Here is a 72,089-nt window from a genome sequence, read left to right as displayed (position 1 = left end):
GCAATATGGCTTTTACAGATTAAGAGTGTTTTCACTTAAAACCCAAAACCTAATCCTCTACTTGACTATTTGCCCATGTTGATTATGCCGAGTTTGAAACTAATCCGTTTTTCCATGTTTTAACCCGTTCTAAACACAAACCTGCACTAGAGTGACGGCAGAACAAGAACCGGAAATCATGCCCTTGAATTGGTAAATATGTGTGTGCATGAAAATCAAGATTACGTTGTACGTATCTCAGTGCTTTTGAAATTGTGAATTTTGAAAAGGGCTTGACTAACAGTTCTTGAACTGTCGGTGCGATTACAGATTATTAATCAGTTCGTGCAATTTATTTAAAAGAGTCAAGTGATTTAATTTAGCCAAATTTAACGTCCCAATTACCCCGTATGTAGAATTTTAGATTAATTAGAAATTTGCCGAATGCTTTGGTCAACGAATTTCGAGTCGTCGAGATAGCCATTAGTTGACCATCCGATAAACTCTAATTTCTGACATGGTCACATAATTACAAAAATGAAATATTTAAATGGGGCACATACATTGTCGGTGGGTGATCTAAGTAGAAAAGAGCCGGATATTTTAGAAAATATCCAGGGGACTGAATTGAACGATTTTGAAAGAGCAGGGACTGATTTGAAAATTCTAAAAAATTGGGGACTGATCTGAAAATTATAAAAGATTGGGGACTGATTTGAAAATTTTAAAAAAATGGGAACTGTGTAAAAAATTACTGAAAGTGTCTAGGGCTTATTTGAAATGAATTTGAAAATCGGGACTGATCTGAAAAATAAAAAATGGCCCCAGGACTAAACTGAAACAACTCGGAAAGTTCCTTGGGATGCTTGAACAATTCTGGGAATTTCAGGACTGATTGGAAAATAGTAAAATGACTGGGACTTGATTGAAAATAATTTTTGAAATTCGGGGCAGATCTGAAAAGGGTGAAAAATGGTCCCGGGACTAAAATGAAACGATTTGAAAAGTTCTTTGGGATTCTTAGAAAAATTCTGGAAAATTCAAGGACTAATTGGAAAATAGTAAAATGACCGGGACTTGGTTGAAAATAAATTTAAGGGTTCGGGGCAGATTTGAAAAAAAAAATGAGTCCTCTGGACAGAAATGTAACAAAATGGAAAGTTCGTAAAATCGAGTTCGAGACAAATCCGATCACCCACGCGACCCAAGAACACTCAATTCACACTATATCCATCAAGCAAGTATTAATATTCAGGAATGGAGCCCTTAATCATGCCACTAAGTCGAGAATTTACCTAGTTCGGGAAGTTGAGGGGTGATTCTGTAAAATAAAAAAAAAATCGCCGGACGGATTGGGCTGTGAGAATGATTGGGCTGGACGGGCCGGACTGGGCATTGATCCGGATCGGATTGGGCCGGACGGGCCTGTTCGACCGGACTAGGCAGAGATCCGGATGGGATTGGGCCGAACTGGGCTGTTATTGGGCCGGCGAAGCTGGGCTGGGCTGGACGCTGGTCGACTGGGTCGGATGCTGATGGGCTGGGCCGCTGCTGCTGGACTGGACGCCGCTGCTGGATTGGACCGCCACTGGGAGGCTGGGCGACGCGCACGCACGGCCGCGAGGTAAGGGGATCTAGGAGTTCGAGCCGTGGGCGAGAGGGCGACTAGGCTGAGGGGTCTCGGCGCCGAAACGAACTCCGAATTCCGAGGGTCTAAACGAGCTGAGGGACCGTGAGTTGTGGGCGAGCTGAGGGAGTTCCGGTTTGAGGACGAGCTGGGAGTTCCGGAACCAGCTGAGGGAGAATCGTGAGCTGTGGGCGTTTTCGGATCCGAGACCACCCGAGAGAGAGAGAGAGAGCTTCCCCCCTTTTTTTCGAATCCCCCACCCTTCGGCCTGGGCTTCGCCAGGAAGAAGAAGAAGGAAACGGAACGGAGATCGGGCGAGATTTTCGCCGGAAATTTGCGAAAGCGGGAACGAAAATCTCGGTTTTTCGGTTGCAGGGACCAAAATGAAAGGAAGAAAAAGGAAGGAGGAAAGAGGAAGAAAAGGAAAAGAAGCGGGCGGGAAGGAAAGAAATGAAAAGTCTGTCGTGTCGGTCAGACCGGCTCTGATCGGTTCTGACCGACTTGACCTTTTTTTTTTTAAAGGTGTGTGTGTGGGCAACGGTCGGTCAGACCAGCTCTGACCGACCCTGCCCATCCGTCCTGTCGATCAGACGGCTCTGACCGGTTCTGACCGACTTGACCATTTTTTTTTTAAAAAGGTAATAAATTAGGAAATGACAATTTTGTCCCCCTGGAGCTGATGGACCGAAATTGGGTGATGACAGCTTGCCCCTCTTTGGTTGCGTGCTCGGATAGAGGATGCAGCCAAAGACTATGAGAAGCACCTCGTTTGGTCCTGGCGATCGTCTGGCCTGTTGCAAAATAGTAAAGGCCATAAGTTAGTAAATGTGGACGCATACTTGAAAGACATTAAATGTGGACAAGAAGTCCAGAAAGCGATATGGACACGAAGTCCGAAAAAGCAGTAAAAGAGGACACGAAGTCCGAAACGGAGTAGATGCGGACACGAAGTCCGGAAAGCAGTAAACGAGGACACGAAGTCCGAAAGTGGTAGATGAGGACACGAAATCCAAAATGTAGTGGACGCGGACACAATGTCCGGAATGTAGTAAGTGAGGACACGAAGTCCAAAAATAGTAAATGCGGACACGAAGTCCGAAAAACAGTAGATATGGACACGAGGCCCGAAATGCAATAAATGAGGACACGAAGTCCGAAGAACAGTGAAAACGAACACGAAGTCCGAAAGTAGTAAATGAGGACACGAAGTCCAGGATGCAGTGAATGCAGACACAAAGTCCAGAAAGTAGTAAAGATGGACACGAAATCCTGGACGCGAAGTCCGAAAAACAGTGAGTGCGGACACGAAATCCGAAATGTAGTAGATGCGGACACGAAGTCCGGGATACAGTGATTCCGGACACAAAGTCCAGAAAGCAGTAAATGAGGACACGAAGTCAGAAATGCAATGAATGCGGACACGAAATCCGGAAAGCAATAAATGCGGACACGAAGTCCGGAAACCAGTAAATGCGGACACGAAGTCCGGAATGCAATAAATGAGGACACGAAATCCGAAAAGCAGTAGATGCGGACACGAAGTCCGGAATGCAATGAATGCAGACACGAAGTCCGAAATGCAGTAGACACGGACACAGAGTCCGGAATGCAATGAATGTGGACACGAGGTCCAAAATGCAGTAAAGATGCGGACGCGAAGTCCGAAAAACGGTAAAGATGGACACGAAATCCTGGACGCGAAGTCCGAAAAGCGGTAAAGATGGACACGAAGTCCGGGACGCGAAGTCCAAAAAGCGGTAAAGATAGACACGAAGTCCTGGACGCGAAGTCCGAAAAGCGGTAAAGATGGACACGAAGTCCTGGACGCGAAGTCCGAAAAGCGGTAAAGATGGACACGAAGTCCTGGACGCGAAGTCCGAAAAGCGGTAAAGATGGACACGAAGTCCTGGACGCGAAGTCCGAAAAGCGGTAAAGATGGACACCAAGTCCTGGACGCGAAGTCCGAAAAGCGGTAAAGATGGACGCGAAGTCCTGGACGCGAAGTCCGAAAAGCGATAAAGATGGACACGAAGTCCGGGACGCGAAGTCCGAAAAGCGGTAAAGATGGACACGAAGTCCTGGACGCGAAGTCCGAAAAGCGGTAAAGATGGACACGAAGTCCGAAAAGTAGTAAAGATGGACGCGAAGTCCTGGACGTGAAGTCCGAAAAGCAGTATAGATGGACGCGAAGTCCGGAAAGCAGTAAAGATGGACGCGAAGTCCGAAAAGTAGTAAAGATGGACGCGAAGTCTGGAAAGCAGTAAAGATGGACGCGAAGTCCGAAAAGTAGTAAAGATGGACACGAAGTCCTGGACGCGAAGTCCGGAATGCAGTAAAGATGGACGCGAAGTCCGTGGACACGAAATCCGAAAAGCAGTAAAGATGGACACGAAATCCTGGACGCAAAGTCCGAAAAGCAGTAAAGATGGACACGAAGTCCAGAAAGCAGTAAAGGTGGGCATGATGCGAAAATACAGGGAATGTAGAAGCAACGACTAAGGTTAGGGAATGGCGCGGGGCGTCGAAGAGGGGCACTTTGCATTTGGTCGTGGCTTTGTTGAGATGGTGCAGTGGTAGGCGTGGCTTGCATTGCCGCCGAGGTGGTTGTGCTTTGCTGGAGGCCCGCTTTGCCCCTCGGGCGGTTGTGCGTTTGATCTGCCAGAAGCCGACCTTGTTGTTGGATCAATTGTTTGTTACTCTTACTGGCAGTTGGTCTCGCCGCTGAAGCGATTGCTTGCTGGGAATGCCCTGGTCTCGCCAATGGGATTTTTGCTTGCGAGGCGGTTGCTCGTTGCTGGTTGAGCGGTTGTTCATTTGCTAGGGACCGGCGTCTTACGATGCGGGACTCGAGCTCTGAGAGCGCCTACGTACCCTCTTGGACTGGGGATCAGAGTCTGCTGTAGTTCTTGCGTTTGCTGTACCTGTGATCCTGGCATTATCAGTAAGTCATGGGGTTACTAACAATGCATAAGTACAGGTAAAAGGATGTGTTCGCGACGCATGTTCTTCAGTTTCGAGGCGACCCGTGGAGAGTTTTTGCTTTGGCGTTGCGAATGAGATCCCATTTTCGAAGGCCTCTGTTGGTCATGTACGAGCACATCGAGACATTCTTAATGATGCTCTAGCGGCTCTGTCGATTATTCGACGCGCCCGTCGGCTTAGGACCCTTCTCGTCAAAGTATCGGAGGGCGGCTGCGCTTGTAACCCGCGTGGGGATTTTTTTTGCCTAGATTTGATCAGACTCGGTCTAACCATTTCCAGAATACTATGACTATACCTCAGAACGGAACATCTAGGATTTCGGCTTTGTGGTAGCCTGTTGAAGGGTGGCTGTGACCCATTCTGGAGTTATGCAAAGACAAACAGAAAAGAGAAAGCTTGAGGGGAACGCGTTGCCCCAGGCTAAAAGGATACACGAGTTCACGCCTGTAGCGAGATGTACCCTTTTTTCCTCTGTTCTTCTGTTGTTTAGGCTGTATCAAACTGTTTGGATAGCATGCTCGGTTTGCCTACTGTGCTTGAGGAGGAATCCGCGCTGGACGGTTGAGCTGTGTTGGAGGGCTGATCGAGGATCATGTTGGAGTAGATAATCTGGCCACTTCCGTTGAGGATCCCTAGTCCGCACGATGTGTGAGAGACTAGGGGGTCAATTTTATCCATCTCTCATTTTGCTCTCCTTTTGCTACGGTCACCCACCTCGGGACCGCACCTCTCAACCTAAAGGGGATTAGCTCTCCTTTTGCCACGACTGCCCGCCTCGGGATTTTCAGTCGTGCCTCTCTCTTGCCCTAGCTTTTGCCTAGGTTACCCCGATGGGTTTTCGACCTAGCGGGCTCGAATCTTTTGTCTCTTGAGCTTGCAAGGGCGAAGGGTTCGAAGGATTCGACCTCCGAATGCGTTGTGTTCTGTCTCCATCGAGGAGTTGCATCTGCTGCTCTCCTTTTTGTCAGGGTTTGTTAATTTCTTCTTCGAATTGGCCGTGGCGGAGTTTTATATCTCGGCGGTACCTTGTTTTGTTCATAGGCAGGTTTTTCCCGCGTCTTTTCTCTCTCTCTTCATTGGCGGATTTTTCCGCTTCTTTCCGCTCTGTTTTTCTCTTGTAGTTGGGGTTTGTTTTGTGCCCCCATGTCTTTGTTTGAAACTCCACGATTTTGCATTGCCGAGGCCGCTTTGGTATGCTTCGCCTCGTGGAGACTTGTTGTGTGTTACTAGCCCTATTTTGCGAGGATCGGCTTTCTTGGAAATTTGACTCTCGCGCACTCGGAAGTCGAACTCCGTGTCATTTGCCCTTGCAAGCATTACATGTGAATTTCCCCTGTTGTCTAGGAAATGAAAATGTCAAATTGCCCCATGTGGAATAGGGAACCGAGGTTGTCTCGACGCGAATGTTGAAAGGGGATGCCCCGGTCTTCATTTGTTGAAGTGGCCCGTGGTAGGCGCCTGGTGTGATGTCTCCGATCATCTCTTGTTGTTCTTTACCACGCGTGTCTCTTGGAGGGTGCACGCTGTTGAAGCCATTGGATGTTCGAGGAAGACGTTCGCATCAATGCTGAGTGATTCGCTCGATTGTCCTTGTTTTAGACTTCATAGGGGGTACCTCATCGTCGGACACTTCCCTCGTCAAAGTATAAGGAAAGGGTCCGAGACAAGTTCTCAAGGAAGCGTGAACTCGTGCATCGCTCTTCGCCTGTGGTTAATGTGCCCCTGTGAAGGATGACAAAGAAGACAATGCATTAGGCGATTATGCGGGGAATATGTGGTAAGAAATATGAGGTGATCCCATAGGAAAATCCCTTTTTGTCCTGCGCACGACCCATGGGGTGCCACGCGTAGGTGGCATTTGTTTCTGAGAATCTAGTCATCACTACTCTAGAGTGGTTAGACCGTGACTAAAGGTCACATAAGCATATTTTCCCTAGTTGCGAGTAAGCATGCGCAGTCGAGTCCCATGAGGACAGGCGAGACGAACAGGTCCAACAGCACTAATAGGGCATCGCAAAGACTGTCCTAATGCTCCATTGAAGGATTTGTTCGTCAAGAGCCCATTTGTGGGAATGCATTTAACTTAGAGTAGAAGAGAGTTTAAAGAAGACATTGCATGTTGCCCCCGTATTCAATCGGCGACCACAACAGAGGTGGATGAGATCCATTCTTTGATCGGAGGCCTGATCGTGCTGGTATCTCCTACGATCGAGAATTGGGTCATGCTCTGCTTGTGGAGCTGTCACTTCCAGTCTTTGCAGTGAAAGGATTAGACTTGCTCCCCGGAGTATTGCTTGGGTGAATTTGAATCCATGTCGATTTTGGATTTCAAATGAGCCTGAAAGCAGTAGATGCGAGGTGTCAAAACCTGAATGTAATAAGTGCTGGGCCAGAGCCCAAAAGCAGTAAATGCTGGGCCGAGGCCCGAAAGCAGTAATGCAGGACCGAGGCCCGATATGGGCCTAAGCCCGATGAGGGGCCGAAGCCCAAAAGTGGGGCCAAAGCCTGATGAGGGGCCGAAGCCCAAAAGCGGACCCGAAGCCCGATGCAGCAAAAGCGGGGCCGGAGCCCGATGCGGGGCCGAAACCCGATGCAGTAAATGCGGGGTCGGAGCCCAATGCAGGGCCAAAGCCCGATGTGGGGCCGAAACCCAATTCAGTAAATGCGTGCTCGATAAGAAAGTGCAAAAGATGCGAAAGGAAAGGTCAATGCTGAGGAACAGTGCAGGGCACTGCAAAACGGTGACTCTGATTTTTCTTGCAGTCTTGCTTTGTGGAGCAAGGATGGGGACTTAGTGTTGAAATCCCAAGGAGCTGGATGAGAGAAGTTTGTTGTCTCAATTGTGGTCGCTCAGTATTCAGGCTGTCTTCTTGTTCAGAATTTCCTGCAATGGGAAAAGAAAACAATGAAAGAGCATAAACTGTTCAGGATTTCAATGCAAGAGTGTAGGGAAGCGAACTAGCCTGGTAGGCGTCATGCGAGCGTGCCAGGGGTGTGTGGGTAAGGTGGAGACATGCTTGCACGACGCGGAAAGATGCACTCGGTTGTGCTGATGGATGCGCTCAGTTGTGCGAAGAGATGTGTGCGATCACGCGATGACGCTTGGTTGCGTGGAGTTAGAGAGAAGCTAGCTTTGCCAAGGAAGGTGCATCGGTCCTCGAGCCACAGCTCGCCTTGCCGTGGAGGGAGAGAGAAGGTCGCGGTTAGTCTACCTGCGAAGGAGGTTTTCACTCACTTGTATGATGAGATGTTAGTTGTTATGCAAAACAGTAAATGAGTAGGATGCATGCGATGCGTGAGTTTTCCAAAAGCTAATGTTGTCATTCACATTGACTCGATATGTTCAAAGTACAATGCAAGTTTTGAAATTGAAGTCCTAAGTCAATTTTCCAACGTGCACGAGGTGCAAGCGACCGTCGCCATGGAAAGCACCTGTTCCAGGTGAGGGCCTGGTAAAGGTATCTATCCTAGGGTGTGCGTGGACCTCCACAAGTCCTCTTCCTAGACCTCTCCAAGGCAGTGTTCACTTGTGCCAACTCCTGATCACGCCTCTGCAGTTGGGCACGGGCCTGGGCAAGCTTCTTCTGTAGTTGGTGCTGATCGCCAAGCTGCTCATTCTTCTCGGCGACCTCCCGGCGGAGATGATCTCTTTCGGCTCTGAGATGAGTGAGCTCAGCTTGGATGGCCATATTTGGAGTGGGAGTTGCGCCGGGTGACCCGCCATCTTCGACTCGTGGAGAGTTGACGAGATCCTCGTGTGCTGCTGGACCCCATCGGTAGAAGCGAATGATGTATTCTTCTGTAGCTTGGAAATCCCGCTCATCAAGGGTCGGATGCTCGAGGAAGTATGGAAGCTCGGTAATCACAGTTCGCCACGCATCCAGGATCTGTTCGACGTTACTTTGGCGATCTGCGGGTGTCTGATCCTCCCGCCAAGTATGTTCAAATCTAGTTCGCGCCGTATCCTCGGGGACCGTCTGTAAGCCACCGAGCTGCCTCACTACTCGCACCGGAAAATAAGTGGTGGACCCCGCATGACTCATGAGTGAGACTCCATAAAAATCAGGACACCTAAGGGCCATGGGTCCGGGTGGCATCCACGTGGCACGCCACTTGAAGCCCCTAGGTGCTATTTCACGAAAAATTTTGATCCACTCAGAGACCTTGCGTTCTTCCACACGCAGGAGGGGTAGCAATCGAGAAATAATTGACTCCGAACCTTTAAAATACATAATCGAGCGCAACAGACGCAGAAGGTTTGCTTGACTTTGAAGCCAAATTTGTAAAAGCATAGGGGATCCTCTTATCCTTCGGTCGCATGTTCTCAAGACGCAGTCGAGGGACCGGATGGTCTCAGCCACGAGGGCTACCTCATAACCACGCCCTCCGACCACTTGGAGGACAACGCTGGCCAAGGCAGCATCGATGAGACTATGCGAGCGAGGGAATAAGAGGGTCCCAAAGATTAGCAATAGAACAGCATGACATAAATCCTTTCGAAGAAAATTCCCCTGGACCCTATGCGCTCGTGACTCAATAAAAAATAGGAGTTTCTCGATTGCAATCTCCGTGCTGCCGGAGTATGCGAGTAGGCGTGAGACTACGGTTGGTCGGGCGGTGTGGAAGTTGGGTTCTACAATGCCGTGGACGACTACGGTTCGACCGATGAGTGTCCGGTACTCCTCAATGGTTGGCGTGAGCTCGGTACCTTGTATGTCGAAGACGGCACGACTTGGGTTCCAGAATGCGATGGCGGCTTCGAGGAAATTCCAATCAACTTGCCGAGTAGCCAGCAAAGGGATATCCCCTATGAACGCAGAGATGTAACGGCAGTCGACTGGGCGTACTGCTCTTCATATACGAGTAATCTCCTCGAGCGGTGATGTGACTCTGTCGAGGCGCGGGTAGGAGACCGGGCGTGACATCCCTTACCAAGATGAAAGGAAAATCGACTTAAAACTAGTCAATACAAATGACACCCTAATTTTGAAATTGGATGATGCATGCATGTAGAAAATAAAAAAAAATGCCCATGGCTTAATGAATAGTATACATCGCACATCTCTCTCAAGAACAGAAAAAATTCAAATTGGCGCGCAGGCCGACTCAAGGACTTTTGTTGGAGTCGGGTTGGAGGATGGCGTGGAGCTCCTGCAGAATGCATGGTTTTAGTACTACAGGGACCGTGCTACGTAAGGATGGGGGCTCCCGACTCAAGGGTGTCAATTCCTTGAAATCGAGCGGGGATCTTTGGGGGCCTAATCGACGGTCTAACCGTGCGACGTACCCTTACTCGGAACCCCTATCTAACCTGTGTTTCTTAAAATCGGTCGTGGGACGCGACCTGTAGGTAATTGAATCTAGTATGATATGCAATGTGCATGCGAGAAATAAAGATGCGTAAAGTAGATAAGCGAAAAACTGCGAAAAGCGACAAATAAACAAGCAAACAAAACAAGCGGGAACGAGCCCGAACCCTCTAAGTGTCCCCAGCGGAGTCGCCAAGCTGTGCGCACCCGAATTTCGTCTCGTCGGGGCACGCATGCGCGCGCCTAAATGCAACGCGGCTTGGAAGTGTCCACCTTCCCGGGGACGCGCGACGGACGCACGTGATAAGGAGTCGCCACTTGCCATTTTACGACCCGAAGGTCGAGGGCCGGCAAGTTACCCGGGTCTAGGGGTATGGGATACACCTAGTATGTTAAGGCAATGGTCTGTACGGAACCGAAAATTCCGAATTCGGGGGTTCTATTACGTGTGGGCCTATATCCCACACGCCCTTTCGGTACTCTAACTTGCTAGGCTTGCCATTTTATTTATTTACCGCATGATTAAGTTTCGCTCATCTTACGCGTTTTGACACCGTAAATTCTAAGAAACACTCCGACCGTCCGCTCTCCGACCGGGATTCTTATAAGAATAAACGTACAACATAAATCCTTACATTTTCCTCTCAAATAAATAAAATACAAATTACAGCAATTGAATCCCAGTCGGTTCGCGTTCGGCCATTATTCCACTCATGCTCACCGTATGGTTTGGAAAAGACCGAAAATTAAATTAAATGCGCACTTGGTGTATGGGGGCATTGGACCCCGTGATCGAAGGTTATGGGCGTTGGACCCAATGTGAATCGAGTTCTAAAGGATCGGGCTCGATCCGCATAACAAACAAGTGCAAAAATGTAACAAGCAAGCTCAAATAAACAAACAATGGGTTTTCTTGTTATCGTCGAATTTACATGAATTAACTGATTATTAACCGGGATATGTTAGCATACAAATCCTACCTTAAAACAAACAAACAGGATGATAGATAGGGTATGTAGCATTCGGCATCATTTAACGGACTTGACAAACATGATGTCCATAGTCAAGTCTCGAATGTGTGGGTTATTTTTAGATTATTTTGTATCATGGCAATATGGCTTTTACAGATTAAGAGTGTTTTCACTTAAAACCCAAAACCTAATCCTCTACTTGACTATTTGCCCATGTTGATTATGCCGAGTTTGAAACTAATCCGTTTTTCCATGTTTTAACCCGTTCTAAATACAAACCTGCACTAGAGTGACGGCAGAACAAGAACCGGAAATCATGCCCTTGAATTGGTAAATATGTGTGTGCATAAAAATCAAGATTACGTTGTACGTATCTCTGTGCTTTTGAAATTGTGAATTTTGAAAAGGGCTTGACTAACAGTTCTTGAACTGTCGGTGCGATTACAGATTATTAATCAGTTCGTGCAATTTATTTAAAAGAGTCAAGTGATTTAATTTAGCCAAATTTAACGTCCCAATTACCCCGTATGTAGAATTTTAGATTAATAAGAAATTTGCCGAATGCTTTGGTCTACGAATTTCGAGTCGTCGAGATAGCCATTAGTTGACTATCCGATAAACTCTAATTTCCGACATGGTCACATAATTACAAAAATGAAATATTTAAATGGGGCACATACATTGTCGGTGGGTGATCTAAGTAGAAAAGAGCCGGATATTTTAGAAAATATCCAGGGGACGGAATTGAACGATTTTAAAAGAGAAGGGACTGATTTGAAAATTCTAAAAAATTGGGGACTGATTTGAAAATTCTAAAAGATTGGGGACTGATTTGAAAATTTAAAAAAAAATGGGGACTGTGTAAAAAATTACTGAAAGTGTCTAGGGCTTATTTGTAATGAATTTGAAAATCGAGACTGATCTGAAAAATAAAAAATGGCCCCAGGACTAAACTGAAACAACTCGGAAAGTTCCTTGGGATGCTTGAAAAATTCTGAGAATTTCAGGACTGATTGGAAAATAGTAAAATGACTGGGACTTGATTGAAAATAATTTTTGAAATTCGGGGCAGATCTGAAAAGGGTGAAAAATGGTCCCGGGACTAAACTGAAACAATTTGAAAAGTTCTTTGGGATTCTTAGAAAAATTCTGAAAAATTCAAGGACTGATTGGAAAATAGTAAAATGACTGGGACTTGGTTGAAAATAAATTTAAGGGTTCGGGGCAGATCTGAAAAAAAAATGAGTCCTCTGGACAGAAATGTAACAAAATGGAAAGTTCGTAAAATCGAGTTCGAGACAAATCCGATCACCCACGCGACCCAAGAACACTCAATTCACACTATATCCATCAAGCAAGTATTAATATTCAGGAATGGAGCCCTAATCATGCCACTAAGTGGAGAATTTACCTAGTTCGGGAAGTTGAGGGGTGATTCTGTAAAATAAAAAAAATAAAAAAAAATCGCCGGACGGATTGGGCTGTGAGGATGATTGGGCCGGACGGGCCTACTGGGCCGGACTGGGCTTAGATCCGGATCGGATTGGGCCGGACGGGCCTGCTGGACCGGACTAGGCAGAGATCCAGATGGGATTGGGCCGAACTGGGCTGCTATTGGGCCGGCGAAGCTGGGCTGGGCTGGACGCTGGTCGACTGGGTCGGATGCTAATGGGCTGGGCCACCGCTGCTGGACTGGACGCCGCTGCTGGATTGGACCGCCACTGGGCGGCTGGGTGACGCGCACGCACGGCCGCGAGGTGAGGGGATCCAGGAGTTCAAGCCGTGGGCGAGAGGGCGACTGCGTTGAGGGGTCTCGGCACCGAAACGAACTCCGGTTTCCGAGGGTCTAAACGAGCTGAGGGACCGTGAGTTGTGGGCGAGCTGAGGGAGTTCCGGTTTGAGGACGAGCTGGGAGTTCCGGAACCAGCTGAGGGAGAATCGTGAGCTGTGGGCGTTTTCGGATCCGAGACCACCCGAGAGAGAGAGAGAGAGCTTCCCCCCTTTTTTTCGAATCCCCCACCCTTCGACCTGGGCTTCGCCAGGAAGAAGAAGAAGGAAACGGAACGGAGATCGGGCGAGATTTTCGCCGGAAATTTGCGAAAGCGGGAACGAAAATCTCGGTTTTTCGGTTGCAGGGACCAAAATGAAAGGAAGAAAAAGGAAGGAGGAAAGAGGAAGAAAAGGAAAAGAAGCGGGCGGGAAGGAAAGAAATGAAAAGTCTGTCTTGTCGGTCAGACCGGCTCAGACCGGTTCTGACCGACTTGAACTTTTTTTTTTTTTTAAAGGTGTGTGTGTGGGCAACGGTCGGTCAGACCAGCTCTGACCGACCCTGCCCATCCGTCCTGTCGGTCAGATCGGCTCTAATTGGTTCTGACCGACTTGACCAATTTGTTTTTAAAAAAAAAAGGTAATAAATTAGGAAATGACAATTTTGTCCCCCTGGAGCTGATGGACCGAAATTGGGTGCTGACACTTATGATTCGTCCATATGAATGACACCCTAATTTTGTAAAACAGATGATGCATGTGTGCGAAGAAAGTAAATGCCCACGGCTTAGTACAAATTACAAGGTACATCGCTCTTGAAACAGAAAAGACAAGTAGCATGCAGGCCGACTCGATGGACTGTTCGTCGAAGCCGGGTTGGAGGATGGCATGGAGCTCCTGCAAAATGCATGATTTTAGTGCTACAAGGACTGTGCTACGTAAGGATGGGGGCTCCCGACTCAAGGGTGTCAATTCCTTGAAACCAAGCAGGATTCTTTTCAAGGTCTAAGCGGCAGTCGAACTGCGCGCCGTACCCATACTTCGAACCCCTATCTAACTTATGCTCCTATTACCGGTCGTGAGACGCGACCCATAGGTATCTAGAAGCTAGTATGATATGCAATGCGTGTGCGGGAAATAAAAGTGCGTAAAGTACATAAGAGAAAAATTGCGGAAAGCGATAAATAAACAAGCAAACAAAGCAAGCGGGAACGAGCCCGAACCCTCTAAGTGTCTCCAGTGGAGTCGCCAAGCTGTGCACACCCGAATTTTAATTTCGTCGAGGCCCGCATGCGCGCGCCTAAATGCAGCGCGGCTTGGGTGTGTCCACCTTTCCAAGGACGCGCGACGGACGCACGTGAGAAGGAGTCGCCACTACCTGTTTACAACCCGAAGGTCGAGGGCCGGTGAGTTGCCCGGGTCTAGGGGTACGAGGTACACCTAAAATGCTAAGGCAATGGTCTGTACGGAACCGAAAATTCCGAATTCGGGGGTTCTATTACGTGTGGGCCAATATCCCACACGTCCTTTCGGTACTCTAGCTTGTCTAGACTTGACATTTTAATTTAATTACTGCTTAATTAAGTTTCACTCATCTTCACGATTTAAAGGACTTACTTTATCTTTTGTTTCCCGAGTTATCACGCAATCACATCAAGGGGGAGTCCTAGACATACCACGAGGATCGAAGAATTATACCTTATGCTAGGAGATTCCTGGGATCGATTAGCTCGGAAGATCCCACGACAACCACGGACCTAGGTGGCCTTCAAATCCAGACTCAACCTAAGCCTAGGTAAATCTCCCCGTCATCTTCGAGCCCCACCGATATTAGCCTTATATCTTCTTGTCTCGCCACCTTTCTTCTCCTCTCGTGAGACATGCAAGAAAACAAGAAGAGAACGAGGAAGAGAAAAAGAGGAAATACAACTCCGAAGGACTCGAGCCAACATGAGACAAGCAAACATCAGAGAAAACAATAGGCGATGATGAAACATGAAATTCGAAACAATCCCAAAACCCAAACAAGTTATCCAATATGATCTATTATATATTCATAACATGTGCGAATTAAATGCAAGAGGCAATGATGCTTGACACACGCAGAAATTATCATTTTTCTTTTTCTGCAAAATGTGTATATATATATATATATGGATTGAAATTATGTTATGTCCGATGCAATAACAAATTTTTTTATAAAATAAATCAATTTACCAAAAATAATAAGAGAGGCATGATTAATTTAATCCTCTTAGTCTAGAATGAAGAAGCAAAACATCCTGACTCCAAGAAACTGAGAACAAGTTCACTTCGTAGTCATCATACGCTCAACGTGTTGCATGCTCAATGAGTTCGAGATTAGCCCCACGTTTAGATTGCGGAACGAAGACATGTGCAAATCGAATAACAACAAAGGTATACATCACGTCCAATCGAATTGAAAAAAAAAATTTATCAGGTTGCCATCACTATCATATCAGTTCACCCAAATAGAGAATTTGGTTCATGATTGAAACACGAGGAAACAAAGGCACACAGGATGACAACTCCAATAAGAGAAAGGTGTCAATTTTTTTTATTTTTGCTGCAAAGCCTTCAAATTAATATTTCCATAAACCAATCCGCAACACAAATAAACGAATAGGCTTATCTAATCATCATCCTAGTCAACGAATCAGATCGAAGAAGCAAAGCAACCTAGGCTAGAGATTTAATTGAGCACAAGTGCAATTCGGTGCTCACCGGCTCTGATTTTAATGCATCCGTTTGTAGTCGCGGCCGCAGGACTTCTTCCTCTCGTCTTGCTTGGCCAACTTTGATGTCCGCGAGGAGAAAGGATAGCGCGAGAAAGGACAAAGGCCAGCAAAAAAAGAAAAAAAGAAAAAATGTGTTAGAGCAGAAAAATTAGTTAAGAGATATGGAGACTGACGTAGAGATGGAGGAGACTTAGCTTTGGAGGTGATCATCAACTCGATGGCGAATGGGCAGTTTGGGCGGCAATGTAACGAAGCACAGCGGCAAATAAAAGTAGTAAGGGAGGTGGTGAAGGGGAGACGATGGTGCCGGTTGTCGGGCTGGGGATGGCCGTGAGTTGAGGGAGCTGTGGGCGTTGTTGTTTTTTTTTTTTGGATCCTGGAATCCCGAGGAAGAAGAGAGGAGAGGAGCTGTGGGAAAAACCAGAGGAGGGAGTTGTGGCGGCTAGGGTTTTTTTCGAGGGAGTCAGCATTTTTAGGAAAGGAGGCAGCTGGAGGAGAGAAGTCAGGGTGTTGTGCTGGCTGTCACCAACAGTCCATGAGCTGATCTGAATATTCCGAATTTTCCTGAATTTCCCATGAACCTTTCGGTCTATCTGATATTTTTCCTTGATCTCTCCATGAGTTGGGAACATCCTCGTAAAATTTGAAGATCGTTTGACCTCGGGAAATTCCCGAAACAATTTTTCTTTGACAGCTGGCCCGAACCAGGAGATTTGGTTATGATCTGTGAGAATATATTTGATTATGTACTAATCTAGCCAAAAATATCTCCTATTTCTTTTTATTTTCTGAATCTTCAGTGAATTATGAATCCAATGACATTGGCCATACTTGAAAATACGAAGAATTGAATTTTTTATGGATTTTTTCCCTCGACTGACAGAGTCTGTCCCGGTTTAACAGTTTCGGGCATGGTGCGCTCAAAAATTCATAACTCTTTCTCCGAATTGAATCTTGGAATGAACGACCCGTCAAATTGAACCTAACTCGATTTCCTAGGTCAACCATATGGAATTCACCCTTTTAGGTTCAGGATTGACCGTGATATGATGCGTCGAATCCCATGCTCGAGCTGTTGTATTCACTGTTTGGGCGCCCCAGCTCCCACGAATTTTATCTTTTTACTCGAAAGGGCTCTCGACGTGATTTTGCATTGAAATGTCCCTAACTCACCAAACCTTGATCTAAAAATATCGAATTTAGTTCTAGGATCCACGAAGATAGTCGTTCTCATCGAAGAAAATGATACAGAGACATGATTTCCCCTTTGTCCACTGCCTTCGATTCGAATATCGATAATTCGTGCCTTACTCTTCGGGATCAATTGTGTGTGCTACAAAATTCCATATGTTGCCCTCGTCATTTTTTGTTAGAGTTGTGGAACCTTAGTCGGGAGCCTTGTTGATGTCATATCCTAGAGCCGGTGGACCAAAATGGGGTGCTGACACTCGGGTTCTTATCTTGCGATGGTTGATATCACAAGATATGGCGGGTTATGCCCTAGATTGGGGCATGATAATTGAGTACAAGAGTTCCCAAATGAATTTCTAGGGTTTGAAGTCGGCATTTAAATAGTGGAAAGATGATATTTTATTCATGATTACATTCCGACTAGTGACTTCGAGAGGATGATTTAAATGGCTTAGGGGGAGGGGGAATAGACCAAGCGACCTCCGATATCCCATCTGTTGGGCTTGTAATCTTAGTTTAACCCAAACTCAACTTGTATTTTCCAAAATTTCATCTAGACTCAACGTCAGAGGGGGTGATAAGATGGTCTTGCATTCGCTTTTATTTGTGAATAGTATAATTTTATTAAAATCAGATGTAATGTGCATGGAGATGGATGCCTTAATAGGCGTCCATTACAACAAGATGAGTGCCTGATGAGGCATACAGTATAATCAGAGGATGGACTGTAATGTCATCCATTATTAGAAGCAAACAAACAACAAATAAAATGAAAATAGATAAAAGTAACTCCTAACCATTTGGTCAAAACTCAACCCAACCTTTAACTAGCCATACACTAAATAAGAAAATCGAGGCACCCCCAGTATGACCACCATGTGGAGTAGCAAGTCGAACATAAAAGGTTCTACAAGCTACGTCGGTAATACGTTGACGATGATAGCCCGAGGAAGCCAAGACTTTTATTGTGAAAAGGGGAAACGATGGCAGCAATGTGAGAGTCCAACACCGATCTTTGGCGTTACGTGTTGAGAAATCCAAGGTTAGTTAGAAATCGAAGCCAATCAACAGGGAGTTCCTACGAACAGATCAAATCTAGTCGGATCTTTTTTTATTTGACCAGGTCAAGGCCGAAAATAACCGAGCCTATCCAGATTGATCCAGATCGGTTCATGTGGAGCAAACTTCGACCTGATGAGGGGAGTCGCCTCAAGCAGCAATAGGGATAGATAGTAAAGATCCAACGGCAACAGAGGAGCCTCTGGGGGACAGAAGGTGCCGTCGGTAAGGCAAGCAGTGGGGAGCGGCGAGCGGCGAGTGTAGAGCAACGGTAGATGGTTGATGGTATTAGCTGCTGAGCTAGAGGCAATAGGTGGAGTGCGCGAGCAGTAACAGATGAGAGCAGGTGTACGATGAACAGCGGCAAATGAGATTGGGTTGTGGGAGGCAGAGACGGAAGATGATGTGCTTCATGATGCACCCCAAGATGCAATCAGATTTGTTTATGGCCCAATGAGACGCTCTAAGGCCATGAAACTTGATGCAACAAGGTCCAGGCCCAATACCATACTTAAGTGCATGGAAATAAGTGGTCAAACACTGGATCAAGTGGAGTAAGTTGCTCATTAAGTGCCCATTTGCATTTTAGACGAATTTTCAAATGTGGCCGCAGCAAGGGAGATGAGCAATTAACACATGAAGACTTTTTGAGATTTCCTTTTATCTTTTTAAGGTTTTTCTCTTTCCCATGTTTGGGAACTAGTTATCTTTATTTTTCAATGCTTTAATTATATATAGTAGTTGTAAGAACATTATATAAACTCTATCTTGAAGACTTTGAATCTTGAGTGAATTGCCTTGTGTATTTCTCCTATCCTCCTTATCTAAACAATTTCGTTGTTTAGTGGCGAAAACCCTGATTCTCATTGTTCATCCTTGAACATGACGAATCAAAATAGTTTTTCTTACTCGTGGCGATTTATCTTATGGAGTGAGTTTAGTTGGTTCTACCCTCCATCCTATTTCCTTATCCATTTCTGATCCGGGAGCTCATCATTTGGTATTAAAGCCAAGGTTCTACTCATTCCTTCACAAAAGAGTGTTGAGCGCAACACGTATAAGGGAGTGTAAACACAAGCATTTGTGACAAAAATTTCAAAAAAAAATTGAAGATACGGCTAAAGGCTACTGGAATAAGGTTCTTGGACATCTTACTCTCAATCAAGTTCAGTTCATAGGTTTCCAACAAAGACATGATGGCTTTTATGAATGTCTGGATCGAGTGACCCAAGCACTCGGAGGGTTGGCTTTACTACCAGCTCCTCTAACTCGAGCCCAACGGTAACAAAAAGGCATAGGGAACAACATTAAGCTGAAGATTCCCCAATTCAAATGCACGAGTTCCCTTGAAGAGTGTTTCGAGTGGGTGCAACGAGTTGAAAAGATATTTGAGTACTACGAGTACTATGAATCTCAAAAGTGTAAGCTTGTTGTCCTTGAGTTCACTGGTTATGCTAATCTATAGTAGGAAAGTTTAAAAGCACAACAAAGGAGAGATGGCGAGAATGAGATTCGTAGTTGGCGGGAGATGAAAAGACTTATGCATAAAAGATTTGTGTCTTAGTACTATAAGCAACAACTTTATCTTCAATTGTAAAGTATTAGGCAATGTAGTATGTCCTTAGAATATTATGTTAGGGAATTCGAGCTACGTGAGTTCTCCCATTCTAAAAAGGGAGAAATTAGTACTACTTGGTGAAATGGGTTCTTTTATAATTAATTTTGAACCATCTGCTAGAGGTTGTAACAATTCAAATTATCCCACTACATCAGGGCCCTTTCGACGTTGCACAAAAGCCATTACTTTACGTTAAGCTAGCACTAAAAAGGCTATTCCTAGTAGAAGTGGTAGAATTATTCCAAGTATTTCAGCTAGAATAGCTATGTACGTTTTCGATAGAGATAACCATTGCGCGTTGCCTAGGGGGTCTAAACAAGGAGATCGTAGATATGATCGAACGACAACCTTTTGTGTCCCTAGAGGATGTGATAAAGCTGGCTATTAAGGTGGGACGGTAGTGGAAACATGGCCAACTAACTACACCACGAATGTGCAACCCGAAACCGGTTATTGCTGGATCCACACCCCAAGGGTTAGCCTCAAGGTGGAACGAGCCACGAAAAGAAGTTGAGGGCTCGCTCAAGTCTCAAATTGAGTCGACCAAGGTAAAGGAGAAGGAGGTTGATCTACAACCCCTAATTAGAGACGAGACATTAAGTACCTTAAATTTTTTGGATTCTAACACGTTACCTTCGAATTCCCCAATTGGCGAGAGGTGACCATCCAAAACCCTCACAAAGTCAAAAATGAAGTTGAAGACTCTATTGAAGAAGTTTGTGGAGTTATTAATAAGGAGAAAATGGAATATGATGTTGAGGGTGAGAAGCTCAGGACTCAGCAAGGCGTGAGTTCATAATCAAAGTTGGAAAAATAGCGGAAGTTCTTGGAGAATATTCCAGAGATACTGATTTCAAACTCTCCAAAGCAAGTGCTGAAGGAACCAATTTTAAGCTCACCCCAAGTGGAACTTCAAGAAGAATTTGCTATTGAAGATCGATCGATAGTGTTTCATCCAATTGAGACAAAGTTTGCAAAGGTGTACATGACTCCACTGAAAAAGCAGCAATTCAGCCAATGAGTTTGTCGTCAACTGTGCGGACCTAAATTTAATATCATCGGGGCCCGCATGCGTGTGACAAATCGCACGGCTTGGTAGTGTCCATCTTCTCGGGGACACGCGACGGACGTACGTGAGAATGAGTCGTCACTTACTGTTTACGACCCGAAGGTCGAGGGCTGTTCAGTTGCACTGGTCTAGGGGTATGGGATACACCTAGTATGCTAAGGCAATGGTCGTGCGGAACCGGAAATTTCAAATTCGGGGGTTCTGTTACGTGTTGACCTATATCCCGCACACCCTTTTAGTACTCTAGCTTGCTAGGCTTGCCATTTTTATTTATTTACCGCGTGATTTAGGGTTGCGCTTTTCTTACCCGTTTGACACCGTAAAGTCGATGAATTGATCGATTCGAGTCAAGAATCCGAGAGAAAAGTAAGTTCGCATATCGAGGAAACGATTCGCTATCCTCGCTACGGTTCGTTGGACTATGGTGGTCGATTCCCCGCGCGAACCGAAGCTGCAAAGCATTAAATCTACTTGTCTTTCGGGTAAGTGAATCGATTCGATCGATTCTACGCTCGAACCTCTCGCTCGCCGATCGGGGATCCTTACAAATGAATGAATAAATGTACAAGTGGAATTTCTTACAATGTACTCTCAAAGAAATATAGAATACAACCGAATAAAGTATATGGATCTCGATCGGTTTGCATTGGGCCAATATTCCTCTCCAGCTGACCCTGAGGTTTTGAATTACCAAAACGAAATTAAGATGCGCGCTCGATGTATGTGGGTGTTGGACCCCGTGCAATGTGTAACCTACAGGTTCAGGCTCGAACCGCAACAAATCAGCAAGTAATAGCATAAAACAAAAGAAAACTGATAAACACCGATGAAAGCTGACAAAAACTGATAAATACAAACAAGTTTGTGTATTATACCGAATTTACATGACTTAATCAGTTATTAACTGTGGTTAATTGACAAACAATTTACCTAACCTAGGCAAGCAGGAGAACATGCTAGGGTACAGTGCTAGGCCGATTATGCATGTGTGAGTTGATTTTAAGACTTTGTTCTATAAATGATATTGCGGTTTCACTGAATATGCTGAACTCATATTTTGACTCTAGATTGGAACCTAGCGTCTCGCCTAGCCATTTTCTAATGTTCGATTAAGTCGAATGAAGGGTTAGTCGGATTTCGCATGTTTTATTATAGAAATACAGATCTAACTACCCGAATCTACGGTAGGATAACGGAAACACTAAAACCGGACGAAGTAGGCTATGCAAATGACACTAGCACCCGAACGGGCTGCCCATCTCCGACCGTGGATCTAAGTGTTTGGATCACCCTAACCCCTAGGGAGTCGGCGATTCACGAAAAGACTATGCCCTTGAACTTAAAAGTGTGTAAAGTATTCATGCAAAATTTGAGATCATGTGACGCGGACTATCGAAAGTCAGTAGCCAGTGCCTATCGATCCATTGGGTCCATCAGGGTCATGCCGTCCCCGAGAGAGCCGAGAAAACGATCGTTCCACCCAAGAGTGGTCTAAGGAAGGTTCGTACAACCCGACCCGAGCCGCCTCAAATCGGGCCCAAACTAGAGTCAAGGTGCACGAGCATTCCCTAGATGCCCATGCTCTGCGTGTTAATTGTCTCGATACTTTCGAAATTGTGGGTTTTAAAAGGGTGTTCCTATATTTTGTGATTCGTCGAAGCTATTACGAATTAATAACCGGTTTGTGCGATTTATTTAAGTCGAATGATTTACTTAACCAAATAATACGTCCTATTTTCTCGTGTGTAAAATTATTAGTGATTATGACCTTGAGCCTTAGAGTACCATGGGTTCATGAAGCAATTTGTGACACGAAGACCAATGCGGGTCCCCGAAGGCCAACATGCCCGGTCAAATGACGACCGATGTGCTCTTGGACCCTCGTGGGCCCAAGATAGTCGCCGATACACAAATCCATGTACATTATTTAAAACTAATGCATTTAACTTACAATTTATCATCTGATCAATACCAAATGAAAAATACGGTTGCATACAATCATATATCGATCATGATTATAACACGTATTTTACTAAGCCGGCGCCGCCATGATCACGATAAACGCATGCAAACATGCAAGCATACACAAACATAATATTTAACGGAATCGATAAAACAGCGCCGACTCATGGAGGCAGAGAAACATAAAAACAAGAATTACCACGTCTTATACACATAATAAGCGAGATAAGAAGTAAAAGAATATGCGTATTGTCGGTCAGGGATCCAAGTGGGGCGGGTTGGAAGTCCTTTTATTATTTTTTTTTGTTAAAATTGCCCAATGACTGAATCGAAATAATTTCAAAAGAACTTGGGCTGATTTGGAAATTCGGCTAAAATCCCGGGGTGATTCGGAACAGCTCAAAAAGTCAGGGACTGCTTTGAAAATGTCAAATTCGATTGGGGACCATTTTGGATTAGTTAAGAAAGTCAGTAGCTGAGTAGAAAATACTAGAAATGGCCCAAGATTAGATTGAAACAGATCATAAAGTTTAGGACGAATTTGGAAAAAAATGAAAAGAGTCATGGGGACTAAACTGAAATAGATAGAAAAGTTTCCTGGAATGATCTGAATTGTCTAGAAAGTTCAGTGACTGAATTGAAAATGCTAAAAGTGGCCCAGGACTATGTTGAAACAGATAGGGGAGTCCTGGACATGCCACTAAGATCGAGGAATCTTACCTTATCCTAGGAGATTCCTAGAATCGGTTACCTTGGAAGATCTCGTGACAACCACGGACCTAGGTGGCCTTCAAGTTGGGATCGATCTCCACACCGTCTTCGAATAATCAGTGAGGGTCACTCCCCTATCTTCTCATACCTCCTCCTCCTTCCTCTCGTTTGGCATGACATACAAGAAAAAAAGAACAAAATGAGGAGAGGGGACAAAGTAGGAAAAGAAAATTCGTGAGGGAAAGAGGAGCTCAAGATGAGGTAGCTGTTGGTAATCGAATAGGGTATGAGCTGGGGAGCTCGGAGAGGCAACAGGGCAAGAGGTCAGCAACGGATTCTCGAGGAGGGGCTCGAGGTGAGCAGTAGCCAGCCATGCACAAACTCAGGGAGCAGCAGCAACTTCACGAAACCTTAAGCAACCTCAGTAACCGGCACAGCAGCACGGAGATTACAAGGAGTCGAGGAGGATGTCACAGCAGTGCCGAGATTGGGCAGCATCGAGGAAGCAATTCGGGGGAACAACACAGCCACGGTGAAAGGGCTCGGGAATATTCATCGTTGAGAATTCGGACCTGCAAAGGAAAACAAACAAACGACATAAAATGTGGTGGGTATTGACCGACCAAGCAGAGAACGAGATAAAATCGAAGGATTGGGACTTAGCTCGAGAGTTTGGCGTGGTTGCTGGTGCATATGCTGCTGGTTACCAGAACCATCCGAGAGCGATCCAGATAGGGAAGTGAAGAGGATGAAGGGTTGTCCATGAGGAGAGGAGGAAGTTCCCGGCGAAGTGATGGTAGCGTGGGCGTTAACGAGAAGCTGAGCAAGAGAGGAACCGTCTTTTTTTTCTCCGTTTCCGATGAAGAATCAGTGAAAAGCAGAGAGTGGATGGCTTGGGATAGAGATGGCAGATGCAGTTGATGGTCGCGTGTTGCAGAGGGAGAAGATGGCATGGGGAAAAGGGGAAGGGGTGGAGTACACTCTCCCTTGCTCAGCCAAAGCAGAAGAAGCAGAGCTATGACCAGTGGTGCTTGGGGATGACCTGAACATCCAAAATTTTTCTGAACTTCTCATGAGCCTTTTGGTCTCTCTGAAATTTTTCCTTGATCCCTACACCAGTTAGGCACATCCTTGTAAAATTTGAAGATCGTTCGACCTCAGGAAGTACCCGAAACAATTTTTCTTCAACAGCTGACCAAAACCGGGGGATTTGGTCCTGATCTATGAGGAGTTCTTCAATTCTGTACTAATCTAGCCCAAAAAAATATCCCATTTTTTAAATTTTCCGAATCTTCAGTGAATTGGGAATCCGTTGACGTTGGCCATGCTTGAAAATACGAAGAATTGAATTTTATATGGATTTTCTCTCTCGACTGGCAGAATCTGTCCCAGTTTAACTATTTTGCGCATGGTGTGCGAATTCGAAGGGGGCTCTTATTCTATTTCTGTATTCTTTCTAGATTCAAGGACTAACTGCTGAATCACAAATAAAAATAAAAAACAAATAAAAAATAGGGAATAGATTCATAGGTTAGCTGCTTTGTAATAGAACTTATGGTTGATAGAAAAATCAAATATTAGATCACATATCAAAAAATCATAACTCCCCCTTCGTATTGAATCTCGGGATGAGTGACCCGTCAAATCGAACCTAACTCGATTTCCTAGGTCAAGCACATGAGATTTGCCCTTTCAGATTCAATATGGATCATGATATGATGCATTGAATCTCATGCTCAAGCTGTTGTATTCACTGTTTTGGCACTCCAGCTCCCACGAATTTTATCTCTTTGTTCGAATGGGCTCTCGATGTGATTTTTATGTTAAAATGTCCCGACTCACCAAACGTTGATTTAAAAATTCCGAACTTGGCTCTGGGATCCATGAAAATAGTCGTACTCACTGAAGAAACGATACAGAGATGTGAGTTCTTCTTTGTCCACTACCTTCGGTTTGAATTTTGATAAGTCGTGTCTTACTCCTCGGGATCAACTGTGTGTGCCGCAAAATTTCATATGTTTCCCTTGCCATTTTTGTTAGAGTTCTGGAATCCTAGTCGCAAGCCTTGCTGATGTCTAGTCCGGAACTGGTGGACCAAAATGGGGTGCTGACATCAACAAAGAAACAAAAAGACGTTGATCTATGAAAAATTACAAGAGAGAGTTTGTAAAGAAAAGATAGTGATGAAGTGGCAAGCTAAGAAGCAGCGGAGCACACAAATCAAGACTAGGAGAAGATCTATGAAGACTCGAGGTCAAGTCTGTTTCCAACAAGAAGGGGATGATATGCTTCATGATGCAGCCCAAGATGCAGTCATATTTGTTTCGGGCCTAATGAGCCGTTATAAGGCCATGAAAATTGATGCAGCAAGGTCCATTCCTAATACCATACTTAAGTACATGAAAATAGATGGCCAAACACCTGACCAAGTAGTGTAGGTGGCTCATTAAATGCCTATTTGCAATTTGGACGAATTTTCAAAATTGGCTGCAGCAAAGGAGATGAACAATTAACACGTGAAGACTTTTTAAGCTTTCTTTTATTGTTTCAAGGTTTTCCTCTTTCCCATGTTTGGGAACTAGTTATTCTTATTTTTCAATGCTTTCATTATATATGGTGGTTATAAGAGCATTATATAAGCTCTACCTTGAAGATATAATTTTCAGATTTGAAGACTTTGAATCTTGAGTGAATTACCTTGTGTATTTCTCTTACCCTTCTTATCTAACGAATTCCGTTGTTTAGTGGCGAAAATCCCGATTTTCATTGTTCATCATTGAGCATGGCGAATCAAAACAACTTTTCTTACTCGTGGCGATTTATCTTATCGAGTGAGTTTAGTTGGTTTTACCCTCCATCCTCCTTCCTTATCCATTTTTTATCCAATAGCCCATCAAAGAAATGGATAAGATAAGGAACAAGGAAATGGATAAGGAAACAAGTAAGAAAAGTTGTTTTGATTCGCCACGCTTAAAGATGAATGATAAGAATTTGGGGTTTCGCCACTAAACAACATAATTGTTTTCATAAGAAGGATAAGAGAAATGCAAAAGGCAATTCACTCACGATTCGAAGTCTTCAAGTCTGAAAATTACATCTTCAAGGTAGAGCTTATATAATGCTCTGACAACCACTAGATATAATGAAAGCATTGAAATATAAAGATAACTAGTTCCCAAACATGGGAAAGAGAAATACCTTGAGAAGATAAATGATAGCTCAAAAAGTATTCATGTGTTAATTGCTCATCTCCCTTACTGCAATCACCTTTGAAAATTCGTCTAAAATGCATATGGCCATTTAATAAGTCACATACTCCACTTTGTCAGGTGTTTGACCACCTATTTCCATGGACTTAAGTATGGTATTGTGCCCGGACCTTGTAGCATCAAGTTTCATGGCCTTAGAACGTCTCATTGGGCCCAAAACAAATCTGACTACATCTTGGGTTGCATCATGAAGCACATCATAAGAAGATGAGCGAAAGGGAGAGATTGGTGTAGGAGTCAAGGGAGCGGGAGAATAGAGGAAGAAGACCAGAGTTAAAAGAAGAGATAAAAGGTAGTGTTGTCCTCAAGTGCTTGCGACGACGAAGCTAGCTAGGGTAACTGGGGTTTGTGGGAAGGATTGGGGGAAGAGAGAAAAGTGGGAGAGGCAAGAATAAAGGAGAGAGAGTTGGCTCACAAGTTGAATCATTTGCCTTCGCTTTATGAAATAGTAAGTTCTATGGAGTTCTATGACAATTGAATTCAAAATATAACTTAATATTTATGGCAAGGAAAAATTAGTGATAAGAGACACAAATTAAACTGGAGAACTGCAAATATTTAGGATCAGAGAAAATTTTGCATTCATCAATTTTACTGATTTAAAAAGAAAATTAACTTATTATTTAAAGACAAAAGTTAGCTTCTTTCCTTTTTTGTTTCTTTAATTTTTTGCTTGATCTTTTGGGTGATTCACATATGAAATCATGTGATTTATTCATTTTCATAAGTAAAATCAAATATTTCAAATTTGAAAAATAAAATCACGTGGTTTTCATTCTTTTCATAAATCAAGCGAATCCCTCAATCTTTCAAATGGGAGCAACATGGTGGAAGTCTTCTAAGTTTGCATTTTTTTTTTAACTTCATATAAGTTTCATTTTGGATTTTAAGCCCTATAACATTTGCTCTGTCACACTTTTGATCCTTTTTGTAATCGGTCACAACAAAAATGTTAATGTAGACTTTACACCGTTAATTTTGTCCATGTAACAAATTATTACTGGCTAAAAATTAAAACCATTAAAAAGTTTTAAAAAATTATCATAAATAAATAATTTTTAAAAAAAAGAAAAGAAAAGGACCCCCAACCCTAAGAGCTAGGTGGTCACCGGGTAGGGATTCCCTTCCGGCCACTACTCCCTCTCGCCGACCTCCAACCTCATTGGAAGCATTGGAGCCTCTAACGAGCTCACCGGGGAAAGGGGTGGCTAGAAAGTTACCCCCTCCCCCTTCCTGGCCACCCCTTCCCTTCTAACGAGGTCACCGGGGGGCGGGGCATCTAGGAAGTGCGTCCTTGGGAGGCTTTGATTACTCCGATGAGGTCGCCAGAGGGGAAGGGTGGCCAGAAGGAGAGCCCGCCAATCTGCTCTTCTCCCCTGTTGGTCAACCACCTAGCACCTCGGGCTAGGGGTTCTCCTTTTTTGAATTTTTTTTTAAAAAAATTTTGGTATCTTTTTCAAATGTTTTTAATTTAGACCAATAATAAATTGCCACATCGACGGAACTAATAACATGAAGCCCACATCAGCAACTCCGTAATAGCCGGTTATGGAGAGGACTAGAGGTGTCTGACGAAACAAACATTATAGGACTGAAAGTTCCAAAATGTAATTTATAGGACTGGAATTCAAAAATGTAATTTATAAGACTGAAATTCAAAAAAGTGCAAACTTATAGGACTTTAACTATATTTCTTAATTTTCCAAATTTAAGCGAGATTTAGGGCAAAAAATCAAAAAATTATAAAAGCAAAGTTAAACTGTAAATAATTAAATATTTTCTGGTAGGCATGGGCAAGATCGAAATTAATTTTTGTGCTCCGCTGATAAGAATTGAAACAAGTCTCTTCGCAGTCCAAGTCGAGGATGTAACACAATGGAGTAGGCTCTCACTTGATCACCAAGAGGTTCCATATTTGATACCCAAGTGGGACTATCCGTATTCCATTAGTAGCTATTAAAAATTATATTTAATTATACTAGATCCACCGGCCTCTTTTGTAACCGAATTTCAGGGGAGATCATCTTCACCAATTGAAGAAATCGGTTACAGATTCCTCCTTAACAAACACATAAAATCGGAAAGATTGATTCCATTTCCGATTCCACCGTGATTTTTTGATGAATCAAATGCACCCTAAGTTGGACTCGAAGTCATATTTAAGTTTGGAAAGACGAGAGACGCTTGATTTGGAGAGGAAAAAAAAAAGAAAGGAAACCGCATGATTTTATTATTATTATTATTATTATTATTACTTTGAAATGTTTAGTTTTATTTGAAAATTTTGAGCAAACTACGTGATTTTGTAATTGATCATTTTCTTTTTCGGGTTGTGTTTTTTAATTTATCATATCTTATCATCAAAACGAGAAAGAAACATAAAAAAGTCAATGCATGATTGAGGAAAAGAAATGGCACTACAAGTGCTCATAGTTGACTATGGGCCACCAGCTGAAGCTGCCCGGTCCAGATAAAAAAGGTAAAAGCTTAGAACGCAATTCATCCATTCCCCCACCACCACCACTTCCAATCAATAAAGCATAGAGAATTAATGACAAAGACAGTCCATCTTTGCTTAAGCAAATGGACTCCAGATGAGGAAATTAATAAGCATATTGGAAAAATTAGCAAAGTGCTCCGACACTGGCAAAAAGAAATCTTTTGGATCCAATTAATGAGAAGTTGATTGTCCTTTCGACTTGATAATTAAGTCATTAATCAGATTAGATGGCAAATGCCGAATAACCTAAACGCGCTTTGACTTTCGGTGGCGTGCGATAACGGATTCGGTTATTTCTATTGCACGTCATCAGTCGTTTCTAGTGTATTTGATTTTAGAATTAAGTATAGTTGAATTTTAATTTTAATTGGGTCGTAATGATTGTGTTATTGAATTATGAGAAAAAGTGTTAAAGAGTAATAAATAGTTGAGAAAATTTAATATTAAAAATTAAATTGAATGGTTAAAAAAATTGAAAAAGTAATAATTGTGTTGTTGACTTTTATTGTGTAATTAATAGAGTTAAAGTTAGAATTAAAATTTTAAAAATCGACCCTAAAACCAAACGGGTTCTATATCTATCTCGCATGGGACGTCAAGGGCGTGACTGAAGGGGGATTCTCGATCTAGCTGAGCGATCAGAGCATGCACCTTCACTCGTCGTGGCAGGCATTTGTCTATGAGAATGCCGGCTGCAACATTGCTAAAGGTTGATCACAATCATGTGATATATATACCTACGATCTGCATATGAAAATTAAATTAAAAATTTCTTGGTTTGGGCTTTAGAATGATGTTGTCACTTCGCTGAACTGTCTTTCTCGACATCTAATTTATTCTTTTTCTCGTGGTCATCGAATCCAAGTTGATCTAAGCTCCACCTTTGTGCGGATATAAACAATGAATCACATGTGGTTCCGATACTTTTCAATCTAAAATGCTAACTAGGGGATCGATGTTTTCTCATTTTTATCATACCAAATGTCCCCTAAAGTGCGGGATTACGTAGGTTTGGTGCTAACGGGGTGTTTCTTAGCCATTCTATGGCCTAATAGGTCGTTAATGGTTTTATCCGTTGATTACCCATTGGTTATGAGTATCTAAGTGTGACAAGCCATTCCGCGTACGCAAACCCTTCTCTACCTTAGGAAATATTACATCAGATAGGATGTTTCCTGTTACGTAAATAATGGCACAATCACGATCAAAATGATGAATTTTTTTTTTTTCAATGTGAACCATGGTATTCGAAAGTCCAATTAAGTTCCGACTAATCCAATCTAGTCGGTCGACCCATTAAAGAGTAAACATTTCTCTGCGTGAATTTTCTGCCATAAAGGATTTCCCTTTTTGCCTGTACCATTAAGCAACCTTTCACGTGCATGCTACTCAATTGGCAGAGGATATTTGTTAGGGTTGTGCCATTGATACGTTGTCCTCTGGATTGGATATATTAAAATCCATAAATTAAGGTCTAAAATTAAGAATTTTTGTTGATACTATCGCATGTTAGATTCTCTTAGTTTTTTTGTTATAATAGACGACATACGAGTGTCATATTAAATTGATACTCAAAATTATTACAACGTTTAGATAATAGAGATTCTCTTCTTGTTTTTGGTTGGGGGGAGCAGTGCTGGTTTCACCGATAATATAGATAATTTTAAAAAATATATGATTTAATCAATAAATCTTTCTTTTACTATCTTTTTGCCAAATCAATGAATCTTTCTTATAATTGAAAGAAAAGAAATCGACTCCTCAAAGATAAAAAAAAAAAAGCATATTATGCCTACAAACTAAAGCTTTAATACGATAATTTATGCTGCGTTTGGTTTCAAAGTATGATTTTAAAATCAGATTTTGATTTTGAAAAAGAATAGTATAAATGATGTCCACCATTTGACTTTGTATGAGTTATTTTGTTTTGTTGTTGAAAAAGAGTGGTATAAGTGGAACCCACTATTTGATTTTGTATGAGTTATTTTGTTTTGTTGTGAGTAAAATTATGTTAGAATTGTGATTTTAAAATCATACTCACAATCCAAATAACCCTTTAAACATTTAGTAATATATCATTTACAGTTCTTATTAAGAAATATTGTAATAATGATATAGCATGAGTTTTTTGACATTTGTCTATATTATATTTTCATTAATTTCCATTAGAGAAAATGTTATGGCCACGGGTGGCAAATCGTGCCACAAGCCATTAATGATGACCTTGATGGAGTGCCCAACACAACATGTTAGCATGATAACTGGTTTCAAAATCTCTACCATGTAGCATCAGGAAATGGCCCCTTTAAAACTTAACGAGGCATTCGCATAACAATGCCATCAATATAAAAGTTTCTGATCAACATTAAAAAAAAAAAATCAGGCATTGTTATAATCGTGAAATTATCTTCAATTCCATATATCAACGACTAATGAGTTAATGTCCGGCCCCATAAGTTAACATTTTATCTGCAATGCACATTGCGCAAAAAGATTGCTACCTATCATAAGTTGTACTAAATTTGGGAGCAATAATTTGACTAGAAAAGTACGGGTGCACCTGAACTATATTACATGTATGATTGATCTATTAAACCCAACGTGTCTCGCCTCTACGGCTCTACCCTTACATTTGTAATGAAGCATGAAGGCCCGTATGATGTTATAACAATATATATATTTTTGTATATTTTAATATTCGAAAATCTAGTATAAATCAATTAATCAAATCGGATCGGATCATTTAAAAAAAATAAAATTCCCCATTGTGAATTTTCTACTTCCAACCCTATAATTCACGTTGGTAAAATACTCTTTTTTCCATCTATAAGGTGCTGGTATTAATTTAAAAAAAAAATTGCAAGGCACGGTGTGCCCCACGCTCCGCTGTTAGGCGCGTGGGGGCCCCTACTCGACATGATGGGCCCACCTTCTCTCATCTTTTCTCTCTACTCCCCCGAGAATCCGAGATTTCATTTTGAAAGGTCTCTCTCTCTCCCCGCCGCCGAATATTCTCCCCATTCAGAAGCAAAGGGATTTTCCCTTTTTTTTCTTTTTGTTTAAGGTGGACGTGACAGCAGCGAAGCATTACACCACAGCTGGGCCTTGGGGGGCCCACTCTCTATTCCAGCGCCGCTCTGTGGGCCCCTCGTCGGCTGTCGGCCCACGCCCAGGCCGCCCACTGACAGCTTTCCTCTCGGGGGCACTTCCCATGAGCTTGCGTTGTGCTTGGTGGCGTGGTTCAAAAAGAATTTTCCCCTTTTTTAAAAATTAAAATAAATTTGGTTCGGTGGGGGGTACAAAAAGAAATCTGATTTTCTTCATGCGAATCTCATAGAGTGCAATGGGAAGTCATATTTAGCAAAATCTCTCATCAATCGACCTCCCGAAAATGGCCCAGCACGAATATAATATGAATGCAAATGAACGCGTCAATCTGGCATACGTTTGACTACCGCGATCAACTGCCTCCAAGACCATATTGAGAACATCGACAGGTGCAGGACGTATTGGAGCTCCACCCGAATCATCTTTCGTCACTGCAGAAGAAGATGGTATATTGACGTGTGTAGTTGTACTGGTTTATATAACATGATTCTCGACGTACATGCATAGAGCTATCAATATAGACCCTACCTTGCCGGGCCCTTTTCATGTATGTGAACGAACATATATATGTTTTTTGGTGGAGTATATGAACATATTTATAAATCAAGCGGTTCTGTTTTTTTTTTTTCCCTTTAATAACTTAGAGGAATTTGTCAGTGAGAAAATTGATTTGATTCCCATGCATGTTTGTGCATATACAATGCTCTCATGTGTTACACGAGATCAGTTGAGGATGCCGATGATGCGTAAACATTTATATATGTCGTATCGTGCCCACTTTCTCTCTCCTGTTCAAGTATTATAGTGATATGAGTGACAAGGATATATGAATGCAAGAGTCACATTTTCATGTTAAATTCACGTCTTCTCCTCACTTTTAAGTATTAAACACGTTAATAATGATATACTTATCCATATACTTATACATGCTTGAGCATATCAATCTGCAATATACAAATTATAGCTTATATATTGATCGACGGTATGACTTGGAACGAGATATAATACTGGATATTTATTTGCAAAGGGAACTTCTTGGATGGATTCATTGGAGAAGTGTACTTGAATGTGAATAATCTGATAATTTCACAAAAATATTTATCAGTTGCATAAAATTGATTAAATTTTTAGGAGTTCCATCTGCTTATATTTTATAAGCAGATAATGTACGCACGGTCAAGAGATGGTTGACTGACTATAGATGATGATTGGTTTGGCAAGTCCTGAATTTCAGGTAAAAGAAAGTTGGAATGGACAAATACTAATTAATGGTCTATCATAGCACTAAATAAGAGCAATCTGTGGGATAATTTTCAATGTTAATTAAGAATCAGAATCACTCCATCTGTATATTGCAAATGTCAAAGAGGTTGGGTAAACAACCACGTTAGACTCTTAAACTAATGAATATATGCATTGGAATTGAAACTTCATAAGCAATTACGCGTGTTAATCAACCCCAGTAATATAAAGTGCTAAAAATTGTTCCTAATTATCTACATAATACTCACATTTAATAACATGCCCTTGGATGTTTGTAAAATTAAAATTTATCTCATTATGAGTTGTTAGGAGAATAATTAGGAGAATTTAACAGAACTTGTATCCAAATTACTGCATGATTTCATCAATTCTGGTTTACTTTAAACTAGGGTTTGATGGTGTTTATTGTCGTTCAAATTTATTGCTAAAGTACTTTACAAGAAAAGTCTATTTTGATGTCGTATTTCAGAAACTCTAACAACCAAGGCAAAAATACAACTATGAGAAAAGAATATGATATTTGATTCTCTTATCTGTTGATTATTATTATGAATAATTTTGAACTTTTCAATTATCATCGAGTACGTTTTCAAAATTAAACCTATTACCTTCATGTAGTTATACATTTTATTTTAGTTTTTTATGAATACCATAACATATGATTTTTATGTCACACAAAGACATCGATAAAATTGGAACATAGATTTGTTCATATTCTTTAAAACGTAATGACCAAATTATTAAATTATAATACACAAAAATTATTTATTAGTATATTAACGACATTAATTATATACATATACTTAAATGCTGTAATTATAAAATAAGTGCCAAAAGCACATATAAGAAATTTATTTAATATATCTTTTCAGTTATTATTGGGTACAAGTTGTATCCGAAGCGTTTCCTTGAAAACAAAATTAAGATTTCATAACTTTTTACAGAATGTAAAATTATTTAATTACACTAAAATATTTAATGCATAATAAATTTATTAATTATTTTTTACTATATGCCTATTAAAGTTATATTCACTCGTTGCAGGCTTTGTTTCAATATTATTTAGTTGTTTCATGACTTATAACAATTAATTTGCAATGTTCTACTAATATAATCTTATTAAAATGAATTAATAAGTGTCGCCGAATGAAAGGATGTTAATAAAATTCTCAAATTTTCGAAATTTGTACCTCTATGCATTTTATGAATAGAATTTTCGAAGAAATTAAAGTACATATAGTAGTTTTAAAAACTGTTATCAAAACTTGAGTCATTGAAATCTTGGAGATTAATTTCTTTACTTAAAATTTTCAATTAATGTAATATTCATTGTAATTCTGTTGCATTTTCAATATCTACGAAAATAATTTTATGAATCCAATTTTATTTATTACTTTTTAGCAATATCTTATATATTCTCTATGGTTATATTTTCATTTTAATTTTTTTTTATTTTTTGTTGTAATTTAGCATCATCTTTTAACGTTTTGATTAGAAACGCCGGGATGTCTATGGGCCAGTTGTCCCTTCTGTTTTTTTCTTCTTTCTTTTTTTGTTTTTGTTTTTGTTTTTAAGTACTGTTGTTATCATCTTTCATGGTCGATTAGTCTTATAAATTTTTTCCTTTCCAATTGTAATTTGGTTCATTTATATATAAAAAATTTAATTCCCATTTGTCATGTGATTCTCTATTTTTGTTGATTCTCTAATAGTCACTCTTTGTTTATAATTTTCTTTTAATTATTAAGTGATTTAGTTACTTTTGTAATTATATATTTAATTTCATTTATTGCATTCAAATTAATTTCCATATATACTTAGTAAATTTTTTATTTCCGCGAAAATTCAATTAATTTATTTTGACTTGTCCAAGTAAATTAATTTAAGCACATTTAATATTATTCAAGTGTTTTTTTTTTGGTAGATGGATTAGCATGTATTAATCAGTACTTAACTAAGGTTCGCCTCCAAAGGATGGCTAGTAGAAACAGAGGGGGGTTTTACACACCCCTACAAGGTCAGCAAACAGAACTTCTTGCACCCCAGCTGGTGGGTTAACAAAATAAACTGTGTTCTGAGTAGCATATAAGTCGTCTCTAGCCAAACAAGCCGGGTAATCCGCTACCGAGTTAGCTTCATATTAGATATGCATCATCCTTAGACTCTTGAAGTGCAACATCAGAATACTGCAATCCGAAATTAAGGGCATTAGAACAAGATTATCATTAATCGAGAGGCCTAAAATAGGTCATAAACTACCCTGGAATCCAGAGCTCTACTTCGAGATTGTGAATGCCCATGTCTCTTGTGAAGAATAGCCCGTCTCTACTGTAAGTGTGAAAATCATCTTCCACGCCATTGATTTGTTTTTTTTTTTTTTTTTTTTTTTTTCAATTTTTGGAACACCAATTTAAACAATCTTTTGTTCACTCCTTCACGTGAAGACTAAAATAGTACTGAATTTCATGCCATTATTTTTTAACGGAAGATTGTCTGCTTGTATGAGGCATCGTACCTCGCCTTGAATTGATAAAAAATTTTGTTTCTTTAATTTGGTGTGAGATCATTTTCATCTATTTAATAATAGTCATAGTAATAATAATTTTATTAAGATGAATCAACCGAAATTTTTTTTTTATTAAGATGATGATAAATGTCCGTTACGTCGACGAAATGATAAATGGGACCAGAGCCTGACGCTTCCGCTTTCCCAAAGAGAATGTTTCCTTCCTCCTTTGATCCGCCCGAGAGAGCTTCAGCTCCCACGCCGAAGGCAGCACCACACGCGTCACGGCGTCAGTGGCCGACCCGAACGCAGGAATATTGATCATGGAGAACAATTTTATTTTAATTTGCAAAAGAAGGAAAGATGAAAAAATAAATTAAAAAAAGCAAAAGGAAAATTAAAGAAACTCATGGGAAACAACATCATCCTAAGAACAACAAAAGGTGAAATGCAATGCTTTACTTTTGGCAAGCTCTACGGTGCAATCAATAAAATTATTCGTATTATATAATCACATAAATTACTAAATATGTGAGTAAAAGTTAAATATTTTAATAAGAAGTTATGTGGAGTTTTTAGAAATCAGTGTATCTTTTTTCGAGAAACGTGTAATTTACTTCAGAATTTGCGTAAATTTACCTCTTGGTTAGTAATTTACTTCTTTTATTAGTAATTTAGCAGAAATTCATGTAACTTACTACAAATTGGAGTAACTTATTTTGATTATATGGTGCAATAAATTGCACGTTAGAGCTTGCCCATTACTTTTTCGTTTAGAAATTAAGGGATTCTAAATTTGATAATTTCCTGGTGGGATTAACTCAAATCCTTTTATTTAAACTTCTATTTCCTCATATTTTGTCAGTAAATCTTTTTTATAACCGAAAACAATATCATTCTATGGATTGTTAAGAGTTGCTCTTATGATGTGCTGGAATTGAAGGTCTAAGTCTTCTAGAGGTTTTAATCTAGCCTTTAATATTTTGATCGGTTGAGCCATGACCCAACTAGGTCTTCGCTCGATATTATTAGACTGCTGTGGACAATTTAGATTCACGCAGGGGAATTTACAAGTAGGGTCCCATGATCCTTCTTCCTAGCTAGTATTTACAATGGAAATGACTAATGAGCGATTGGCAAGGACCAATGCCCGGATTAAGCTGTTTATTAGGTTTATAGTGGAAGGAGGGCCGATAGAGATTGCGACAAGGCAAAGGCGCCAGTGCCTTTTCTATATTCCAATACGTGTAATGTAACTATACATGCGTGTCTACTGCTAACCGACAAAAAAAGGTCAAGCCACAATTTCAATAGTAAACCTAGTCACAACATAAATGCCCATGGTTTTAATTCGATCATACATCTCCACCAAAGTATGGTACTATATTTTGAATTGTAAATGAGGGTCTATTAACATGATTAATTTGATCTATCTAACCTTCGAATATCATTGCTCTGTTTATAAGTATAAATATCATAATTTTCCCTTATGTCCGAGTATATATGCTACTCACTTTTTTTTTTCAGCGTATACGATTTGTTATTCAGAAATCCTTGGTAAATTCAGGCATTTACGACGTACCTAAAACCATCACGTCGTGAATTTTTTCCATTTACAAGATTCGAATTTGATAGTTTATCAAATGGGAGCAAACGCCGAACCATCTGAGCTAAATCACATGGTAAAAATTGAAATTAAAATTGTTAAACTAGTGCTCAAAAGAAATTGTACTTGCGCATGAGCTAACCGATGTGTCTAATAAATAAAACTATAGTTTCTAACCAATATGAGTTTGTTTAAGCAGTTCGGTATTTATTTCGCTTGAGTAAGGATATCGGTTTGAGTCCTCGTAAATGCAGAAAATCCATATTGGAGGAATTTTACCTTTTAATGGGGCGACCCAGCTCGACCGGATTAATCGAGACCCAATTGGACTTTCAGATATTATGATTTATAAAAAAAAAATTAAAATTTCTTCGGCCAAAAGAAAATCAATATTTCCAATAAAAAATTAATATTTAGTAATTTTTTTTAAGCCGGCCCAATAAACAATATACACAAAAATAAGGTATCGGAAAAAAAAAAGGAAAGAAAAGAGGAAGGAAAGGGGAAATTGTGGCCGCTGCTTGGGTGTAAAGTTAGAAGGGAGTCCTCACGCGTGCCGGGTGGGGAGGGCCCACACTTGTGGGCCCATCCCCACCATCCGCACCCGAATTGGGAGAAGATATTGTCCTCTGTCGTCGACCACACGCTACCAAACATGGGCTCACACGTGTCGGTTCACTACACGCCTCCCCGACCAAAAAGTAAAAAGGCCAAAATACAATACTAAATTCAATTATCTTTTTCTCCCCCCTTTTTTTTCCTTTCTAATTAATTTTCTTTTTTCCAATTAGTGGCGCCGAATTTTCTAATTCACTGGCGTAAGTGGCGGGGCATGTTTGCCGCTTTTACCAGCTCATGTCCATTGTCATAGCCGTTGACACTTAAAAAAAATGTGTGTAATAAATAAATTTATTGTTATAGAAAATAATCTAAAATTGAATAAATAAAAGAGATTCAATCTTGCTTTTTCGATTTTTTTGTTTTCCTCTTTTGTGTGGGGGTGTTGTCTTTTGAGTTAAGCCATTGATGTTGCTAGCTGCCTTATCTTCTAAGTTTAGATTATATTTATAATGATCCGGTAAATCCTGCTTTAATGGCGCACTCAATAGTTAATTTAGTTTCATTAGATTTTACTTCCTAAATTATTCCAAGCGGGTGATCCAAGTGGCAGAGGAGAAACAACTAATGACATTTCAACCGCGCCATATCTAGCGTCATGTTTGTATCACCATCAAGAGAAGATTGCATTCCACATTACTATTTATTCTTTCTAATTTATGTTGCAATAGTCCGAAAGAGGAATTTCAATATCTAACCCTCTCCAATATGCCGACTTTTTGCGTATCAATTCATATAATGGAAATGATAATAATATAACATAACCACATTCTTTATATGCCATATGAGGGAGTTATGTTATTGTTAGTGTTTGTTTATGAATGCACAAAATGGTAGAATCAACCCTCCACTTTGACTTGGTCTAATAAGCCAATATTGTTGATTTTTAACCCATTTGAGTAGTGACTTGTCAACCAATGAATACTTGTTCAAATTTTTGAATATTCGGTGGCAATTTGAGAAAGAGGCCAAGAAAACTTTGATTTTTGAAAATTTTGGGGTTCCCTTAAAGGACTTTGCATTGACTGGCTACATGGGTAAAATTTCATTGACTTTTAGGATTTTGATGATATTCCCTTGTAAAGAAGTGTTTTTTAAAAGGTGTGTCCCTTTGCAAGGTATCCTATGGTTAAAGTTAGAAAAAGGAATCCCCGGCTAAAGTTCAAGTGTGGCTCATGTGAAATAGGGCATCCAAATCTTTATTATTTGTCTAAACTTTATTTTTATGTTTACATAATTTGAGCTGAGTTTCTGGCGTTGCTATCATGAATTTACCATACTATGCCCTCGCAAACATTATTGGACAAGCTCATTAAGGTAGATTTCCAACCTTTCCTAGGCCAGTAGCCCATCTGTGTTCGCGAGCTAGCGATTTATCATTTTATATAATTTCACAACAGAACAACTACTCTTGGGCGAATTCCGCCTTATAGGGAATTATGGCCTATTGATATTGCAAATAACACTTTTTTTGTTGCCCAACACGTTATGCTCTTCCCTTGTGATTTGTTTGGTAACTTCTTAAATTTGAAATTTTAGGGAGTAATTTGACAAAAATGAAAAGCTTACTGAGTGACATGTATAATCACCAAAATGTGGGGGAATGACTTGATACATATTGCAAGATTAGGGAGTGACGTCATGTTTCTCCAATCCTCAAATAACGAACGTCTGAATGCACGCGCCTGAAATGAATTGGAAAGAGCTAAAAAAATTAATTTCTTTTTATAATAGAAACAAACAGCAACTACATAAAGCAAGCAAGGGGGAAAAAGCAGCACATAAAAGAGCTGGGGATTAACCCCCACTTGTTAATTAATTATAGCAAATCATAGTTTTTTTGGCATAGTTTTCTAAGATAATTGTAAGAATTAAATGAAGAAATAACCAAAATAAAAAAAAGAAGTGAGCTTTTTTTTGTCGTTTACAAAGGAAGTTAGGTTTAATATAAAAAAATAGAAATTGGACATTAAATTTTATTATTATTAGACAATGACTTATTATATCGCTATACTTTTTTTTATTATCAGAAATGAGGTTTTTTAATAATAATAAGTGAAAAGTGGGAATTTTGATTGATATGATTAAAAGAAAGGGGGAAAAAAAAAGAAGACAAAACCAGGAAAGGAAAAATTATGTGAAAACAAAACAGAACATCCTCTTTGGTCCTCTCCAATCCTGTCTGGTAGTTGGGATCTCTCATCTCTCTTCTTCCCTCTCTCTCTCTGTGTCTCCCCAAAATCCCAATCCCCAATATATCAGTCACTTTCACTCCCCCATTCTTAACGTTTTACTTGAAACAGAGAACAGGGAGGCGTTTCCTCCGTCTCATCTTCACTACCTCCAACTGGCTCAACTGGGCAGCACTGCAGCTCTTGATTCCTCAGTTTCATGTGTAAAGTGCAGAACTTTGAGGCCCCGAGCTCTGCCGTCTGCTGCCTCTCGAAGAAAGGTCTTTGGTTCTCCGGTTGATTGGGGAAAGGGGTGCCTGTAAATGGTGATGAAACAACAGAGGGTCTCTGTCTGTCTGGTTCTTGGGCACTGACGGCGACTCTCTCATCCACCCCCCCGTAAAGTTCCAGTCGAAGGTAGTGAAAATGTTCGCTTTAAATGGTTGCTCAGTTTCTCTTTTGCCCATTGGGGATCGGGTTGTAGCTCAACCTTGTGTTCGTGTTGTTGGGAAAATGTTTTCCTTTTCACTTGTTTTCCACCGTTTTCTATTATTGGCTGAGGAGTTCTTGGTATCAATTTTTTTTTTTAAAGTTTTCGGACTTAATCGTCTTTGGAGTTGTTTGTCCATGAATTTTTTTTTTCCCCTCCCGACGGACCCAGAGAAACAATGAGTTCTTCCCAAAAATATTCTAGATTTTCAGAAAACGATGATCCTGTATAGATATGGGTAGTTATGTTGTGCTACGGGTGTGAGTCGATATCGAGTTTGAGACTCAAGAGTTTTTGTTCTTGATTTCCTCTGATATATATGGACATGGAAAACCTCAAATATTGGATCCCTACAAAAGAAAATCCAGAAAAAGTAATGGAAAAGTCTTCATCATGATCATATCCTTGTTTTTGAGAGGAAACATGGGATCTATGTGCCGACATAAATTGCTTCAACTCAAATTCTTCTAGGTCTTTGTGAGGAATCTTCGAGGATATGCTTGATATGGAGACACATCCTAGTTCCTGTTCTTACCCCTCTCATTGAAGAGTCTGTCAAGACAAAACGTGTCCTTTGATGTTCCAAGTTGTTTCGTGTGACTTGTGTTTGTTCTCTGTAAAATTATGAGAAATCGGTCTGTTTGGTTGTCGAAAACTGTCCCAGATTCGGTCATGTTTATCCTCAGGAGATATGAAAAAGATAAGGGACAAGTATGCACTTGTCAATGAAGTAGCCAAAAACTTCTTCTACTTTTTGGAGAAATTTGTTGCAGAAAATTGTATTCATTCTTGTAAGAAGATGCACAACTGTGGGCTTGCTCCAAAACCCAGCTACTGAGCTTTGAAATGAAATATTTTTGTTTTGTTGGTCGAATTTGAAAGGATGATGGCGGTGACTTCATCCTGTAAGGATGGTGGGCACAAGATGGCGATGGACAACGGGAAGTACGTCCGCTACACTCCCGAGCAGGTGGAGGCGCTTGAGAGACTGTACCACGAGTGCCCAAAACCGAGCTCCCTCCGAAGGCAACAGCTTATCAGGGAGTGTCCAATCCTCTCCAACATTGAGCCCAAGCAGATCAAAGTCTGGTTTCAGAACCGAAGGTATAACGTCATTGATTTTAACATCACATGATCTCCGTTAAGAGCCTTTTTTGAGGTTCTGGGAGATTGGAAGAACTTTCGAGTTTTCTATTTTTGTCCTTTACATAGAAATAAGGAATTAAATTTAAAGTCTGTCTAGATTGCACTTTACTCAGTTATTCGACGTGGTAGATGATAATGTCCATTTAACTGCAATCTGGAATATCTTTTCTTTCAACTCTTCTTTCCTCGGTAGGAGAAGAATGAAATCCTAGAAATCTGAGAACAGTTTTCCAGAAATCGATAATATGCAAACAACAGGTCTAGTTACAATTGTTTTATTATTTTACTTTCTCTCAGTAATTTTCTAACTTGGGGCTTTTTCTATTTTGCATCTCTACTTGAGCTTTACATTTTTGCTTAAGAGGTTCTTAGAATCTGAAGATTATCTGTTTCGGTTTTTCTGTATCTTGTAGATGCCGAGAGAAGCAGCGAAAAGAGGCGTCGCGTCTCCAAGCTGTGAATCGGAAACTGACAGCGATGAACAAGCTCCTGATGGAGGAGAACGATCGGCTGCAGAAGCAAGTTTCACAGCTCGTCTATGAGAACAGCTATTTCCGACAACAGACACAGAATGTGAGATGCCCATCTTTCACTCCGCAATATATTGTTAAAATCAGTTGTTTTGTGGGTATAACTTTTTCCTTCTGATTTTTGGAAACTACTAAACTAAACTGCCATAATATCTTTATACCTGTGGGATGGAAGTGTCTGCGATTGGAATGTCCAAAATGAAGCTAGACTATGCTGTATAATGATTCCGTTCTGCTCTTTTTCTATCCTGTCATTCCAATCATGCAGGTAATACAGTTGTTCAAAAGAAAATAAATATGAAAGCTCTGAATAAAGATCAATTTTGTCCAACTGATCTCATCGAGCAATTAACCATTCAAAAAAGGCTTTCTTTTCAAATCAAAAAACATTTAGGTGTAACTTCTAAGAGTTTTTTTCTTTTCCCCCGAAACAATAGTGTAGTCATTACAAAACTACCAAAACATTTGCAGTAAGGCCATGTGTGCTATGGAAGATCGAGTAAACCTTGAAAAGTGAGCGCTTTGATAAATGAAACTATTCGACATTGCGATTACCCTTCCGTTCATCTGTACCAGATTCAACAGAGTACTGCTTCAGAATCGAGCACATATGTCAACAAAAGCTTCATCAAATCATGTATTCAGCAACATATGCTTAACATCTCATTTCCTCTGTCTTACAGGCGACTCTCGCTACGACAGACACAAGCTGTGAATCAGTTGTCACAAGCGGTCAGCACCACCTGACTCCTCAGCATCCGCCAAAGGATGCAAGCCCTGCTGGGTTAGTTTGCATTACTTTTCCTCTCTCGAGACCGATCAGATGTTGAGTTTTTTGTGAAGTCTCTTTTCATTATTGTGGTGATGAAACAATTTTATAAGATGATGTCATGTTTTCTTTTTTCCAGACTTCTGTCTATTGCAGAGGAGACTCTAGCAGAGTTTCTCTCAAAGGCCACTGGAACTGCTGTGGAGTGGGTCCAATTGCCTGGGATGAAGGTAACTTAATGCCGGCTTTATCTCATTCTGTAATATATTGCCACATTCCGTTTCATCGTCTTGCAAAATCTTTATATTGTGCTCATTCGCCTACTATTCTCGTTAAGCTCCAAAGTGAATCTGAAGCATGTGCATCTTCAAAAAACTACACAATACTCGCTATTGTTTATAATTATCATATACAAATGATTCCGTGTTTCGCCTTTCCTCGGAAAATGCAAGAGAATGTCGCATGCTTCTGCGAGTGCCATGTATAGGAATTGTGAAATGTGTGATTTTTCAGGAGCCCGAGTTAAACTATACAATTGTTTATGCTGGTTTCTTTCTCTCCTCCGATTAACTTCCCCCAATACATGATGCTTTTAACAAAAAGCAATAGAAAAAATAAATTAAATAATAAGAACTATAAATAAATAAATAAATAAGCATGACCTGCTTTTCTAGTGCATGTTTTTCTTTTTCAATGAATTTGTCAGAACTCTTAGGAATTTAGAGAATGAATCAGCTGCTGTTATTATCTTCTAATTATTTTCAAATAATTATTTTAGTGTTTTTATCTTAGAGCACTGTAGTTCTAATAACTACCTGTGTGCAGCCTGGTCCGGATTCCATTGGAATCGTTGCTATTTCTCACGGTTGCACTGGTGTGGCAGCACGTGCCTGTGGCTTGGTGGGTCTCGAACCGACACGAGTAAGTCCCTCGATCACTTCTATACACTGTTTACTTTTATTTCTATGTATTCATTAAGGACTCATTGAGAATCCCTTCCCGGACAGGTTGCAGAAATCCTCAAGGATCGGCCCTCATGGTTCAGAGACTGCCGAGCCGTGGATGTGCTGAACGTGCTGTCCACTGGAAGCGGTGGAACCATCGAGTTGCTCTACATGCAGGTACTCCGTCAGTGCTTCCCCTCACTTTATGTATGAGTTGCTCATGAACTGTTATTGCTAATTGAGTTTCCGTTTCTGTGGTTCCTTTGCTCTATATAGCTCTATGCCCCTACCACTCTGGCTCCAGCTCGTGACTTCTGGTTGCTCCGATATACATCTGTTATGGAAGATGGAAGTCTCGTGGTATGCACTTCTTGCATTTCCAATAATATTCTTATCTGACATGATATGTTTGTATGAGGTTCCCCACGTATTGAAATTTTATTAGATCAGGGATTTCTATTTTGGGTTCTTCATTTTTCGTCATTTCTTTTAATCAGAAAACCAAAGGTGACCTCATCCTCATTGTTAGGGGTGCATTTTGATGATTAGCCTTTCTTTTTTCACTCAATAGCCTTTGATGCAATGTTGCTGTTTTTGACGTCTTACCTCAGGTCTGTGAAAGATCGATTAACAACACGCAGAACGGTCCGAGCATGCCTCCTGTTCAGCATTTTGTGAGGGCTGAGATATTACCGAGTGGATACTTGATCCGACCCTGCGAAGGGGGAGGGTCCATCATCCACATAGTTGATCACATGGACTTAGAGGTAAGAATTTTAAACTCTCTTTCACTATTTCAATGCATTCCAATTTTCTTTCTTGGCAAATTTACATTTTTCTTTTCTTTCTTTTGGGGAATAGCCATGGAGCGTACCGGAAGTATTACGCCCACTTTACGAGTCATCAACCTTGCTTGCTCAAAAGACAACAATGGCGGTGAGCCATCTCCCCCAATCCCTTTTGAAGGGTTACATTGTCTTATTTTTTTTCAATTTCCACTTTATTTGCCCGCATGTGTTCGTAAAAGTTTATACTTCATTATTCCTTTTGCAGGCTTTGCGCCACCTGAGGCAGATTTCTCAAGAAGTTTCACAGCCAAATGTCTCGGGATGGGGGAGAAGACCCGCTGCTCTACGCGCATTAGGACAGAGGTTGAGCAGGTATGTGTTTCATTGTCCAACTCATATTTTTGAGAACCAGGCTGGACATTGAACTGACCGAGATTCAAAGATCCGGCCAGACGTTCTTATAGCAAGAATTGTTAGTTTCAATGGGTTTGCTTGCATACCAAGTGGCCAGACTGGTCCGATGTCTGATCTGGTCCAATGTCCTAAATCTGTGCTTCCACCTCAGAGTTTCAATCAGGTCTATTGATGCGTGGAAATGGAACTTGCATCAAGCCTATTATTCCACCCTCACTTATAATTGAACTGCATGTAATGGGCCTAATTTTTGTGTAGGGGATTCAACGAAGCTGTTAACGGGTTTACGGACGATGGGTGGTCAATGTTGGAGAGTGATGGCATCGATGATGTCACCCTGCTCGTGAACTCATCACCAGGAAAGATGATGATGGGCACAAACCTTTCTAATTATGCCGCCGGCTTCCCTTCCATGACAAGTGCTGTCCTCTGTGCCAAAGCTTCAATGCTACTGCAGGTGAAAACCTCGGTCTTCGTCCTCTCAGGAGGCTTGGATTCTTTTGCGGTCAAGAGTAAAACTGAGATTTCATGGCGTATTTTAAATATGGAAAATCTTTTTGGATTTTGCCCTACTGTGAAATACAAGAAAAAGATTTCATTTGGATTTTCTTATTCTAAATAACCAAAAAGGCAAATAAATTCATAAAAGAGAAGGTTTCATTTGGATTTTCATAACATCTGATCTTATGCTCTTCCTCAAACATGTGCAGAACGTGCCTCCAGCAATACTCTTGAGATTCCTGCGAGAGCATCGCTCAGAGTGGGCAGACAGCAGCATTGATGCTTACTCTGCTGCGGCCATTAAAGCAGGTCCTTGTACCTTGCCTGGGCCTCGACTCGGTAGCTTTGGGAGCCAAGTTATCCTCCCACTTGCTCAGACAATTGAGCATGAAGAGGCAAGTTAACTGACTTGTTCTTGTTGGGATTGGAAATGAAAAGGTGTTCTTTTCACTATAATAATTTAATGCCGTTTTGATTGTTGGGAACAGTTTATGGAGGTCATCAAGCTCGAAAACATGGGCCATTATCGGGATGACATGATCATGCCTAGCGATGTCTTCCTCCTACAAGTATGGAAGCAAAATCCTCTCCTCTCTTTTTTCTTTTCTGTTTGGTGGATATAAATCCTCTGTTTTCTTTTCTGTTTGGTGGATATAAAAAATTTTCTTCTTTACATATACCTTTGAAATGTTTTACTAACATGTGTCTTTTCTTTAGCTATGTAATGGAGTAGATGAAAATGCCATCGGCACCTCTGCGGAACTCATATTTGCCCCGATCGACGCATCATTTTCTGATGATGCACCCATAATTCCTTGTGGCTTCCGCATCATTCCTCTTGATTCAAAAACGGTAAAGCATCTATACCTTCTAGGTTTAGCTAGAGCCATTCTTCACAAGAATTAGTTTCCGTCTAAAGGAAAAGCAATAGAACCAATATTTTCATGAAAGCTTGGATTTTCTTTTTTTTCTTTTTGCCTTTTTGAAAAGAACTATACTTCTAATAGTTCTCCAAAACTGACCATAATTTTACGTAACCTGTAGATTCCCTTCTAAGCCAACATTTTATTTGATATGTGCAGGACCCCTCGAGTCCGAACCGCACACTGGACCTTGCTTCTGCTCTTGAGGTTAAGCCACCAGGAAACAAAACGTCAGGAGACAGCACCGGTAATGGAAATGGGAACTCCAAATTTGTCATGACAATAGCATTTCAATTTGCATTCGAACTGCACCTCCAGGAAAATATTGCGTCAATGGCCCGTCAATATCTCCGGAGCATCATAGCATCTGTCCAGAGGGTGGCTCTGGCTCTTTCTCCTACGAATATCGGCTCTCAGGTGGGCCTGAGGCCACCTCCTGGCACTCCTGAGGCTCACACACTCGCCCGTTGGATCTGCCAAAGCTACAGGTGAATTGATGTAACTGATCAGGACTGGATTTCCTTTCCTCATTCTTTCTTCATTTGTTACGAGTATCACAAAAGTGATACTTCGTCTTACAAATCAATAAACTACACGATCAATGATATCTTTTCTTCAAGTATTAAAATCTTACTCTAGTAATTTTGTGACAGGTGCTACTTAGGTGCAGAGTTACTCAAGAACGAAGTTAGTGACTCATTGCTCAAAACGCTATGGCATCATTCAGATGCAGTCATGTGCTGCTCTTTAAGGGTAAACTGATGTGCCGTTTTCTTTCACTTGCTTAAATGGTTTTGACCTCATAACAGTGCAATTCTAACTCACGTTTCAAAATATATGTCCAGGCTTTGCCCGTGTTTACGTTTGCCAATCAGGCAGGACTTGACATGCTAGAGACAACCTTGGTCGCTCTCCAAGACATTACCCTCGAGAAAATCTTTGACGAGAATGGAAGGAAGACTCTGTGCTCTGAATTCCCCCAGATAATGCAACAGGTACAGGGAAAATGACCCAATCAAACTTCTTTTAGTCTACGCAGCCTATATGTTCGTTTATCTCTGATAGGATATTTTATCATCGGAACGTATGTTGCTATGTCTTTCTCCAACAGGGTTTCATGTGCCTCCAAGGTGGAATATGCCTATCAAGCATGGGAAGGCCGGTATCATACGAGAGAGCAGTGGCATGGAAGGTTATGAATGAAGAGGAGAATGCCCACTGCATCTGCTTCATGTTCATCAACTGGTCGTTCGTGTGAACATTTTCCCTCACAAACCAATCAAATTCCCAGCCCGAGTTTCAATTCTCTTTTCCTTTTGGGAATAGAGGGAGATCCCAATTTTTTGTCCAATTAGCTAGTATGCCTTGCAGGTTGCTGTCTATACAATACCCCTAATTTATGAAATTATCTTTCTTGATGACTTATGGAATTATCTTTCTTGATGCTTAAACATAATCTTATAGTCTCACAGTCGACCCATCAACTCGCTTCTCTTTCTTGAATTGTAGGCTCATATTGATTTGAAGGCTTGAATTTTGAACATTTTGCGCCCTGATATCATGTTAAGTAAACGGGAGCTAGTGGTTGAAGAAAACAAAATGCGGTTTGTAATATCTAACCCGTTATTTAGTAGAAAGGTGAAAATCCATTGGAAAGTTTTAAGACCTAAACTAGTGTAGTTCGGTCAAGGCAGTTATTTGGTAGTCTCGCAGTACTGTACTTAACTCTCTTATAATGCGATCAGCTATAAGATACATGAAGTGCTATCATAATACAACCGGTGTTCTCTCCGATCCTTTTTTACTTCTATATACCATTGACTCGAAGATATGCTCGAAGCGTTTTGAGGATCATATAGCCCTAGCTAAACATGTGTATAATTACTGAAGTTAATTTCCGCCACAACATACTTTAGTCTATACATACAGCTGTACGACCAAACCCTAACCCTAGCCCAAGTTCTTGCGATGTGCTTAATCCACCATCCTCTGGTCAGTGACTTCTTGTGTGATGGCCGGGATACAACTGGAGCTTCTAGCTAGGCCACCACCCAGCTTCTTTGGGCCGGGGCCTTTGGGGCTCATGGAGTTAACTCTCTTCTTCAAGATCTTCCTCATAGCCTCGGCTTGGGACAAGACGGGGTATGCCCTTCCGATCCGATTGAACCTTTGGCAGGCGCTGATGTGCTCTTCTAGGGCAGCTTCCCGATTTTTCCCTCCCCTTCTCTGTATCCTCTCCCTGACAGCCTCTGCACAGAGCCCGCACACGAGTTTGCTGGAGAACTCCTCTCGCACCCGGCTTATGTACTCGGGCGTGCACTCCTCGGACATGCCACAACACTCGCACTTGGCATCCTCGACCTCCGATATGGGTGGCAGCTTCCCGGTATCATCAAGCACCACCTTTTCTTTGTTCAGCTCGGTGGAGATGTCAGATATGGTCCTTTGCAAATTCTCAAGTGATAGCTTGGGAGGTTTTGGACGGGAAGTATCGCCATGGCAGTCTCTATCGACAGGGTTATACGAGCCCATCGGGGTTTCTCGATTTGGTGCCATGGGGGGATCAGAGGCTCTAGGAATCAGTTGGGGTTATACAACTGGTCCTACCGATGAATCGGTTCTTAAAATTCGAAACAGAGAGACCGTGTTTCGAGACTTCTCAAGCAACCAACTCGAAGCATGGATGGGCAGTGTCTAGCGTGGAGAGCATGTAAAGGAACTGCAAGGACCATTTATAGTGTCACTGGGTTGTTTAATGCTTATCCTGAAACGGGGGGAAACAAGAAAAGGAAAGGCAGCTCACATTAGAAAAGGAGGAGAAAGATCATGAATAACCTAGATTTTACATGAATTTTGTTGATTACGATTTATATGTCAATGGAGGTTAATATTAAGAGGATGTATAATCATCTGCATAATTGACAATTTTTCTTTGTACATATGATGATTACAGTAAGTTTCCAACAAAACAAAAATTATTGTCATAAAGATAAGATATAACTTAATTAATCTAAGAAGATATAGTGCAATGGGACACGCCTTCAACTGATAATCAAGAGATTTTAGGTTCGATACTCTTTGTGAGACTAACTATGCTCATTTATCAATTATTTTTTTCGGTAGCCATTTATTAATATTTAAAATTTCTATTTCATTATACTAGGTACATAAACCTTTCTTTTAACTAAAAAAACTTAACTAATGGACATTCTATGTGAAAGAACCTTGCAATTAGTATGCGTAGTCGTAACAATGAAATCAGGATACGCTCAGTCAACCTAAAACTTGAACCTTGTAATCAAGGAAAGGTTAACATCGATTGGGAAACAGTGGCATTAATAAGTAACCTAGGTCCTGATGTTTAGATTATTAAGCACAGAAGGAAATTGTTCTAAAAACTAAAAGAAAAATAAAGAAATACTTTATGTAGTTTTTATTTTTCGGTTACAAGAAAGGCCATAAACCTAGTTATAAGGAGCACAGATAGTTCAATTGAGTATCGAACATGCAATCTCTTGATTGTCAGGCGAAAGTGTGCGCCATTGCGTTAAATCATCTTTTAATCTTTCTGTAGTTTTTTTCAATTACAAAGTCATTGGCCCAGTCTGGATTTCGTCCCCATTTCACACAAAAAAGAAAGTCATTGGCTCAGTAAAAGGAAATGAAAACTTGAATAAAAAGGCATAGAATAGCCTCCTTAGAAACAACCGACAAAATTGAAATGATAAAGAGGCATAGAAAATTTTACTATGAGAGTCGAACCTAATTTTTTTTTTTTAAACGAAAGTGTATGGCATGAATAACATATTCTCCTTTATCGTATATGTAATTTTGTTTCATAAGAAAAGGGGAATTGGGTTTCACGAGAGGATGTTCTCCCACCATGCATGCAAAGTCGAATTTCTCACTTAATAATTATATAATAATTGTATTTTTCTCTAATTTAATGAAAGGGGTTTTTGCGTCTTCCCCACTGGTGATAAAAGAAGAGTTAGGTGAAATTAAGGGACAGAAAATGTTCCAGGTGGGTTGATCTAATAAAAACTTCCAACAAATCACGAGCAACATAACATTATGTGATTAAAAGTTGTTGTGTACAGCAACAATTCACAGGTGCCATTGAATATCAAAATGAAAAGGAGGATTAACTTTTCCATTTCTTTGTGATTTCTTATTTTGGGTGAAGGATTGGATCCAATGAATTAATTCTTCTTTCAACGGGGGAAAGGGGGAAAAAATAATGGCGCTTTTGAGCTTTTGGTTGCCAAAAGTGAAGAACCATGCATATATTAATGACAAAGAGAGACGAGAAGGAAATTAGTTACACCCAGGAGTAGTTATTCATTAGGAAAAATAGTCTAAAAAATTATTACTTTCATAAAATTTCTTCGATATATTAATTTTTTAAATTTTGATCAGAAAAATCACAATATTTACCTTCGTTTTCCTGATCTACCAATTTGTCAATTGGGCCGTCAAAACAGCTGATGTAACAGTAAACGAAATTGATGTGGCAAATGGTTGCCCATCTGGATGACATGCTACAAATTTTTAATCCAAAAAATCACAGTTTGCTTTTTCTCCCTCATCTACAAAAATATCAATAAATTTTTCCTCATTTACCAAAATATCAATAACTTTAAAAAATCACATAGTCTACTTTTGTTCCTTCATCTGCCAAAATATGACTTCTTTCAAAATCACATCTATTAAAATATGACTTCTTTGAATGATTATAAGTTTGAATTAAGGACTTATATATATGTATGTTGATTTGAATGTTAAAATTTTTTTTAATAGAAAATAAGTGTTAGAACAATTACATGTTTGTCATTTGAAAAAAAAAATGTATCTATTATTACATTAAATAATATAGGAACTTAGACATATTATTTGTAAGGGTTAATTGCGCCATATAGCTTAACGTTTGAAGGAATTCTTAGTTTTAACCCAAACTTGATTTTTTACTTGAGATATCCCAACGTTGACATGTTGGTTTCACATTTATCTCGACGCTAATTTTCCGTCCAAAATTGACGGAATTGTACACATGGTACGTTAATTTTGTAACACATGTAAGCAACGTTACAAAATTAACGTGCCACGTGTGCAATTTCGTCAATTTTGGACGAGAAGTTAGCGTTGGGATAGATGTGAAACCAACACGTCAACGTTGGGATATCTCAGGTAAAAAATTAAGTTTGGGCTAGAACTAAGAATTCCTTCAAACGTTAGGTTATATGACGCAATTATCCCTATTTGTAAAGATAATAACCACGCCAAAAATAATCATTTCAACATTACTTGTGCACACCAATATCTATAAATTTTAGCATGGTTCAACTTGTTGGACACAAGTTCTATTGAAATGGTTATTGTCTTTGTGGTATAATATGTTTGAGTTCCTACCTGTATATATATGAAAGCATGATAAAAGTGAATCGTGCCAGATGGTACAGAATACTTCGTTTCTGAATGGAATTTTCTTGATCTTTTGAGCTTTTTCTAAATAATAAAATTTTGAATTTGAGAATATATTATTATAGATTTATGGAACCGTTCATTATTTTATAGATTTTTGAGTTTTCTTTATTTTTTGATTTTGATTTTTAATTTTATAAATAAGTAAATATAGATTTGTGGAACTGGTAATTATTTTCCTAGATTTTTTAATTTTTTAGAAAAATGAATTTTAGTTTTGTTTCTAAAGTATATAGATATATATATATGGGACCAATTGGTATTTTCTCACATGTACAAAGTATTATTTTAGGTACACCCACAGTTAGATTTTTGAAGGTGAGTTCTTCAGCTATTTAATTTTTTTCTCGCACATAATTTTTTTAAAAATTTTAGGATTTTTCAATTTTGTGTTTGTAATTTAGGAGTTAAATTTTGATAATGCAGATATGATGAATTTCCATGTGCAACATTTTTATCATATCTACATTGTCAAGATTTAATAACAATCGGTCATAGAAATCTATATAAACATGAAACATGCCAAAATAACCATATCAAAATAAGTTGAACCATGCTAAAGTAATCGGTTCCCGTGTCCAACAAGTTCAACTATGCTAAATAATCATGCTAAAATTTTATAGATGTTGGTGTGCATAGGGTTTGTTGGAATGATTATTTTGACATGATTATTGTCTTTGCAGTATAATAAATTCCTATATTGCTTAATGTGATAACAGATATGGATATTCTTTTGATTTGCAAATAACAAACTTGTAACTGTTTTAACACTTCTTTTTCATTAAAAATTCTTTTAACTTTCAAATAAACAAATATATATATAGGTCCATAATTCAAACTTATAATCATTCAAAGAAGTCATATTTTAGTAGATATGACTTAAAAAAAAATCATATTTTGGTAGATGAGGAAACATAAGCAAACTATGTGATTTTTCAAAGTTATTAATATTTGGGTAAATGAGGGAGATGCTATTGACATTTTGCTAGATGAGAGAAAACTGTGTAATCTTTTCTATTTAAAAGTTTCATACCATCTGCGTAGGCAACCGTCTACTACATCAACAACGTTAACGGCCACGTCAGCAATTTTGACAGTCTAATTAAGGGATTGGTAGATTAAGAAAATGGAGGTAAATGTCGTGATTTTTCAGGCCAAAATTTTAAAAATTGATAAATCGAGAAATTTCTTAAAAGTAATTGATTTTTCAGGCTATTTTCCGTATTACTTATTCTATGAATAAATTGCACAAATGAAAACCCTAGTTGGGAATAGATTGTACTTTAAAAAAGTAAATTGATTATGGGCATATCAATATTGGGAAAAATACGATTTTGATCCTATAAATTTGACCTCCAGTCGATTTTAATTCATAAGTTTTAAAAGTATTGAATTAGTCCTATCCATTTGATTCATAAGACACTTATGGTCCGTTTTGTAATTGACCGTAACAGAGCTGCTCATGTGGACTTCACGCCGTTAACTTTGTCCACGCGATAATTTCTTATGCATGAAAATTTAAAATTTAAAAGAAAAATAAAAAATGAAAAATTAATAACATATACATTATAAAGAGGGAAACAAAAAAGAGATCCAGCCCCTTGTCGAGGCTGGTTAGGTGTCACTTGGGGGGGGGGGGGGGCTGTCAACTGCTCCACCCACCCAAATGAGGTCGCCAGCGAACTCATCAAGGATATGGCAGTTGCCGGCGCGGCCCCCACCCTCCTAAATCGAAATTATTTTATTAAAATAACGAAAACATTAATTTTTCGATTTGGGGGGCTAGGGGCCTCGCCAGTGGCACCCACCCCTAAATGAGGTCGCCAATGAATTATGAAGACATAGGCAACTCCACCGGCCCGGAAACCACCCAACCCTTTTTTGACGCTGACCTTAAACCTCTAGATTCAACCAGGGCACTAAGTGGTGCCATGCTCTTGGCGAGAAAGCCAAATAAAAAGGCATTGTGTACTTTATTTTTTCAATGGAACTCCCCAAAAGAACAAATGAAGGGATGCCCTTCTTGCTTATATTTTGTAAATTTAGGAAGCTTATTGACATTTACATTCCGACGAACAATGAACGTGCTTTTGTTCAGTTCTCAAAGAGGGAGGAGGCAAAAGTTGCTCTAAAGGCACTTGATGCTGTGATGGGTAGTCACTTCATCAAGCTTTGGTTAGGCTAATTGTTGCGTATCGAATGCACCAAACTAACTTTAACTCTAAATTAACCTAGTAGATAGGATAAGTAGAGGTCAATTGCACGAGGACTATGTATTTAGCTATACAATTTCAAAATCTCTTACTAACGGTGAACTGAAAGCAATAAAGTGGGGAAAATTAGTGCAAATCACCAAGTAGAAAGACTAGATATGCAAGTGTGCGAACGTTGGAGCAACACATAGAATGGAACTTGGGCCATTCTCCGGCCGGATTAATCAAAATGAAGGAGTCGCCACTATTTATTCGGGGTCGTTGGCCCCCGAACCGATTAGTCACCCAAAAACAAAGGATTTGTATCCAACTATACCACTTATGTCTTTATTTATCTGTCTTGAACCAAAGAGTAAGTTCGGGGGTTCTATTACATGTGATCTCCATGTCATGTGCCTTTTTGGTACTCTACTTATCAAAGTTTGCCGATTTTATTTATCGAATCGAGTTGTATTCGGTCTTCCCGCATCTCAAACAATCCTAATTGAAATCGAGCAATTTGGGCTTACTTTGGCCATGTAACTATATGAAATGATCATGAGCCCTGCTTGGGCTTGGATGAATATGTATGCATGAGTCATGGATATAATGTTCTATGGGCCCTTTCCAAGGCCCAAACCTATACGTATGCATGTCATCATGAATAATGATCTAATTTGGTTTAGGACGGGCCTTACATGGGCCCAAGCCCACCTAATTATTCTAGCCTTCTTATTATTAATAAAATGGGAAAAGATCAAATTTGGTCCTCCACCTTTAGCTCCTTTTCTATCTTAGTCCTAAATCTTTTCTTTGGCTAGATTAAGTCCTCAATCTTTTTCGCATGGTATGAATTCAGTCCTTCCGTCCATTTTCCTTGACATATATATTCGTCAAATGAGAGTGTGCCAATTGAGTGATAGATCACTGCTACTCTAAACCGCTTGTTATAGAACAAATCCGATTCTTTTTTAATCAGATCCGTAAACCGAATTAAGATATTTTCGATTCTTTTAGGATTCCAACCATCTGTCGGTGCGTGAGACGATAAAAGAGAAGCGATGGCTGTAATCCTAAAAGAACCGAAAATATCTTAGTCCGGTTTACGGATCGTATTAAAAAAAGAATCGAATTTGTTATATAATAACCAGTTTAGAGTAGCAGTGATCTGTCGCGCATGTGGCACACTCTCATTTGACGTATATGCATGTCAAGGAAAATGGACGGAATTTTGGACAGAATGACTGAACTCATACCGTGCGGAAAAGATTGAGGACGAAATCTAGCCAAAGAAAAATGTTTAGGACTAAGATAGAAAAGTAGCTAAAGGTTGAGGACCAAATTTGACCTTTCCCCTAATAAAATCTATATGAATATTTTGTTTTGGTTTTTTCATGCATGATCCGATTTCATGATTTCTATGGAATGGGCTTTGTCTGAGCCCACGTCCATTTATTCGACTAGAACATAACCATTTTTTTTTATAACTTTATCAATTTTAATTATAACATGTCCAAGCAAAATCCTTCTTGCTCAATCTTCAACTCTCTCGATCCAAATTGATTTTTTTTGCTCGCATTCTCACCGTGCTTGACTTGGACCCGTTGAAAGTCGGTCACCGGCCAGATCGACCCAAGGGCCCACACATGGGCCTACAGTCCACATGAGGCCAATAGGCCGATCCGGTTCGAACCGAAAGTCGTCAAGCTAAAATAAAAATGGGCCAACTTAGACCGACCCAAATAAGATTGAAATGAGTCAATCCAAATCTATTCAAGCCCGATATCCTTGTCCCGCTCAAGTCAATGTTCTAATTGAGTTTGGGCTTAGACCCATAATCGATCTTAATCGCTCTTAGTCACGTCCTAATGGTTCGAGCCCAAGAGCATAACATTAAGTCCATTCTTTTAGGGTGACTTTTGGGGGTTAACTCTAAACCAATATTCGTGTGAGTTTCAATTCGCGATCAATATAAACAATCGCACATATCATCATGGATGCACATAATCGCATACATGGACTTTCAAATTTTAGGCTATGGGCCAAGTGAGGTGGGCCTTGTGCCCTTAATTCATATTCATACATGATAAGTTATCTTAGGCCCAATTAAATCCAATTAAAGCTCAACCCATTATAAGTTCGATTCATGTGGGTTCATTTTTGTGCAATTCAATCCGTTTTAAGTCCACACCTTCAATTAGTCCATGTTCATGCGTGGTGGGTTCATTTATCAAAAGTCTAGGGAATTGCTTGGAAATGAGAAACCGTTCAGGGACTCAAGTACGAAGGGTTGGAAATCTTAACCTTGGAAACTTTAAAAAAAATGTTCAAGGACTGAATTGAACAATTTCAAGAAACTGGGGCTGATTTGAAAACTCGGTTAAAATCGTAGGGACTGATCTGGAACAGCTCAAAAAGTCGGGGGCAGCTTTGAAAATGTCAAAATTCGGCCAGGGACCAATCTGAATTTATTAAGAAAGTCGGGGAAAGAACTGAAAATTGGTGAAAAGTTCCTTGGACTGATTAAGAAAGTCAGGGACAGAACTGAAAATTGGTAAAAAGTTACGTGGACTGATATGAATTGTCTGGAAAGTTCAGTAGCTGAACTGCAAATGTTGAAAATGGCCCAGAGTTCAACTGAAACAAATCTAAAAGTTTTGGGCTGATCTGAAAACAATGAAAAATATATGCAAGGACTGAACTGAAACAGTTCGAAAACTTCATAAAACCAAGTTTAAAATGGTCCCGCTCATCATCACGACTTGCGAGACCCACTTTTCTACTGATTCCCCGAGTTATTACGCAAACAGATCAAGGAAAGTCCTAGACATGCTACTAAGATCGAGAAATTATACCTTCCTAAAAGGTCTTGGGGAGTTTAGCTCGGTAGAGTTCCACGATCCACAGCCACAGGAAAGCATTGTGCCCTTCGAGTCTGGCATATCCTAAGCATAGGATAGCCGCCTCAGAAGGAGAAAAGGAGGAAATACAAGTCCACAGGACTCGAGCCAATGTGACACAATCAAGTTTGAAATATAACCCGTTTCATTCATTCATTGTTCACAAAATCAGTCAAGCCCTCGCACTCACTATCATATATTCATCATTCATCATTAACGAGGAAGGACATAAGAAAGAATAAGCAAAGGGAACCTAAGCACCAAAAAACCTTTCCTACTCCACATATGAGATCGAAGTGAGCCTCAAAATTTCAATATTAAATCTGTCCAGAACTTGAAAGTGTCCTAAATCGACATTGAAAAGAATACCATGACAAGAAACGCAACAAAGAAGCGGTCTTAAGGTGTCTACACACAATAACGACTTCTAATATGATGCAAAGGAAGCCCAAACAATTCTCTAGGCTCTCTAAATATTCATGACAAGAATGTAAAAAGTCTTCAAATTGATCCCAAGGAAACCTCCAAAGACATTAAACACGGGAGACAGAGGTGCTAAGATGTCATGACAGAAGAATGACCCATTTCCTAACATGAGGGTAACTCATATAAGCTTCTAAGGCATCCTAACCCTAAGATAACTAAACTTGAGAGTGATCTATCACAGCATAATAGTGACCAAAACAATCTTCTAAGGGCATTAATCAATTATGACTAGCACATATGAATGCAATAGGTCGATATCTAAGAATCCGAAATAACAAGAAATATGAGCTATCAACAATTCAGCCACATTTCGAAGCATAGCAAGGATTCATCATGATTATGCCAAGACCAATATGAATCAGGTAAAGAGTCAATGTACAACTCAGCATATAATCGAATTTTGAAGGCTGAATTTATGTTCTTCACCATTTTCGTGCAATGCTTCCATGGAGCCTTGTCCAATCACTCACCAAGCACCCAAACAACATGATGACATGCGAGAGGCATCAAAATTAAGCATTTCTAGCCATTTTCAGCCATGGTCAGAGTGGTTACATGCTCATTCCATGTTCATTTCAAGGTCGGTTGCATATTTTAAGTGATTTTGAGTCAAGCTTATGCTTAATTGGGTTTGTGTGAGTCATTTTCCAAACATTCCAGCGGCTTTTGCATCCCTCCCAATGATTATCAACTTCATGCGAGGTGGGTTTGAGAGACACACAACCAGTTTTGGAAATCTAAGTTCGATTCACGCCAATTTCATACACTTAGGAGGCGGTCAAGCAAGGATTTGCCAAAAAACGTAGCAAACATCGTCACATGCACATCCAAAGAGTCCTAATCATTATCTAAGTCAAAGAGGTATACCTCTCCTAAGTGTTCTTACGAGCTTCAAGTTCGGAAGTCCCACAAGATGGTAGAAGTGGATCTCGGCTCCTCTTGGGGGGTACGGGCGTGGCTCAACAAGCTTGGTCTCGGCCTTTCCTTGCTCTTCACGGCTCTTTCAAGCTCAAGATGTCCTCTTCAAGCTTCGGGGATAACCTAGCAAGAAGCAAGAAAGAAGAAAGGGAGGAGAGAAGATGTTTGATGAAGAGTCGGTGAAGGAGGCCTCTAAAGGGCCTTGGGGTGGGTGGCTGTGCATGCAGCTGTAGAGCGCAAAGGGGCAAATAACCATTGGGATAGGTAGAGGGGGTGGAGTGGGTGGTTGTGGTGGTGGTCGTTCAAGGAGGGGGCTGTCTTGTCCACTAATGCACCACCACTAGCTGCATCGATGATACTCCTTTCGGTGGGTAGTAGTTTTTTGTAGAAATATTGTATAAGCAGTTGCTCGCTTATTTGATGATGAGGGAAACTAACATACGAGAGCTTGAATCACTCTCAATACTCATACAAGGTTTCCCCATTGTATTGCCTTATGTCACGAATGTCCTTTCAAATGTTGGTAGCCTTAGAAAAACTTCTTCAAAAATTACTTCACTCATTCCAAGTGGTGATGGTCCTCGAAGGTAAATAGTAGAGCCAATCATTTGCTGCATTTGCTAAGGACAAAGGAAAAGCTCTCAATCTTATATGATATTCGTCCAATCATTCTAACCTCATAATAGAGCAAACCACATGAAACTCCTTCAAGTGTCTATAGGATCTTCACCTGTAAGATCACGAAAAATTGGAAGTAGTTGAATGAATCCCGAGTGTAATTCCAAAGAACCAACAACATTAGGAAAAACAATGCAAAGATGTTGATTCAAACCTGGAGCCGGTAGCTCTTTGATTGTTTGCCCAACCATGATTTCTACCATCTTTGGTTCACTCTCACTATCAATAGAAACTTGATATTGGTGCTCTTGTTCTAGTTGGTTCAAATTCTCTTTCTCCCGATCTTGAAGCAACGGTTGATTTAATGAATTCTTTTGTTCGACGATGAAATCCCTGATTTAGCGAAGTCTCGGATCAACAGTGCTGGGCAAAAACCCGCCAAACAAAAAGATAATAAAAAGTTAGAAACTTGAACTTAAATAGCTAAATAAACAACAGTCCCCGACAACAGTGCCAAAACTTGATGCTTGTCGAATGTAGTAAACTAATTTGAACTCTAAATTAGCCTAATAGATTGGATATGTAGATGTCGATCCCATGAGCACCATGTATTTAGCTATCCAATTTCGAAATCTCTAACTAACGGTGAACTGAAAGCAATAAAGTGAGGGAAATTGATTCAAATTATCAACTAGAAAAACTAGGTAAGTAAATAAGTTTGTGAAGTTTAGCCAAGAATGAAAAGCATTCAATAGAAAGACGGAAATCCACCATGAACTAGAGTTTAATCATTGATAATAATTCAATTTACTATCTCTAAGAAGTTAACTGTAAAATTTATACAAGCGGCCCAATTTCCTATCTTTGCTTAACTAATAGTTTAATGCGATTAAGCCTTGCAGTTAAACTCTAACCATCAAACAAACCCCGAACGCCCACTAGTTTTTAATTCAATAGCAGCAATATGAATTAGAAAGATATCATCAACCCTAGGCAATAAACATACTTAGCATGTTTTTATAAAACCAAGATCATGATTCACCATAACAGATGACACAAATTTGACCATCCATATCTCTACTATTTGCTACTAGGTCCAACTCAACTAAGCAATTTCAAACTTAGAATCATTAACTGGCATTAGAAATCAAGCAAAACGGAATAGTTGGTCACTTATACAAGTGAACTTTCAATCATGAATATGTAAGTATAGATAAACCATGAATATTAGAGAATAGTAAATCTATATTTCATTAAGGCATAAAATTCGAGTCTCCTAATCATAAATTCATGGTTTCAATCCTTCTTCTACTGAATAAATAAATTATCCACTCATGGTTCTAAAATGAAAAGATAAAGAAAGGAAAAACAAAAAAAAAAACTCATGCTGCTCCTTTGTTGATGGCAAACCAAACTTGAAAGCTCAATCTTGATCACTGTCAACTGTGATCTGGCCTTCAAAGAGCTGGAACAAACTAGTCCTAGTTATCCTTGCTATTTTCTCCTCCCTTTCTTTTTGTATGTAGAAGAGACTCCTTTTTTGTATGTGTAGCAGTTTAGAGAAGTGACAAATGGACTTCTTCTCCAAGTAAGTAATTACTCATCATCCTAATTTGCAAAGCATTGTTTCCTTCTTCTTCTCTTATCTCGATGGTATTTAATCTCCAGAAATTATTGGGTTGACCTTTCATTCTCCATCCTTATTTGTTGAGTATATGCAACAAATTCCATAATTATATGCCAATAATTCCCTCTTATATCCACTCTAACAAACACCTACAAATTCAAAACACAGAACAAAGAAATGGAAAACCTAAAATAAGGAATAACATAGCGAAAAGTAAAATAAAACTCAACCAAATGTATAAGTCGAGGCACTAATCATGATAGAGTTGTGGATGATGGGGTAAATGGTGTTGCTAGTTTATCTTCAACTTCCTGTGGGCCAACTTCTAGTTCAATTCCAACTGCTTTATCTATCCCTAATAGAGGGAAAGACAATCTCTGGCCTGCTACTCCAAAGGCTAGTGATATTGCATCGCGTGATACCTCTACTTCTCATCTTGATCAATCTAAGTTCGTCACTAATAGCCTTAAGGTTCCACCTCCTTTGCAAAAGAAGTTACAATTAGAGTAGTTGAAAGAAAGAGCTTTGCAAGAAGCAAGAAATGTTGAACCTAAAAACAAAGCGAGCGAAAGTTGGATAAACTTGCAAAACAGGTATGTCTAGCTTTATTTTTTGTTTTCCCCGCTGAATAATTTTCTTGTGATATAAAACGAAGGTTCTTTAAAAGGGTGTCAAATGATTAGACAATATCTCAACACCTGTCATGTTTTCTTCATGCAAGATAAATGTCCCCGCAGTTAATGTTACATTTGGTATTTGGCAATTTTCACCAAGGTTCACATTGCCTAATAATAAACATCGCTCTATTAGCAATCATAATATGCTAAAAGCAACAATATTATATCTCGATGCCACTAACAATATCTCTAACTTCTTCACTCGGAGAGTTAAGTAGCTTTACAAATTCTTGAACAGCCCCACAATCGATGAAACGTTGGACATCCTTCAACGAACTGCAAACAACACTATATCCTAGTTCTACTGTAGCTTCACACTGCAACTGTGGTGACTTGGTCTTCTCAAGAAACTCCTTAAATCGAGCGAGTAGACCAGTTTTGACTACCTCATGGACAAGTGAGAATGCATCTGAAGAGGTGATCAAAACATCAGTAATAGAAAAGAGAACCTTCATATCCGCATACAAATGTCAATGAAGAAACTAAACATGCAAAATTTGGCTTCTATACCATTCGATGGCAACACCCTATCCGAGCAAGAACATAGCAACATCCTAAAGCCGGTTGTCCCTTTGAGCTGAGAAGCCAATATATTAGACCGTACATCCCGTACCATCTCCGGTAAGTAATCTAAGAAACAAGGAGTAAAGATTTCTTCATTGCTTTGAATCTTGACTTAGTGTGCATGGTTTTTAGAATTGTGATTCAAATCGTAGAATCATACGATTCTACGATTCAAGGAGGGGCATACAATTCCGAGTCAAGGGGTTGAGTCGAAAAATATAGAATCGCATGTGAATCGGGAGTTGAATCACGGAATCTCGAAATCGGGCCGATTCTACGATTCTAGATGTAGCCTAGACTCGGGTAAAGCCCAGGCCTGAATCGAGCAAAGCCCAGGCTTGATTCGGGCGAAGCCCAAGCCTGACAACTTCTTTTTGTTTTTCCTTTCCTTTTCCCTTTCTTCTCCAGCACTCCCTTTCTCCCCGACATTTATGTGCCCTAACCTAACCCCGTTTCCGATTTCTCCGAGTCTTCGACGATCTGTCCTTTCTGCAGCCATTTCTTCTTGTTTTCTTCTGGTTCTGCCAGTGAATCCGTAGTTTCGAGTCTCCGACGGGCTTGAAGCTCCATGACCGTGACTCCGTGGTTCCGAGTCCAACTTCTGCTTCCACAGTTGCTTACTCTGCGTGGCTACGCCTCTGCCTCTGCAGTCACTGCCCAGCAATTGCTCAGCGCCAAGCTTTGACCACCGTTACCGCCCAGCGACATCACCTTCCTCGACCCCCCTGACAGTCTACGGCCTCCTCACACCAACGAGATTCTCCTCGGCAAGGTGGCCCAACTCCTATTTCTCAATAAATAAGGTCATTTTTTTTATTAAGCTTGTGTTTGCACAATTAAATCCTCATTATTCATGCTAAACAAAGCATGACAAGATCAATGAGGTGATAAAAAATAAATTGGTAAGTTAGACAGTGAGAAAGCGAAAAAAATAAACAGTGTGAATTCTTGCTTCTAGTTTCTTGCACTTTCTTGGTCGGAAGAAATGTTGTATGAACTTGTATCAAATTGATTTTTGATTGATACTATCAATCGATAACAGGTGATTTTTTATACAACTTGTATTGATTGATTTCATTGAAAAGGCTCGACCTTTCCGGGCTTGTTTTCATTCATGCATGATGGAAGCATTGACCTTCTTCTCTTGGGTTGACTTAGTTTCATTTTTCAACATTGTTCTACTTCTGTTTATGGGTAACCTTGATGGTTCCAGTGGCCAATACTAAAATTGTTTTTTACTTAGAAATTGGAATTGCGCTGTAATTGTGCAGATGAAATTGCGTTGTAATTGTGCTGATGGAATTGCTGATGTAATTGTACTGAAATTGGAGATGAATATGAAGAGAATATGCGCACACAAGAGCATAACACGGTTGATGACTTGGAGCTTCCTGAAAAAGATGAGTTTGATATTTTGTATGATGATTATGTTGGTGATGATGAAGATTTGGATGAGATTTGATCTGTTTGTTCATTTTATGTTATGAGTTATGACTTATGTTGCTAACTTTTTATTTCGGGAGTTTGAGTTATGATTTGGAATTTTGGACCTAGAATTTCGATAATTTGTAACGATATTTTGTGTTTTTATCATTTTATGACTTATTGTTGATTTGTTGGTTTGTGGTCTTTATTTGAATGAACAATGATTGATTTTTTTTTCTCAGGAAAGTATGCTACATATATATATGCTATTTTTTTAATTACAGGTAGAATATTACGATTCACGATTCAAATTGCAATTCACGATTCTACGACTCTCGATCAATTCTAGGTAGAATCGCGATCCTGAAAACCTTGTTAGTGTGCACTGTATATTAACAAAAACGAACATGGCAATCGAATCACGATACTAGTTATGACAACTAGGCTCGTTTACTGTTGAGGGTGTAGAAAATTCCTCTCTGACTCTTCTTGGGAAGAATGCTTATCCTTGTTCGATGGATTTGGGAAGAACGGAAAAAAAACTGAGGGTGTATGAAGAAGATGAAGAGACTTTTTTAGGATGAAGAAGGGAGTTTGTTAAATTTATACTAACTACGATTATTATAATTGTCAACCAATTGCATCCATGCTACAACTAAAGCAGAGTTTCCGGAGCTGCCAAATGTACCATTAGTTTGGGGTGCCCCACTAATGGCTCAGCCTCATGAGCAACCAAAGCATTGGAGGAATACAATGAAACCAACAACATATAACAAGGAAATTCACTTTAATCTTCACTCTCCTGAAAAAGAGGTGTCATTTTTCACTCAAGGAATACAATAAACCAACATAACATATACAACCAAGCATCTAGTTCATCTCAAACTTGTTTTTTGTTTTCTTTTTTTTTATTCCTTTTTTTCTATTAATGGATACTACTTACACGGTGATGTTGAACATTGCCTTAAGCCCATGGATCAAATTAATGCTACGTTTGATAACAAAATTTGATTTTACTTAACTTAAGTTTACTTTACTTTACTTTTCCCTAAATTCAACAACATAATCATTACTTTTTTATTTTTTTCTCATACTTTTTCTTATCTATTATCTAAATTAATTTTTAATACTAAATTCTCTCAACTATTTAACATTTTCCCTCAATTTCAATACGTTTTTCTCAATTCAACAATACAATCATTACTTTTTTTTATCTCATTCTTCAAATTTTATCATATATTTTTTTCCAACTTTTTTTGTCTTCAACAATATAATCATTACTTTTTTTTTCTCATACTTTTTCTTATCTATTATCTAAATTAATTTTTAATACTAAATTCTCTCAACTATTTAACATTTTCCCTCAATTTCAATACGTTTTTCTCAATTCAACAATACAATCATTACTTTTTTTTTATCTCATTCTTCAAATTTTATCATATATTTTTTTCAACTTTTTTTGTCTTCATCTCCTCAAATCAAACTAAATCAAATTTAACCTCATTTCCAAACACTATGTAAGTTTTTCCCTAATGCTTATTGAGACGCCATGTCTCATGCAATGAGTAGCTGAATAATTAACTATGGTTGGCAAGTTGTAGGTTTTTCATAACCTAGTAGAAAAGGTCATAAAGATTATGAGATCTATGCATAACCTTAGTAAGTACGATTTTGCTAGTCAGATAACAATGATGTGTGTTGATTAGCAACATTGGAAGACGAAAAGAGAAGAATAGTTATGGAAGGGGAAAAGAGAAGAATGGTTATGAACGTTTAAGTTTCAATTTATGCATATGCATTTGGTTTGCTTATTTCATGTACTTATTGAAACAAGGGCTACCTGGGCGTAATGCCACTATCGAGGAAACTTGCCAAAAGCGGAGATGGTTCTGAGCACAGAACTGGTGGGGTTTCAAATAGAATCCAAGTCGACATGCAAGAGGATAATGATGTATTGAAAGAGCAAGTTGCACTTCATGAAAAGAAGTATGAGAAAATTCTTATACATTTATTGATTAAAGGATTTATTTTATCGTATGAATTTAGGCCTATAAACCCATGAACCTAGTTCTTTGAAACCAAACTTATAATCCATATGATATTCCATTCCATTAAATTTCTTTTATATTACATTTCATTTCATTATGTTGATTATTTTGTAGGGGGAAGAAGAAAAGGAAAAGGTTGTGGAGTAGGAAGAATATGAAGTGGAACAAGGACAATGCGAAGAAGAGGAAGCAAGATAACATTGCAGGAGCTCATCTGCAAGACTTGAATGAGAAAGTTTCAATGGAGAGGTATAATTTGGATAAAATGTTATATAAAAAGGTGAGCTTCCATTATATTCTTTTTGAAGTTGTGTTTGCTTGTGAATATTGTCAGCACCCCATTTTGGTCCACCGACTCTAGGATATGACATCAACAAGGCTCCCGACTAGGATTCCACAACTCTAACAAAAAAATGGCGAGGGCAACATATGGAATTTTTTAGCACACACAATTGATCCTGAAGAGTAAGGCACGAATTATCAATATTTGAACCGAAGGTGGTGGACAAAGGGGAAATCACGTCTCTGTATCATTTTCTTCGGTGAGAACGACTATCTTCATGGATCCTAGAACCAAGTTCGATATTTTTAGATCAAGGTTTGGTGAGTCGGGGACATTTCAATGCAAAAATTGTTAGAAAACCGAGCACGTGCGTAGCGAAAAAGTTAATTAAGGTAAAAATCAAATTTTTATCCCCGTGCTCGTTTAATCGAAAACTTCAAGATCATATCTTGACATAAGAATCGCCTTCTAAACGAATAGACAACATCACATATCGAATCTACAAGAAAAGTTTAGACTTTTATACTAACCTTGTTGATTCGAGTCGATCAAACTAACCGTCCAAGTGTCCGATCTCTAGTTCGTCCACACGAGCACGTCTCCACCGTGATTAGACTCCTCTCGACCCGTACACTCCGATCTAGGTCACCGATCTCGAACGGAATCGTCACGGAATGAAAGGATCTCTTCAAGGACGTCAAGGACAACACCAAAACGCCGAACCGGAACCAAAAAGAACTCTTATCGGCCTTGGGATTTGTGCGGCTGAGTTGCTGTTATTGCCTCAGTCGAAACCTTCTCTCTTTCTCTATAATATTGATTGATGATCGTTTGTGTTGTGTGGTTATCTGTAAGAGTATAGCTATATATATCTTTACCCTAAGGACTAAAATGTAATTATCAATTGATCCACATTAATTAATAAATCACAAATGAGTCCTCACACTTAAGTCATCCAATGACTTGCCCTTGTTATAAGAAAGAAAGATCAAACAAGTTCTTGACACGAGTTTCCAGTAATAGACAATCTATTTATAGAAACTCTCCAAATAAGGAAACTATCGTATTTCCTTAATTAGATTTATCCTTGATATTGAACTTGGCTTCAGGATGTGCTAGCACCCTTGCAACCACATTGCAAGCCTCGTTCGATAATTAATTCCTAATTAACTTCCTTAATTAGAATTAATTCTTTTCTCGATTTAAACACGCTCATCGTGTGTGACTAACTAGGTTCATCATCAAATGGCAATGAGATTATAGTATCAACTCATTCAACACTACCAGAAACTCTTTCTATAACCAAAAGCATAATTCCCAAAATGCCATTGGTTCCCAAAGTTCACGAGTGACACCTAGCAGCATATCGTGACAATCCAAATGATGACGAATGTATAATTGAAACATTCTGATGAACCTCTGATCGTATATGCCATGCATTTAATCCCTTCACTACAAGATCCCGATCTAGCCAAAGTTACGGTAAATGCCAAACTCTATAGCCGATTATATGGACTCTCTAATTTCATTATTAGATCTGTAGTACTTGAATAAAAACTCATTTCTATTTGAGTCTATCTACCCCGGCCGAGAATTTCTCGATCCAGAACAAAACTCATATCCATAGGACCATTTCCCTGTTTACTTAGGTTAATGAATTCCATCTTGATCGAACACCTAACTCCAAGTATAACTAACTATAACCACTATCTGCCGAATACTCATGCTAAGCACAAATATATTAGCAGTAGCAAATCCTAATCACCTATACTTGAGATAGTGTTCCATCTTAGGTCTAAGGACTATATGCACTAATACGATCCGGGTAACATTCATTGACATTAGTAAATTACCGTATGAATATCATATGCACGTCACGTTCGACTACTTACCATATAAGTATCAACATATCTGTCATGATAAAAGTTATCAGATAGCATGAGACCCACTACTCCATCTTCATTAGTATATGTATACTAATCATGAAAACAGACAGAGGTGATGATCTATCTAGAGAAATAATGTCCAGTTAAGTCTCCTACGATCGTGAACAGTTTAAAGATATTCTTACCGAATTATTTCGTCACTCATATTCTTAACTCTTAAGAATGAAGTATTCAAAATATCTTAAGAACTTTATTATAATAAACATAGACAATATACGAATAATAGAATAAACTTTATTGTCATAAAAGGAATTATCCAAATACATAAATTAGGCTCTAGGGTATATTACTAATAATCTCCCACTTGCACTAGAGCCATTCAGTACAGTATCTAAGACCCATCTTCTCAAGATGTTTATCTAGCTGCTGTTGCATCATGGCCTTCGTGAGTGGATCAGCGACATTATCCGCTGAAGCTACTTTCTGCACAGCTACATCGCCTCTCCCGATAATCTCCCTGATAATATGATATCTCTTCTCAATGTGTTTGGACTTCTGATGTGACCTCGGTTCCTTTGCCTGAGCAATCGCTCCAGTATTGTCACAGTACAGCTCTACTGGTGACGATATGGAGGGATCAACACCGAGTTCTGTCACAAACTTCCGAATCCAAATTACCTCCTTCGCTGCATCAGATGCAACAATATATTCAGCATCTGTAATGGAATCTGCAGTCGTCTCTTGCTTAGAACTCTTATAGCTAACTACACCTCCATTACAGGTGAATATATAACCGGAGATAGACTTTTTATCATCCACATCTAATTGAAAATCAAAATCTGTAAACCCGTCTAGTTTTAACTCACCTCCTCCATATATTAGAACCATATCCTTAGTCCTTCTCAAGTACTTACGGATGTTTTTGACAACAGTCCAATGATCAAGTCCTGGGTTGGATTGATACCTGCTAGTCACACTAACAGTATATGCGATATCCGGCCTAGTACACAGTATAACATACATTAGGCTACCTATGGCCGAAGTATAAGGCACTTGTGCCATCTTCTCTCTATCCTCAGGAGTCTTAGGAGACATCCCTTTAGAGAGATGGATACCGTGTCTCACAAGAAGCAATCCTCTTCTGGAATCTTGCATGTTGAACCTCTTCAACACCTTATCCAGATACAGGGCTTGGGAAAGACCTATTAATCTTTTCGGTCTATCTCTATAGATCCGACTACCCAGAATATAGGTGGCTTCTCCCAAATCCTTCATGGAGAAAAGATTACACAACCAGACCTTTACAGAAGTGAGCATACCAACATCATTACCTATTAGTAGAATGTCATCCACGTATAATACAAGAAAGGCAATCATGCTCCCACTAGCCTTCTTATACACACATGGCTCATCTTCATTCTTGATGAAACCAAAGGACTTTACAACCTCATCAAAATGTCGATTCCAGCTCCTCGAAGCCTGCTTAAGACCATAAATGGATCGCTTAAGTTTGCACACCTTGGACTTATCCTTGGAATCAAAACCCCTGGGTTGGTCCATGAATATGTCTTCCTCAATAAGTCCATTAAGGAAGGCGGTCTTGATATCCATTTGCCAAACCTCATAATCATAGTGCGCTGCAATGGCTAGCATTATCCTGATGGACTTTAGCATAGCTACAGGCAAGAAAGTCTCCTCATAGTCGACTCCCTGCCTCTGGCGATAACCTTTCGCCACTAGCCTAGCTTTATAGGTCTCTACCTTCCTATCAGCACCAATCTTCCTCTTGAAGACCCACTTGTTCCCTATTGGTACTATACCTTCAGGAGGGTCAACAAGATCCCAGACTTGGTTCTCACTCATGGAGTCTATCTCGGACTTCATGGCTTCTAGCCATTTAAAAGAATCTATATCTGATATAGCTTCTTCATAAGTGGAAGGATCATCCCTATGATCATTATCTTCATGAACAAACAATTCTTGTACGTTCTCATGAAGATTAAGGTATCTCATTGGAGAACGAGTTACCCTATCAGACCTTCGAGGTTTTGTGACATTTTCAACCTAAATTGGTGTTTCTATTAGTTTATCAGTTTCCATCGAAATGGGCGTCTGATTGGTCTGTGGCATTGATGACTCCTCATCAAGTATTATTTGCCTTCCTATACCACCTTCCTGGATAAACTGTTTTTCCAGAAAGATCGCATTTCTACTGATAACAACCCTTTGCTCAGCAGGGAAATAAAAATAGTATCCAAGGCTGTCACTTGGATAACCAACAAACCTGCCTTTCTCGGACCGAGTTTCCAGCTTATCGATCTTCTGCTTCTTAATGAATGCAGGACAACCCCAAATCTTAACGTGCTTAAGACTAGGTGTCCTACCATTCCATATCTCATATGGAGAGATAGAGACTAACTTGCTTGGAATCATATTAAGCAAGTAACATGCGGTCTGCAGCGCATATCCCCACATCGAAATTGGGAGATCTGTATAGCTCATCATCGACCGAACCATGTCCAACAGGGTACGGTTTCTCCTCTCAGAAACTCCATTCAACTGTGGTGTTCCTGGTGGTGTAAATTGAGAAACAATACCGTGTTCCTTTAGGAAATCACCAAATTCAGTACTCATGTACTCTCCTCCTCAATCTGATCGAAGAGTCTTGATGCTTTTCCCTTTCTGCTTTTCTGCTTCAGCTTTGAATTCCTTGAACTTTTCAAAAGATTCATGTTAATACTTCATAAGATAAACATACCCAAAACGAGAATAATCATCGGTAAAGGTGATGAAGTAGGAATATCCATCCCGAGCCACTTCATTAAAGGGACCACATACATCGCTATGTATGAGTTCTTAAACTTCTTCAGCCCTCTTCATTTGTCCTACAAATGGAGTCCTAGTCATTTTGCCTTGAAGACAAGACTCGTAAGTCGGATTGGATTCTGAACCCAACGGAACTATAAGCCCCATCTTCTCCAACTTACTTATCCTATCATTTGCAACATGCCCTAGTCTAAGGTGCCAAAGTTGCTTTAGACTTGGAGTAGATTCGGACACGGTATTAATCTCAATCGTATTCAGAAGCGTTTCATTTCTAGCTCTAAGATAATAACGGCCATCGTGTAAATAACCAACGCCAATAAGTTTATTACCATAATAAATGTCGCAAACATCATGCTTGAAATCAAACAAATATCCACTCATAGTCAAATTAGAAACAGAAATAATGTTCCGATAGGCGTTTGGCAAAACTAAAACACGATCTAGAAATAAAAAATATCCATCCGGATGTAATGAAGTCGACCCCACAGTTTTGGCGGTAACACTTGCTCCATTGCCGATCTTTAGGTAGACCTCATTCCTTCCGAGGACCCTACTGCTTGCTAGTTCATGTATAAAAGTACTAGTTTCTCAAATTTGCACTTATATAAAAAAACCCATACAGTAGATGAGCTAGACGAACTATTAGAACAGGCAAGATATGGATTTACCTTCCAAAAGCTTGTCCTTTTTCCCTTGGATCGCTTTCAATCACTCCAAGTATTGAGAGCATTTCCTATTCTACTATCCATATTTGCTACAACCGGAAACAATTTCCTTTGTTTACAACTACCTCTATCCTTTGTCTTTCTCTTGAATACAAGACACTTATCTTCCATGATCTCTTCACTAAGAGCCATGGATGAAAGAGTCAATTAAACGTATCCTATACGCTCCAAGTTTCAGACAATATCAAGGTGCTGTAACTAGTCCTTTTAGGCCCAGTAAAGCTATTCGTGTTAAGTATGCTAACGAATGGATTAGAGATATCATATCAAGTAATGCAGAAAGTAACAAGATTCCAATTAGTGAATTTATGTATATCGACCATAATGATCATGAACTTTCAATCAAAATGGTCTCCCACTATCTGTTCAAGTTCTACACTTCCAAAATAGGAAACGGGAATCCTAATCGGGAAAGATTCCTAGCGGGTGATTGAATTCTCATAAAATGCTAATTCCCTCATGTGCTTGCCATTATTGGAAACAAGCAATCTACAAGCGAACAACTCCTTGCTTAATACATCTCTATGTATGGCTCAATCAATTCGGCTCCTAGTCCTATGGACCTCAGGTGCCTGCCGTTATTAGTCCATCATACATAGTTAAGTCTGACCCACCAAACCCTAGATGTCAGCTGCCTCAGGTGCTTACCGTTATTAGCAATCGAAAATCTAAAATATCACATGTTTAACATTCATTCAAAAAGATCTCTTAGTCTGTCTTGTGCCCCCGTGTGTCCATGACCAACAGAGAAACAAACTAAAACTCTTTGGAGAATGCTTTGGTGGAGAGCCATGACAGAGGTTCGCAACCTCATGCCATTCTCGACTTAATTATTTTAATTTGGAAGATTTTCTTTTAGGTGACCTAATTACTATTCGGTTCC

General features: G+C 39.9%; 3 protein-coding genes and 1 long non-coding RNA gene across 4 annotated transcripts; 1 reads left to right on the top strand and 3 right to left on the bottom strand.

Moving 5' to 3' along the window:
• Positions 1-13,347: 13,347 nt before the first annotated feature.
• On the bottom strand, positions 13,348-15,890 carry LOC116209921. Its single transcript, XR_004157362.1, has 2 exons — positions 14,334-15,890; positions 13,348-13,532 (listed from the first exon to the last, which is right to left on the bottom strand). It is a non-coding gene; the product is annotated as an uncharacterized LOC116209921 (long non-coding RNA).
• Positions 15,891-40,042: 24,152 nt separating this feature from the next.
• Positions 40,043-48,019, top strand: LOC116192223 (homeobox-leucine zipper protein ATHB-8-like). The gene is made up of 19 exons (XM_031520701.1): positions 40,043-40,462; positions 41,418-41,639; positions 42,095-42,254; positions 42,895-42,995; positions 43,120-43,210; positions 43,806-43,901; positions 43,988-44,101; positions 44,201-44,284; positions 44,536-44,691; positions 44,786-44,860; positions 44,978-45,084; positions 45,385-45,583; positions 45,837-46,022; positions 46,116-46,196; positions 46,345-46,479; positions 46,710-47,038; positions 47,204-47,303; positions 47,396-47,545; positions 47,662-48,019. The coding sequence occupies exons 2-19, from the start codon at positions 41,419-41,421 to the stop codon at positions 47,806-47,808; spliced, it is 2,532 nt and encodes an 843-aa protein (XP_031376561.1). The 5' UTR covers positions 40,043-40,462; position 41,418; the 3' UTR covers positions 47,809-48,019.
• Positions 48,020-48,263: 244 nt separating this feature from the next.
• LOC116192224 lies at positions 48,264-49,330 on the bottom strand. Its single transcript, XM_031520702.1, has one exon. The coding sequence runs from the start codon at positions 49,104-49,106 to the stop codon at positions 48,525-48,527; it is 582 nt and encodes a 193-aa protein (XP_031376562.1). The 5' UTR covers positions 49,107-49,330; the 3' UTR covers positions 48,264-48,524.
• Positions 49,331-61,610: 12,280 nt separating this feature from the next.
• Positions 61,611-62,583, bottom strand: LOC116203955 (importin subunit alpha-1b-like). Its single transcript, XM_031535950.1, has 3 exons — positions 62,457-62,583; positions 61,960-62,079; positions 61,611-61,858 (listed from the first exon to the last, which is right to left on the bottom strand). Exons 1-3 carry the CDS (start codon positions 62,581-62,583, stop codon positions 61,611-61,613), a joined length of 495 nt encoding a protein of 164 aa, XP_031391810.1.
• Positions 62,584-72,089: the final 9,506 nt, after the last annotated feature.

Source organism: Punica granatum, chromosome 1 (genome assembly GCF_007655135.1).
Source record: "Punica granatum isolate Tunisia-2019 chromosome 1, ASM765513v2, whole genome shotgun sequence".
NCBI lineage: Eukaryota > Viridiplantae > Streptophyta > Magnoliopsida > Myrtales > Lythraceae > Punica > Punica granatum.
This window is presented reverse-complemented; position numbering and strand designations above follow the sequence as displayed.

Excerpts from the sequence above, each read along its gene's own strand:
- LOC116192224 (XM_031520702.1), bottom strand. The coding sequence starts at position 49,106 with ATGGCACCAAATCGAGAAACCCCGATGGGCTCGTATAACCCTGTCGAT.
- LOC116203955 (XM_031535950.1), bottom strand. The coding sequence starts at position 62,583 with ATGGAGCTTCAAGCCCGTCGGAGACTCGAAACTACGGATTCACTGGCA. Across the intron at positions 62,080-62,456 it reads GAAATCGGAAACGGGGTTAG|ATTACTTACCGGAGATGGTA; the intron begins GTTAGGGCACAT and ends CTTGTTTCTTAG. Across the intron at positions 61,859-61,959 it reads TAGGGTGTTGCCATCGAATG|ATGCATTCTCACTTGTCCAT; the intron begins GTATAGAAGCCA and ends TCACCTCTTCAG.
- LOC116192223 (XM_031520701.1), top strand. The coding sequence starts at position 41,419 with ATGATGGCGGTGACTTCATCCTGTAAGGATGGTGGGCACAAGATGGCG. Across the intron at positions 43,902-43,987 it reads TGGGTCTCGAACCGACACGA|GTTGCAGAAATCCTCAAGGA; the intron begins GTAAGTCCCTCG and ends CTTCCCGGACAG. Across the intron at positions 47,304-47,395 it reads TCATGTGCTGCTCTTTAAGG|GCTTTGCCCGTGTTTACGTT; the intron begins GTAAACTGATGT and ends ATATATGTCCAG.